This window comes from Pipistrellus hanaki, assembly GCF_964339955.1.
Source record: "Pipistrellus hanaki genome assembly, chromosome: 9".
Classification (NCBI taxonomy): domain Eukaryota; kingdom Metazoa; phylum Chordata; class Mammalia; order Chiroptera; family Vespertilionidae; genus Pipistrellus; species Pipistrellus hanaki.
In genome coordinates, this window is record NC_140511.1 from 64,460,030 (window position 1) to 64,520,977 (window position 60,948).

The 60,948-nt window shown below is 41.2% G+C and overlaps 1 protein-coding gene across 6 annotated transcripts; it reads right to left on the minus strand.

The window, feature by feature from the left end:
• Positions 1-4,654: 4,654 nt before the first annotated feature.
• CTNND1 (catenin delta 1) lies at positions 4,655-49,884 on the minus strand. 6 transcript variants are annotated; one of them, XM_084894821.1, is made up of 20 exons: positions 49,663-49,884; positions 28,004-28,122; positions 26,491-26,782; positions 24,238-24,309; positions 23,518-23,670; positions 22,040-22,575; positions 17,965-18,428; positions 16,681-16,864; positions 15,714-15,831; positions 14,847-15,000; positions 14,371-14,388; positions 13,846-13,914; positions 12,913-13,040; positions 12,664-12,814; positions 11,211-11,403; positions 10,773-10,887; positions 10,167-10,254; positions 8,793-8,855; positions 7,831-7,934; positions 4,655-6,823 (listed from the first exon to the last, which is right to left on the minus strand). In XM_084894821.1, exons 3-20 carry the CDS (start codon positions 26,683-26,685, stop codon positions 6,812-6,814), a joined length of 2,817 nt encoding a protein of 938 aa, XP_084750947.1. In that variant the 5' UTR covers positions 26,686-26,782; positions 28,004-28,122; positions 49,663-49,884; the 3' UTR covers positions 4,655-6,811. The 6 variants fall into 6 exon arrangements, with proteins under 6 accessions (XP_084750947.1, XP_084750948.1, XP_084750949.1 ...); XM_084894822.1 differs by lacking the exon at positions 28,004-28,122; XM_084894823.1 differs by lacking the exon at positions 14,371-14,388.
• Positions 49,885-60,948: the final 11,064 nt, after the last annotated feature.

Below are 60,948 nucleotides of genomic sequence, written 5' to 3' on the forward strand. Positions count from 1 at the left end.
ACCCTTACCAACATTATTTATTAGTACCTTTGTTCAGCATTCCTTCTTGCATCTGATTTTCCATTTGAAATCATTTTCCTCTGGTTTAAGAACATCCTGTAGAATGACCCATTCTAAGTGGCAAACTGCTTTTACCTGAAAATGTTTTTAGTTAGCTCTCTCTTTAAAAAAAAAAATTTTTTTTTTTAAGTGTCAATTTCCATAATAGTTCTTTTGTTCTTAACAGGATAAAAGGTACCGGTAAGAATTTTTTAAGAACAGTATTCCACTATTCTCTGTCTTTCATTGTTGATGCTAAGAAGTCACCTGTCTGGGCTGCTTTCCATAAGCTGCATTTCACCTTGCTGTTTCTAGTATGAATCATCTTTAATCTCGCTTGGACTTCATTCGGATTCCTAAATCTGAGGTTTTTTTGTTGTCTTTCACCAAATCTGAAAATCTATCAGCCACAGTCTCTTTGGATATTGCTCTTTCTGTTGTCTCCTCCAGGAGCTCAAGATAATATATTGATACATTAGATCTTCTCTGTTGCTTTCTATTGTCCACAACTCAACTTCTTTGCTATTTTTGATTATTTCTTCTTCTCCTTCTCCTCATTCTTTGGACTGTATTCTGGATTTCTTGAGATCTTTTAATTCACTGTACCCCTTCAATTTCAAATTTGTATTTTTCATTTCTAATTCAATAAAGTTGTTTTTTTAAATCAGCTGGGGGTTTCTGTAGGGGTTGTTTTTGTCATATTTTCAAACTTTAGTTCATGAGCCAAATGTTATTTCATAGTTTGTGTGGCAATGAAATATCCAATGATCAACATATCTGAAATATCCAATGATCAACATATCTTTCTGTCTCCCTTTTCCCTCGTGATGTCTTCTTTGCGCATCTTTTAATTTTTGAAGCCTTAGAGCAACCCACAGGTTGAGAACCGCTAGCAGGGTCACCTAAGACCACCAGAAAATAGATGTTTACATTATAATTCATTAACAGTAGCAAAATTATAGTTATGAAGTAGCAACAAAAGAAATTTTATGGTTGGGGTTCACCACAACATGAGGAACTGTACTAAAGGGTCGTGGCATTAGAAAGGTTGAGAACTACTGCCTTAGAGGGTAACATTTGGTTCTGAAAATAACCTGGTGGCATGACCAAGTACCACTGTAAATTCCCCAGGTAAGATATTCTGGATCACACAGGTAATACAAAGTTGGGGAAACCCTCAGAGGGCCCATCTTGTGGTTATGAATTCTCAGGGAAGATACTGTATTATTTTTCGTTCTATCATCAAGGTTGAGACAAGTATGCTCCTTGCTGCTCCCTTCCACAGTTTATTTCTTGTTCATCTTAATACTGAGGGTATACCAGTTTTACCTCGAGTCACCTGCCAGATTCCTCTTTTCCTGTTTCCTATATCCTGTGAGTCACTAGAGTCAACGCTTAAAGTCTGCTGAGTTTGGCAAAAGTTGAGCAAAGGCTAGCTTTAGCTGTTGCTTACTTCTTAGGAGTCCAGTTTTCACTTCATTTTGAAGATCTGTGAATTCCTTTCTTACATGTTTACTCAGCAATGTGTACATAAGTTTCTTTGATAAATATATTTACCTCCCGGAGCTCTTGTTTCTGCTGAAAGGACTTTTCACAATGCCAAAAACAGAAGCCTGAATGAATTCCAACTACACACACTATACTGCCCCCACCCTTTATTCTGATAACAGAGTGGACTATAAAAAGGCCCAGAGTCCAAAGTCTGCAAAAGGCAGAGAGGACTAAAGTGAAGACCAGAGCAGACTGCCTGCCATGTCACCATGGATATCTTATACTTTTTTCTTTTTCTCAGGCACAAATGACTTAAGGCATTCAGACTCTTTGTCCAATAGCACGAAAGATATCTGCAGAGAGGCAGCAATATAGTAATCCCTTCTGTATCCTCAAAGTGGAAGAATCTGTCCTTTCAACGATAGACCTGAATATGAGAGAAGTATAGCACTTTTCCTAAACTAAAAAGAAACCAAAAGCTAGTTGCCATGTACTATACCTGTTAGTAGTAGTATGGCTCCTACTACTAACAGGTATAAAGCTCTTGATTCAATCCATTTGTGGATAGATGGCCCTGACCACTTCAGACAATATAAAAGGAGGTTTTGGATGAGAAAGGGGTTCTACAGAAAGCAACCTCATAGGGTGATGTGTTCATAATTTCCTAACTGGGGAGGTCATGGTGGATAGTCATGCCCATAGACCTAGAACTTTAGTAAATGATTTATCTTTGCCTTAAGCAAGCCCTGTCCACTGTTCGCGTGTACCTAGGTTAACGCACCTTTGAAATGCTGGAGGAATCCTTTTCAGACCCTGGAAGGTACAACCACCCTCTGGGGAGCACATAATGAAATCCCCCACCTTGCTTTCTCCCACCTTCATTTATCCTTCCTTAGGTTCCCTCCTTAATTCCAAAAACAAACTGTCTAGGAAGTATTTTTCTCAGTCTATTGAGGTCTTGCTTCCAGGTGTATCCTGTTTGCCTCAAATAAATTTTTATAAAAATTTTCTCAAGCTTGGTCGTTTTCATGTCAACAGTATAATAATGTGGACAGACTAAAATAATTCTTTTCACCAATGCTTTTCCTACCTCACTTCCTCCAGCCTTTCTCTCCACCCATGTCTGTCCCTAAATTCTGGGTGGATCTGCCAAAGAACTAATACTTTAAGGGAGACAGACAACAGAAAGATAAGAGGTCATAAGGTTACATGAAAAAGAAATTAGCTCCTACATCATCTTTTCTTACTTTTTTTGTACTTTATTTCTTGAGGTAGGTTGTCCCTCAGGAGTGATTTTAAGTTCCCAAATCATTGGCTCCCTAGTTCAGGTACCCTTTGTAGCCAGAAGTGACACTTTAGTCCAAGTCAACAACTCCAGGGGAATCTCTATGCCAATAGAGAGCCTCATATCAAAGACTAGCGTCACCTCTTAGCAGCCTGGCATTACCTACATAATAGTTTGCAAGATAAGAAGTTTCTCCAACCCACGATACACATCAGTCTACTACTATTACCTCAAATTCTGCAGTAAGCAATTCATTCCTGGGCGACAGACATTCTTCCCTCTAGAATTCTCCCTTACTTGGTCATCACTGCACACCACTACCAATGGAGTTGTAGCTAGTCATGCTGGATTCCAGTTAGAGGCTGGAACCTTAAGCAAGTCACCAGATCAGTGTCTCAAGTTGTAACTAACCACACACATTAGAATAAACCAGGTGACTTACAAGATTTTAGAATCCTGCCCTAGCCGGTTTGGCTCAATGGATACAGCATTAGCTGTCAGGAAGTATGTCACAGCAAAAAGCATTACAATTGGTTTTACAAACATGTTCACCATAAAATAAAAGCCTCATTAAGGCAGAAGAGTGGTTGAGCATAACCTATAACCTCTTCCAGAAAAACTGGGCATCTTCTATATGTTAGGCATTGTTGTGGATGCTTGTCTCTAAAATCTAACATCCACAACAATGCCTGGCATATAGAAGATGCTCAGTAAATATTTGTTGAATAAAACAAATGAACCAGCCCAGGGAAAGGGGAGAAGAGTAAGGTTTGTATATAGCTCAATTTCAGTGGGTAATAAAAAATATGATAGAAATAAAGTCCACTCTATTCACCAGCAACTAGGTATTTATATAGGTTAAAACAAAACAAAAAAACACTATCTTAGGTATGGATACCAAACCTTTTTGGAAAGCAAACTCTTAATAGTTTTTTTGGTTCTGTGCTTCATCCTTATAACCTAAAACCAAACTATCAAACTTTAAATGGTATCAGTTATAATGCTTACATTTCCTAGCCCAAGAAAGTTTTCATACCCAAGACCTATTCAACATAACTAAGACATGACCATCATCAGAAGCAGCTGTATTTTTTTTTTTAATCTAAAGATTGGGCATACAGAGACATTTTACATAAATTCTCATCTTTTTATTATAAAACAGGAAATATGGACTCCAGAAAAAAATGTCTTTCCACATGTCTTAATCCCTGATCACTGCAGTAAAGACAATCCCTGGTAATCCAACAAGTATTTGCTACCCACGCACATATTTGGAAGGACACAAAGGAAGCCACAGGCCTGCCTCTTGACTTCTTACTAAAGGGTTACAGATAGCCAGAGAAGCAACAGTATGGCCCAGTTCTTGTTATTTCTAAACCTAAGCCTTTTAATCCTATATTTTAATAATTATTAAAAGGTTAGTGGAGTTGGTAGCTTCTAATCTTCTACCCATAAATGTTACGTTTGAGAGGGCCTTGTATTGCAATGGGCTTTATTAAATGTTGGTTTTGTCATGTTGAGAAAAAAAGAAATCCCTGTAACTAAGGAAGTCATTAACTCTTTATACTTCACATTCCTATCTCTAAGTTAGCAATAAGCTTCTCAGGCTCGACTTAGTCACATTTAATTTTTATGAATCTTCGGAGGGAAAATGTTTCATATACAATTAAAAAAGAATGCTGCTTGATAAAGTTGAGATTGAGCTCAAAACAAACCCATCCTGGTACAACCCCCCTCTTGGTGCTCTGGAGAAAAAGCAGCACACACATCAATACATAAGAAAGTAACTAAGATGAAAGGGAGCTTGAAGTGAAGAAATGACACAGACTCCCCCACATACACACTTTAAAAACTTTATTTATATAAAAAAACTCATTTGTTTTTAAAAGCATTAACAAGAAAAAGAAAAACAGAAAAGGTATGGAGCAGAAGACATGCCCCTTAGTAGTGTTCGGTGGGAAGGTGCAATTTTTGGTTCTCTGGAATTGTATGTTTAGTGTTTCTATAAACGGGGGGGAGAAAAAAAAAAAAGACAGTTAAAGGTCCCCAAAAGCCCATGGCTGTTCTATTACCCACACCCCACCAATAAAAAGAGCACCAGCAAAAGAGTAGAGAGGACAAAGGAAACCAAGAGTGGGTCAGGTCAAAGAACGGGGGCAGTTTCCCCTGTGCAGTATGCTCTTAGGGTCAAAGAAGGAAAAGACTCCTTTTGCCAGAAAAGGAGTGGGAAGAAATGGGAAGACAGAAAAGGGGAAATAAGGGATTTTAATGCATAGAGGAAGGGGAAGAGGCCAATGGGTTGTGCATTTTTCTCCTATCCCATACTCTCCATATATAAGGGAAGGGGAGAAAGATGGATGAATTATTTCCAGTTTGCACTGAACATAGCTTTTAGATTAAGGGGAGGAGTCAAAGGCAAGTAAGGAAAAGGATTTTAAAAGAAGGGGGAAAAAATCAACCAGCATAGCAGCTGATTCCTCTAGCCCAAACAGCTAATATACACTAAACTGAAATGAGGAGGTAATCTTGGGGTGGAGGGCAGTTATGAATTCCCTGAAACCCCTTCAGAGATTATGGTATACTCTAGACAACTAAGGAATAAGAGTAATGCCACTAACTCCTTCTACCAACCTCATTTTGTTATCATTAGAGCAGGATTTTTGCAAAATCCCAACTATATACTGTTGAGCAAAAAGCTTGCTATGGCTGAAATTAGAGGGTACACCAATTCCCACTGGAGGATCTGAGGGTCTCTAGGTCACCTCTCCTCTTCTTTCTATTTAGGGCCAATAGTGGATAAAAATCAACAAAATGGAATTTGCAAAATCATGAGAAAAGAAACTGCAGAGGCAAAGAAAGGCACATGGAAGGGAAGGAGGAGGTGCATCCCAGGCCAAAGGCACAAAAAAGAGGCAAAGCCAGGGTCCACCCCCACCTTTTAGGGTAAAGGGGGCAGAAATATGTACATCAAGTCCTTTAGTCAACTAACCAATCCAGGGAGTAGGCAGGAAGGGCAGGGCTATCTGGGTGGGAAAAGGAGAATAGGGCAGCGGGAAGCCAGCTTTGAAGCTTCCTGCCAGTTTCAGACTGATTCATGTACATCCCTACCATCTGCTCCTAGAGGTTCCTTCTCCTCCCCAGAAGACCCCTTTCTGCTCCTTCTGACCCAAAACGCCTTCCTGGACACATTCTCCTCTTTCTACAGCCTCTTGCAAATGGCAAAGCCAAGTTAGCAGACATTATCATAGGATGCGAGAGGAGGGCTAGGATGGCCTCGGTAAGGGGCAGCAGCAGCATCCCCTGGTTGGCACGAGGCTTGGAGAAGAGATGGAGTCTGTAAGTCTTTGATGGTCCCTGCACTGGAGATGAGGAGAGCCCGGTTTCTTAATCTCAGTTCTAGGAGACCTTCCTTACTCAAGGGCCCTTGCCAGATGATATGTGCCAATGTTGCCAGCCTTCTTTGCTTCAAAAATAGTCATTAGGAATAAGGAAGAGCTCACACTTCCCATAAAAAAAAAAAAAAAAAAAAAGCAAAAACAAAAAGTCCCTTCCCCACCAGGAAAAAAAAAATCTCTATTAAGAATCATCAGTTTATCAGATTGCTGTATAATGCATATATAGCATGTGACTTCCAATTCTTCCCACAGCTTCCAATGAAGACTCCCACTCTCTCTCTCTCTCCCTCCGCAGAGGCCAAGAGTTCCAGAGAGAGCTGGCAAAAGAGCTAATCTGCAGCAGTTCTCAAGATATGCATACAACTGAGTCAGGGTTCTTGGGAGCAACTGGAGAGGATCTGGGGTGGGAGGAGGAACAATTAAGCTTCATTGGAAGAAGGAGCTGATGGAAAGAAGGCAGCCACTTAGGGCTATTAGGACAGGCAGCCTGGCGGTTGGCACAATAGTCCAGCGAAGAAAGGGGAAAATCATCAGTCCATTTCACCACCAAAAAAATAAAAGTACATATATTATATGCCCAGATGTAGCGGAGATCGTGATGCTAAATCTTCTGCTGTAAGAAAAAAAGAGAAGGAAATGTTAATAGGGTTGGGAGTAAGAACCAAAAGTCAGTTGACAAATCTGGAAGGAGGAAAGTAGCACATAATGGAGAATCAGATCACCAACGGCCTGCCCCAGCCTCTTAGGCAATAATCACAGAAAAGCACCCCAAGCACCATGTGGCTGAGACGAGTGTCTCTGGCCTGATCAGATCAGCATGATTGGCAAACCACTGGCACACAGGGCCTCCTGTCTCAGCGATGATCTTGGGGGTGGCTAGAGGACATACCATGGGGGGCAAAGACACTTGGTCCCCCTCCTCATCCAAAACCAACACATCCAATTCTTCCTCCAGAGATTCCTGTCCCTCGTCCTGCTGTGAACACATGCAATTTGTTAGTATGGGAATAAGGAAATAGGAACTGTGTGAGTATGTGCTAGATCTAGACCAGTGGTCGGCAAACTCATTAGTCAACAGAGCCAAATATCAACAGTACAACAACTGAAATTTCTTTTGAGAGCCAAATTTTTTAAACTTAAACTTTTTCTAATGCCACTTCTTCAAAACAGACTCGCCCAGGCCGTGGTATTTTGTGTAAGAGCCACACTCAAGGGGCCAAAGAGCCACATGTGTCTCGCGAGCTGCAGTTTGCCGCCCATGGATCTAGGGAAAATGCCCAAATCTGTAAACTCGAGCAAAACAGGGTAATAGTAAGAGAAGGGCAAGATTTCAAGAAAACACAGGTAGGGACAGAAAGAGAGTGATGTTTATGAACAGATCAGTTAGTGTTAGTCATGTCAGTAACACATTTATAGTCTTCTTGCCCCCATCTCGATCGAACATCGCAGCATAAAGGCCCAAGAAATCCTAATAGGAGTCAAAACTCCTACTTTTCCCAAAAGCCCCTACCAGAAGAGGATGTGGTCTTTTTTTTTTTTTTTTTTTTCCCCTGCTTCACAAACATGCAGGCTTCAAAACAGAATCAGCTGCAGAAGGACAACAGTACATAGAAAATTTACCATCAGGGGTGTTCCCTTCAATGGCTCCATTTCGCCTAGATCCCCGGATCGATCCAGTGTTCTATTGTGGTCCCCTCTCTCATTCATTGTAGGATAGTTGTTATCTAAAGAAAGAAGCACACAGAAACATGATACCCCTCTCTAGTGTATACTATATATTAAGCAGATTAAGTGTGAATTAGATGCCTCTGTTAGGAACTGAACTTTGCCAAATGCTCCAGAAAAGCATTAAGGTCTGGTGGTCCCTGACCTAAAAGAACTTGAATCTAATTGGGAAGACAATATATATGAAATATGCAGAGTATGAAATACAGGGTAGGCAAAAGTAGGTTTAGTTGTTGGTATGGAAAATATGCAGTAATTAATAAATAATATAAGAATAAACTCTGGGTTTTATGTACTCACAAATGTAAACCTACTTTTGCCCCATTCTGTGTGCTAATAAAGCTAAACAGACAGAGAGGTCTGTCTATAAGGAATGAGAGTGAGGTGTGCTGCCACAGTTAGTAAGGGCCTACCAAAGCAGACAGGATTTCAGTTAAGTTTTTGGGGATGAGAGAATTTAGAAAGGCAAATGGGAAGGACATTCCAGTAAGAGGTATTACATGAGCAAAATCAAGGAAGTATAGAGTGAAGAAATAGAAGAGCAAGTCAGACCAGGTGGGCTGAAACAGAGCACATGGAGGGAAGGAGCCCGGCATTAGACTATGAAAAAGCTGTAACAGTTTAGGTTCTGTAGGAACAGAGGATGCATATGATCATTTTTTTTTTTTTTAACTTCAAGCAAGTGAGAATGTGGAAGTAGATGGATCAAGTTTCATTAAATTTCTAAATGGCAATGTCCAGTCAATGCTCTTCCAGAATGATAGTGAGGGGTGCTAGAAAACACTGCAGAGTCAGATAGTTCTCCTCATCACAATGAAATAATACTCTATATCCATAGGCGGGAATTAATCACCTACCTAATGATCTTGAGTTTGACCCCATGTTGCTCATCTGAATTTCTTCCCGATCAGGTTTCTTATCTAAATGAAAACAGAAAATTATCCAACTAAAAAAAACGGCCCAAACTGGTTTGGCTCAGTGGATAGAGCGTCAGCCTGCAGACTGAAAGGTCCCGGGTTCGATTCCGGTCAAGGGCATGTACCTTGGTTGCGGGCACATCCCTAGTACGGGGTGTGCAAGAGGCAGTTGATCAATGATTCTCTCTCATCAATGTTTCTAACTCTGTCCCTCTCTCTTCCTCTCTGTAAAAAAAAAAAAAAAAAAAAACCTGAACTTTTCAAAATCTATACTCATCGTAAAAATTGCTCTCTGTCTTTCATCCCTCTCATTTAATTTTTACTGAGTATCCACTATGTTCCAGGCACTAGACAAAGCCCTCATGGGACTTAAAGCAATCCCGTCCCAACAGATTCCTAATATAAAGACCCCTTCACTCTAAACCAGCAATTTTTAAATTACTTGGTCTCAAGACCCCTTTACAGTTTTAAAAATTATGAGGATCCATGCCCAGCTGGTATGGCTCAGTGGTTGAGTGTTGACCTATGGACCAGGAAGTCATGGTTTGATTCCCAGTCAGGGCACATGCTCAGGTTGCAGGCTCAAACTCCTGTGGGGGGTGGGGAAGAGGCAGCCAATCAATGATGTTTCTCTCTCATAGATATTTCTTTCTATATACTATAGTTTTCCCTTCCTCTCTTTCTAAAAATAATCAATAAAAACAAAGAATATAAGAATTATAATAAATAAAATAAGAATATAATGGTTACAATATACACTTAAATGAAAAATTTGCTCATAAAACAAAAGGGTTTTTAAACCCTTTTAAGATATGACCCAAAATAGCAGTGGGTATCTCTAGGCAATAGAAAGAAATGATTTTGTTGTTTTTCTGGTTGCCTGTTATTTTCTAATTTTACAACAGTAAACATGTATTACTTGATATTATATGGAAATATAATAGGAAAAATTAATCATTTTGCAATATATCCATATATCAAATCATGTTGTACACCTTATATTTATACAATGTTGTGTGTCAATTATATCTCAGATAGAGAAAACAGAGAGACTAGGGTTCGTTTTCCAGTCACTTTAAGTCCACTTGCAAAGACAAGGGTCACACCTGGACTAACTACCTGTTTTGTTTTATTTTCGAATGATCAAACTTACCAGCTTATGCATTATAATACTTCTGAAATGAAGTATTATTACTCTCTATCAAAGACTAACTCACTCAAAAAGAAATATATATCCTATTTCTTAGATAATAAGCCCACTAAAGAATAGCAGAGAAGGAATAAAAGCTGAGGGTATGCCCCTGGATACTGTACCTGGTTTCTGGTTCCGGTCAATAAGAGGAAGAGTGCTATCATCATATGAATGACTGCTCTGGCTTCGAGATGCATTGTTTAGATTCACCTGAAGGCAAACATAAAATGCAATAATGTCAGAGTATTCAATTTACCCACATCTTATTCCCTAATGGACACAGATCTTTAGGTTCCCATTCCCAAATACAACTCTTATAAGAAATAAGGGTTAAGTAAATACCTACATAGTGAAACAAGCTAGGATATTATGTTTTCCTGAACAGATTACAAAGATACCAAACACTTGTACTATCAGAAGACCTCGTCTGAGAAAATGGCAAACTCCATCAAAGGGCTGCTGCAGACTTGGGGAAAGTAAAAAAGGCCCCCATCCTTCATTGCCACAAGTATACAAAGTACTCTGTGACATAGAGGAAAACCAGAGCTATTTTGGCAGCAAATGAACTGTCGGCACTATTCACTTAGGGAAAGGAGCAAACCAAATGATTTCTTTACAACCACTGACCAGGGTCAAAAGTACACTCAATGTGATAGTGACAGAGAAGAAAAAGAAACCAAACATCAAGAAAAAAAGGTAAATGTCTCAGACCCTAAGAGTAACCCTACCTGAAAATCTGATTTCTTCCATCCTTCCTTTTCCAGTGGCTTCCGCAGTTCCTTATATCCCCAGATTGTCTGTAATACAAGTGCTGCTGCTCGAACTTCCTTTTCTGAGCGGTTCCTTTTGAGAAAAATAGCACCACATGGAATTTGGATGTAAGACAAGGAAGAAGCTAAGACCCTGTTCTCTCTAACATAATGTAACATATGAACATAAATACCTAAATGGGTAAGATCAAGTCCTGTATTCTGTCCCAAAGAGAGACATAAAAATATTTAATGGAAAAGTCTATTACTAATTTATGAATCAAGATGGAGAACAGAGTAATTAATACCACTTCACATTTTACAGTAATTAATGGAAAATAACCGTAGAAGCAAAAAGGAAACACTCCTTCCTAACAAATCCCCTCTTCCAGTTGTAATTTTAAGTGTTAAGCTCACCCTGATTTGTTGATCAAAACCAGCTTTTCAATACCCTGTGTCTCTCGAAGCTTTTTGGCAGCCTCCAAGTTCTCAGCAATAACCTCGTTGATGGTGTTCAAAATAGAGACCACAGTGTCCTCAGAGAAATTCTGGGAAGAGCTCTGTTGCCCACCTGGCAGATTCTTTACCAAGTTGGGAATAGCATGTTTACCTATAGAAGTGAGACAAAGGAATGTGTGTTTGAAGAACGAGCCGAGTCAGGTATGAGGAGCCTAACACTGCTCTTAACTGCAATGATCATATAAAGTATAGGTACTATCCCTATGAATCCACTGCATTCTCCTATAGGATTACCATATTAAAAGAGTCAAGGAACTAGAATAGCCATGAATTTATTTCCCTCACTATTTCTTTATTTACTCTTTCCTTTTTCAGTCACGTTGAAATAATATGAAATCTTATATAAAAAAATACTACACAGTCCTTTCAGATATTCTAATGAAAACAGTATATTTAATATTATAATAGTTCAATAGAACATAATCATTATGAATTTAAAAAAAACACAAATATCTGGACTCTGCCACTTATGAGGTATTTTAACTTTGAGCATACTATTTACTGACCTGAAGTTTCCTTATCCTATTTAAAAAAAAAAAAGAACCTTTTCAAAGTGCTGACAATCAAATGAGAACACACGGAAGTGCTTAACAAGGCCTACTAACAAAATAAAGTGCTTAAAAATAATAGCTGTGGCCCTGGCTGGATGGTTCAATTGATTGGAGCATCATCCCGTACACCAAAAGGTTGCAGGTTAGATCCCAGATTGGGCCACCAATCCATCGGGGAGGCAACCGATAGATGTTTCTTATGTCGATGTTTCTCTCTCCCTCCCTTCCTCTCTCTAAAACCAATAAATATATCTTGGGAAGAGGATTTAAAAATAATAGCTATTATTGTTCCATTTTTAGAGTCATCACTTCTTGTCTTTCTAAGAACCATTCAACTACAGTTGAACCCTGAACAACATGGGGTTTGAACTCAGCAGATCCACTTATATGCAGATTTTTTAAAATAAATATTATAAATGTATTTTCTCTTCCTTATGATTTCCTTAATAACATTTTCTTTTCTCCAGCTTACTTTGTGAGAATATAGTATATAACACATATAACATATAAAACATGTGTTAATCAACTGTTTAGTATGTTATTGCTAAGGCATCCAGTCAAAAATAAGTTATTTAGTAGTTAAGTTTTTGGGGAGTCAAAAGATATATGTGGTTTTGACCGTGTGGGGCTGAGCACCCCGCGCTGTTCAAGGTCAATTGCATAAACCTTTGCTACCCTTGCATTCACAGACTATGAAGGATCCTTCCTCTCAATCATTTCAATAAATAAATTACTTAGCACCTGATGGATTAAAACACTGTACTAGATGCTGAGGGAATGGTTAACATCCTACTCCTTACCAATTAATTCTTTGTTGCGAGCATCCACAGCCAGATTTCTCAGAGCTCCAGATGCGGCTTTCACTACCCGCTCATGTTCATTGGTCAGAAGGTCAGCAATGGCAGAAAGAGCCTTCTCTTGACGCAGAGCAGAACGGATGTATCGACCATACTAAAAGTAGCATATGGAGGTGGAAGAGATTACAAAAGGATGCAAACTAGTTATCTAAGTGCTCCCACCTCCAAATGCATTTTCTAAAAGGTACTCACTGTCCAACGCCCAGCACACAAGTTCTGGATAGCCCCAGCTGAGGCTTCTAAGATGGCAGGAGTCTTGCTCTCCTTGAGGAGTGAGATGTATATCCGAACCACCTCTGGCTGAAATAAAAGCTCATAGCCTACACAAGAAAGGACAAGAAAGCAGAGGATACTAATTAGTACCTACAAACCAGGCTACGGCTGACTGAAGTCCAGCCTTTATTCTGTACTGATGGGTTTGTGCTCCTATACCATTAGGCTCCCTCACTCACCTACCCACCCAACAGCAAGCTCAGGGGCTTGATTCCACATCTCCTTAAGAATAATTAATCATGATCAGAGCAGAACAGATATCAACTCATCATTTGCAACGTGTCTCTCCTCCTTCCTTGCCTCTTCTCTCCCCCAGTTTGGCAGCCGGCATGGGTAATTAGGGGATTCATTTGCTCATTGATAGCACTCAGGGTTAAAAATTCCTCATCTCAAATGAATTATTTCTAACTTGACCAAGTCATTCTTCCCACCTTTTCTGTGACTAAGTAAAAGGGCCTATTGTAGATTTAATGGCATCTAAAAAATTTATATCCTGGAGAGCTGGGAATTCTGGATTCACTGTATGGATGAATATAAAGATCCAAACTATGATAAAGAGGCTTCTTATAATAAGTAATGTTTAAGACCCAGGAACTACTGTGGCTACATAAGGTACCCAAATTTCTAATCATCCAAATCTTATCCTACCCTCAATAATGTGAATAGTTGCCATAACAAGCAAGTTACTGCTATACTATAGTTTCCCAATACTTTCATCATCACTTTAAATCCATAAATCAGAAAAGACAGAATAGTAAGCATATTGTATAGTCTAGGGTTCGGCTACCAAATAGTTATCTGTGGAAAATGTTTATGAGACCCTTGGAAACTGAAAAGAAAAAAATAACTTACCTCGAGCAGGACTAGTTCTTTTAGGGAAATCCACTGTGTCATTTGCTGGAACTTCTGCAGGTTTTTTCCCTTTGGAAATTAAAAAAAAAAAAGGGGGGGGGGGGGGGATACAAAGTTTAAGAAAGGGAAGAGTCCACCTGGTGCATTTTTTAAATTATTATTCTTTAGTCAAAATCTTTGAATCAGAGATGCATTGAATCGGGGGGGGAGGCAGGGAATATCCAGGCCCCCAGCTTGTCCCAGCAGGGGGTTGTGCAGAAACAAGGACAGAAAACAGGCAGCAGAGAGGTAAGATAAGGATAACCACAGCTTTTGCTATTGTCCTGAGTTCTGGTAACTGGGACTGCTGCCCAGAAATAGCATGCCATGGGCCATTAGCTCAGATGAGCTAAACTTGTTTCAGTGGTCTTCCTCAATTTTCCTACATGCATCCACAGGGAAGGGTTAGGCAAGGAAATACTAGGGAAGCTAAAACCAAAACATGCACATTAGAAGTAGATAAGCACCTTAAAAGATTCCACTCACCTCTGGAGAACCACTCATCTTCCAGTGTATCACCCAAGGTGGAAAGCAGAGGGTAGAAATGAAGGAGGAAAAATGCAGGAGAGAGATGTCAACAGAATTATGAGCAAATAAGCAGGAGAGCAAAGAAAAAGAAAAGCATGGGAAACACAAAGGAGGAATGGAGAGAAGGCCCCAGATTAGCTGAGTTCTCATCCTTCACTGCCCCAATGACTGATACTACTACCACCACCACCACCACCACCACCACCACCACACCACCACCACTACCACACCACACCACCACCACCACCACCACCACCACCACCACCTTCTTGAATAAAGCACACAACACAGGGGAAGCAGCAGCACAGCACAAGGACATACTTGATGGGCCAGATCCTATACTGCTCAACAAGTATTTTGCAACTAAAGTTAAAAGCATTCCTTCCTTTCCCGGTCCTACATTAAAGAGCAAGAAGGAAAGAGCTAAGACTAACCTTTGCCCTTCTTGGCCCCAAAGCAACTAGCAGCATGTGGCCCAGTATTGTTGGCAACACTGGGAGGTGCCTCTTGGTAACGTTCTGCCTGTGGAATCTCCCGATGAACTTGATACGACAAGTTCCGAAGAAGGCAAACACAGTTCTCCACAAGCTTGGGAATATAAGAGAAAAGACTCGATGAGAAAAGATAATGCATAATGACTTCCCATAATTCAGATATTACAATACTGATCCAAAAAGCATAGTCCAATCCATCATTTCTAACAGCCTCTAAGTGCCCCAAGCATCTCAAAATCCTATAGCCCCTGGCTAATGGAATGACACATTTGGTGAATGGCACAAAACTTAGGGTCTTTTTCCTTAAGCTTTTTACTTTTTCCTACTTAGTAAAATGTACAACTCTGGAAGTATGGCTAAAGAGCTTAAAGTACAGAGGTGAAGAAAATCCTAAAAAACAAGTTTCTCCTAAAGTGAATACCCATTTTAGGGAGTAGGGGCTAGTTTAGGTATCTAATATTATTTAAAAGCTTGGAATGAGCCGAAACCGGTTTGGCTCAGTGGTAGAGCGTCGGTCTGCAGACTGAAAGGTCCCAGGTTCGATTCCGGTCAAAGGCATGTACCTTGGTTGCGGGCACATCCCTAGTAGGGGGTGTGGTGTGCAAGAGGCAGCTGGTAGATGTTTCTCTCTCATCGACGTTTCTAGCTCTCTATCCCTCTCCCCTCCTCTCTGTAAAAAATCAATAAAATATATTTTTAATAAATAAATAAATAAATAAATAAATAAATAAAAGCTTGGAATGACAGGTCTGCATTTCAGGTATCTCATGGTTGTTTTAAGTGGAATTCACTCAGCCATTAACTTACCTTGCTGTCTGAATCCTTCTGCCCAATCTCAGCCTGAACAATGAAAATGAGGGCATCCACTAAACCATCACATTCCCGAAGTTTCCGTCGAGCTTCACTCCTCTCTGAGCTGACATTCCTAAAGGGAAAAGGAGAAGTGACAAGATGATTCAAATCCAGAAATACCCCCCCTTAAAATTCCTCAACATCTACAAGTTTCCTCACTACCTTTTTTATAACAAATAATGAATATTCTACAATAGGTAAGGCACTGCGACTGAAATTAAGTAAGATAGTCTTTGCTTTCAAGACATTAAGAACCAGGCCAGAGGCAGGGGGCAGAGAGGGTGTCAATAAAGATGGAATAGATGCTTCTTGTATATACGTATAAACGAAGAAAGGAGCATAGCACATAGGAGAATATCCCAAAGAGAGAAAGAACGTATTGTATCAATCATAGAATGTAAGAAGAAATCAGAAAAACCTTCAAAAAATAAAGGCACTTGAGTTTAGCATCAAATGAAATATAAGGAGAGAAGGGCACTACAAATAGAAGAAAAAAAACACACACAAAAAAACACACAGATCTTCTTCACCCTACACCCCACCCTTCTAGGGCTCTGTATTCTTTTTGTTGCATTGATCACAACCTGACCTGAAATACAGATAATTGAAAGCAGAGGCACAAATGCAGGACTAGGTACCAAACATGTGGTAGGGACCGAACAAATGTTTACCAACTTAAATGAACAAAGTCAAAGAGGCACAGAAGCGAGGATATGTGGGAACAGCAAGTAACCAACATCATGGTGTATGAGGTATACAAGGAAGTAGCAACAAAGGTAGAAAGACAGGTTGGAGTCATAGCCTGCAATAGAGATACAATGGAGGCAGAATGACAGGCTAAAGAATATGAACGTTCTTTTTAAGGAATTTTAAATTAGTCCTTAAAAATTCAATCTTCATACTCTCAAAGCCCTTGTGTTACCTAAGGCAGCCAGCTGTGTTGGTAAGCACTGACTCCCACTCAATATGGCGTGGCTTACAATCTTCGTTAGGTTCCCGCTCCCAGCCAGAATGCGGAATGATCACTTCGTCTGTCAAGGCATGCAGGGCATGGTCCACAATCTCCATTTTGATTGAGTCATGGGATGAGAGATTCCACAGGGTTCCTGGCAGAGACAACTCGTCAGACAGTTCTTCAGCACCCAAAATATGCTTGAAGAATGCCAAAGAGAATCCCCTATTCCATCATTCCGCAGTCTTCCCCAATGACTAAATACCTTGTAATGAATGATAGTCAAGCTTTTGTTTGTGATCCACAGTAAGAAATGTATTTTTACATTATGGCTCAATACAAATATACATATCATAAAACAGTTTAATAAAACAATTCTTATTATAAGCAATGCTTACTAAAATATCTACACCAGAGTTTCTCAACAGCTAGATTTTGGGGCCAGTTAATTCTTTGTTGTGGGGAGTTGCCTGTCCATTGTTAGATACTCAGCAGTATCTCTGGTCATTACTCATTAGCATTCTCCACTCCCATCCCACTACCAGTTATGACAATCAAAACTGTCTTCACACACTGCAATTGTCCTCTAAGATGCAAGATTGCCCCCAATTGAAAACCAACCATTATTGCAATTTCCTTCCTTCCTTTTGGAACACTGCCTGTGATCTACAAATTGTGTTCAATAGACACTAACAAATTACAACCCACAATCTGAAAAATCACTCTTCTAAAGAGAGGACCACAAGCTCAAATGCCTACACATGCCAGAAAGGTGGGTCAAAATAAACAGATATTTAACAGAAATTTTAAGAACATGAACAAATGGCAATGATACTCAGCTTTAATGTTTATGCAACAACTCATGGCAGTAGTTGGTCAGAATAATAGAATGTGTTGGGAATTATTGCAAACTAGAGAACACATACCTCAATCAGCACAGACCAACTACTGTCAGATAGCAAAATAGATGCAATGATACCAAGCAGTTCTTACACATTGTTAACAAAAGCCAAGAATCTGGGAATTCTAAGTGAAATCTTCTGAATTTTAAACATTAGCAACAAATTCTTTAAAATTTTTTAAACCCTGCATGAACCAAACAAACCTGTGAGATGAATTTGACCCTAAGGCCGTTAGTTCACAACCTTTAATTAAAAGTAAAAAGGACTGGAAATCCTTCTAGCACTCAGTATCTCCAGAGGTAAAAGTTACCCTATTCTCGCAGTTTCCCTTAGAGTTAGACCTACAGCTTACCAGTAATGACTTCCGTGAGGTCCACATCACGAGCCTTACGGAGCAACCGCACAAGGGCAGGAACACCATCACAGTTTTTTATGGCGATCTTGTTATCCTGGTCCCGCCCAAAAGAGATATTCTTGAGAGCCCCACAGGCTCCAAGGTGCACTTCCTTTTTGGGGTGGTCTAACAATCCCACCAGTACTGGGATGCCCTTGAGCTTCCGGACGTCAGTCTTCACCTTGTCATTGCGATAGCACAAATGTTGCAGGTAGGCAGCTGCATTGGACTTGACAGCATCCAAGCGGAATCCTAGCATGGCTATCACTTCCGGCAGCTCTGGCTGTCTCCAGTTGGGGGGTGGAGGCCCTCCCTTGCGCAGGCTATCCAAACTTGCTAAACTTCCTCGTTCATGCTGGGCCAAAGGAGCCCAATAGTACTGGTCTGAGGGCACCTCCTCACCAATCATGTCTTCATAGCTCCTGCAGTGTTGGAAGAACCAAGAGGAAAAAGGGATATATCAAGCTGGTTTCCCGAGTGTTCCCATTACCTCCTCTTCTTCATGGTAGGAGTAACCCCAATTCTAGTACACTAGATCTTATCTCTACTTTGAATAATTATATATCGATCAATTTTTCTTAATGAGATAAAATAATAATTTTAAAGGCATCTTCAACTAGATTGAAACTATCTTTTTTTCCTGGGAAGTTAACAAGCATTCAGAGACATTAATCACAAAACAAGATCCAAATGCTGCTTAGCAGTGAATGTTACCCGACAGCTTAACTTCTCTGGATAGACTGAAATAAAGTTTCAGACAGCAGTTAACCAAAGCAACTGACTCAACATCACAGTGAAGTCAGCAAACAATGCCTGAGAACACTTATTATAAGCCCATAACTAAATAGGAAATGAGACATTTACACACAGGAAATAGCTAGTGGGATCTGATTTGATTCCCATTCAGGGCACATATCCAACAGGTCACTGATTTGATTCCCATTCAGGGCACAAGTCCAGGTTGCAGGTTCAATCCCCAGTAGGGAACATGCATGAGGCAGCTGATCAATGTTTCTCTCTCATCTGTTTCTATCTCCCTTCCCCTCTCTCTAAAATCAATAAAAACATTAAAAAAAAAAAAAAAAAGTACAGGGCTTCTTACATCATATGAGGATCTGGTTATATATGAGGTAGAAGTCTGAACATTAATTTTCACAGTTCATCCCAAGGTCACCTCTGTTATTCAACAAATGGGTTGGGCTGATTTCCAGCCCTCAAATTCTAAAGGCAATACCTCCAATTCTGTCAAAATAGAGACTACTGATCACTATCACATTTTAGATACCCAGTCACTAAGAAAAAGAACATAGACAAAGCAATTGAAGGTAGAGATTATTATTCCTATTTCAGTACTAACAACAACCACTAGAGGGTGAGTCTGCCACACTATCATTTATTCATAACCACCAGGAAGGAATAGACCCATTATCTGTTGAGCTCATCTCACACTGCGGCTCCCACAGGAGAAAGGAGAATCTATTGTGTGGAACTCTCCAAATAAGCACACTGTTTGTTCCACAAAACCACTCCCACTGTCACCAAACCCTCAAGGTTAGCCTAAGCAAAGGGCCTTATAGCTGTCAATATCAACCACTCAACAGTAATTTAGATGAACAAAGCATTTAATAAAAAGCATTCGTTTTTAATGTCATTGAAACAAAATGTACAGGTTATATAGCTAAATTTCTAAGATAGGCTACTAAACAGTATATTAGAAAGATTCCATTTCAGTAGGGGAAAAATAAAGTCAGAGTCTATTTACATGTATAGGAAAAAGAACTCAAAGGAAAAATGCACCAAAGTGTTAACAGTAAGTCTTTATTAGTGTAACAGTAAGTATTACTGTGCTGTTTTTTCTCATTTTGGAATGAGCATGTTTAATTTTTATTATTATTTTAATATAAGTAATTACAATAACCATGATTTTGGTCATTCAAGAAATAGGTCCTTCTTTACAAGCAGTGGATCATGACATTCTTTCCTTTGTTTTACCAATAACAAGGCTGTGTCCCGAGAGATTAAATGACTTGCTCGAGGCTACAGAGCCAGGGGCAAAGGTACAACTAGAACTAAAACCTTCTGGTTCACTGCTTTTTCCACTAATCATTATGCCTTACTGTTTTTGTTTGACCTTGTATTACTCTCCTAGGCCCGGAACAGGAAGTTACAAATGTTCTTTCTAGTCAAGCAGGTTTCCAAGTCCAATGCCACATTGGAACAAACCCAAGAACCAGGCCCAAAACCCTCTCTAAGTCAACTGTCACAACAAGGGACAGCAGAGAATGGCCTGGTCACCCACACCCACGTAGGCCCAATCGCTCTACTAATGAGGAAGTCAGAAAACATAGACTAGTCAGTAATCAGTAATCAGAAGGAGCCAACACCCTGGGCAGACTCCTTAGGTGATAGCTGTTAACAACCCTAGCTCCAGCTAAGGTCTGCTGCCCCACCCCCTACCCTCAGCCCACCCCCACACCCAAGAATAAAAGGTGAGTCACATGGGAGTTGGATTAGAAGTCCAAGTTACCTGAAAGGGGAGTGACTCTGGTTTAGATAATGGAGCCTATACCCCTGGAACCAAAGCTACCTAATATGAGGAAAGTGAGCACCAAGGCATTTTTTTAGAAGGTCATGACCTCATACAGAAATTCAGCAACAGCTGCTAGGCTATACTTACCATCAAGACATCTACAAATCTTCTCCCCTACTTCTTAATTCCTTTTAACTGGAAAACACTGTCTCTGATTTATTCTAAAGCAGGACTGGCAATTCATGGACCAAACCTGTTCTTGTACAGCCCCAGAACTACAAACGGTGTTTACATTTAAAAGATTGTAAAAAAGGCCCTATAGCTCAGGGGTTAGAGTACTGGTCTTGTAAAAGATTGTAAAAAGACCACCTCGACCAGCCAGTATGGCTCAGTGGTTGAGTATTGACCTATGAACCAGGTAGTCAGTGGTCACGGTTCGATTCCCAGTCAGGGCACATGCCTGGGTTGTGGGCTTGATCCCCAGTGTGGGGCGTGCAGGAGGTAGCTGATCAATGATTCTCTCTTCCTCCCTCTCTGAAATCAATAAAAAAAAATTTTTTTTTTTAAAGAGCACTACCACAATAACAATATACAACAAAAATTACATATGGCCTGCAAAGGTTCTTCACAGAAAAGGTTTGCCCCATTCTCAAACATTCTTTCAAGGCAAACCATCTACCAGTCCAAATATCAATCACTCCCTTTTTCACACCAAAGAATCCCCAGGGATGAGTAGGAAAGTCAGAGTAGACAGCTGCTTCTCAAAGTGTCAATAATGTACCATCCTCTAAGAATACTACCTCTGGTTTCACTTTATAAGCAACTATAAGAACCTACAGGGCTTTTGTGATTTGTTTTTAAGCTGAAGCCAGTTTGGCTCGGAAAGGTCCCAGGTTTGATTCTGGTCAAGGGCATGTACATTGGTTGCGAGCACATCCCCGGTAGGGGGTGTGCAGGAGGCAGCTGGTCGATGTTTCTCTCTCATCGACGTTTCTAGCTCGCTCTCTCTCTCCCTTCCTCTCTGTAAAAAATCAATAAAATATATTTAAAAAAAAAAAAAAAGATTTGTTTTTAAGACTAAAACCACAACAGAAAAGGTTTTTATACCTGTCTATTCTGACCCTGAAAACCTAAAACCCTTAACTCTGTTCATAATAACAAACTAGAAGCTCAGAAACAAGTGAATATTCCCTAGTCTCAGGCACCAGGCTCCTTTGTGGTGCTCCCTATCACCAAAGGGAGCCAGATGTTAGACTGAAATAACAGAAACTCTTGGCAAAAAGCAACAGCCACAGTTTAGGACATAGACCAATAATCATCACAAGCTGTTCTCTATCATTAGAATCTGTAACTTTTAAAAGAGGGGGTTAAAGCAAGTTGCTACTTATTTAAATCAGAAAAGGGAAGAACAGGGTGGACTTCCACAAGAAAAAGGAAAGGAGACCATAAGGTAATAAGAAGGGAAAGAAAGAGCTATCTTTTCCTTCCCATTTTCTTGCTTACCTGAGGCGCCGGCGAGGGTCAGAGGGGGTGCCAGTCCGACGGGCAGTGCCATAATCAGACATCATGCCGTAATCCAGGTCATCGTAGCCCATGCTACGTTGGTCATCTTCTAGACCATAAGGCTCTGGATGAAAGCGATGCAAATCTACGCTGCTCCCACCTACCCGAACCTGGGGCTGTGGCCCATAGACATCCTGTCTACTAGGTGCCCGGTAACCTTCCATGCTGGGCCTATACCGTTCCTCAATGCGGGTCACCCGGGACAGACTGCCATAGTTGTCACTGCTAGGTGGATAGCCATCTTCATAGTGGCGGCTATATCCATCAGGAGGGTAGTGGAAGTTCCTGGGAAGGGTAGCAGTGCCTGCCTGCCCCACATAGGGACCAGGTCCCCCATTGCCATTCTTACGGAAATCACGACCCAGTGTCTGGATATAGTTGTTAGAAACTGATGAAGGATCAACAGGCAGTCCGTCTGGTCCCATAGGGATTGGCTGTACTGTCCGAGTTGTCACAGTCTTTACTACTTTCTTGACCTTTAGGTAAGAAAAAAAAAAAAAATTAATGAAGTCCTGGCCAGCATAGCTCAGTATGTAGAAGCATCGTCCAGTACACCAAGAGATCTCAGGTTGTGGGTTCGATCCCTGACCCAATCAGGGCAAATGCAGGAAACAACCAACCAGTGTTTCTCTCTCACATGGATGTTTCTATTTCTTTTTTTTTCTTTTTTCTTTTTCTTTTTAATATATTTTTATTGATTTCAGAGAGGAAAGGAGTGGGAGAGACAAAAACATCAATGATGAAAGAGAACCACTGATCAGCTGCCTCCCACACACCCACTACGGGGGATCGAGCCCGCAACCCATGCATACGCCCTTGATGGGAATCAAACCTGCAACACTTCCGTCTGCAAGCCAATGCTCTATCCACTGAGCCAAGCCGGCCAGGGCTCACATGAATGTTTCTTTACCTCTTCTTCTCTCTCTCTCTCTCTCTCTCTCTCTCTCTCTCTCTCTCTCTCTCTCAACACAACCCCTCTCTCTTAAAAAAAAAAAAAAAAAAAAATCAATGAAAATGTCCTCAGGATGAGGATTTAAAGAAAAATTAATGAAGTATAGAATATAAGCTTAAATTCTAAATTACTCTAAGCAAGAAACCCCTATCTCTACTCACTTTACATAGAAATGTTTCTTATCCTTCTCCCCACCTTATAGGAAGTCCCCAGACAGGCAAACTGCCCTTGCAGTAAGTATGCCAATACGGATACCTACTGTAGATCCGGATACACCTTCTCTCTTCTCCATTCCATTCCATTTTCTCATATCTCACCTATCTTCTATGTCTGGACAGATATCACTTTTGCTTTCACTACAGATCAGTGGCCCTTTGCCCACCTTAATTAAGTGCTTAACCCCTCCCCTAATAGAAACCATAGGAAGACCTCATACAAATCCCAGATCTTATAAATCTTAGCTTACTGTGGTCTCTGTGCGGCGAGTGGTTCCATCATCCGAGGTTTCCACAGAGACAACAGACATGGCTCCCTCAGGGTCTTCCTCCGTATAAGTCTCCACAATCTGCCCTGGCTCCTGCATCCTGGGGATGGTGCTGTAGAGAAGGTGACTGTGATCCTATAGAAAAGAGAGGGGGGGAAAAAAGAGTTACTATTAAGCCATCAAAATGAGGAGTACTGTCTTCTGAAGAGAGACTCCTAATGCATCCTAATGCATCTTCTATGGGCCCCAGGACTTTAGAGTGGTGGCTGTTCCTATCTTTTGAACTTGTACAGAAAGACAGGAGATATAATTTCCCAGTTCTAACAAGAACTTTTAAGATTAACCAAAAAAATCTCAATTAAGAGCCATCTTCTAACTCTGTTACCCTTCAGGTACTGCCTACGGCTCAAGACCAGCCAGAGTTTAGGTAGGATTTTCTGCAAAGTAGGCTCACACCCATTCTAGAAAGGGGATACAGTAATTGAGGGATCAAATACTGAATCAATGGTCATTAAAATTCATCCCAAAATAAAAACTTATATTCTTTGAAGCTCCACTGTTTTATTTTCCTAAATAGAAGAAACCAATTAATGGGTGCTTACAGTGTGTTAGGCACTTAGCAAGACACCAGTATAGTCTTATAGGATGGGGAAATATGAAGATACACATGATGCAACCCAAACCTTAAACCCAAAGAATTACCTGGGGTCCGTTGAGTTTCAGATCTGAAAATTTCTGTCGATCAAGGTCAGCATCGCCCACAAACCGGCCGTTCTGAAACATAGCCCAAAGAAGACAATTCATTTTGTGGCCTTCCTTTGCTCTATCAAACACAAATGATCTTTTTTCCCCAAACAGGAAAAGGGCTTTCAAGAAGGTATTTGTGGTCTGGAGTCCTTCTGTCAATACTCATAAAAGAACCACATCACTCCTTAGTCTTAGCACTTTCTCAAAATTGGAATCAGACCTGGAACTCTGGCAGACTAGATCTATGGAACATAAGAATGCAAGCTCCATGAGGGCAGACAGTTTGGGGGGATGGGGTCGCCAGTTCTGTTTAATAGTGTACCCCTTTATGCCTTGAACAGTGCCTGACACATAATAGGCACTTAAACTACTTGCCAAGTAAATAGCTGAGACTTGTAAGTTTCCCAGAACACTATCTTTTTGGAAAGCCATACGAATATAAGGAAAGTTGGAAAAGTTAGGTTGGGGAGTTTCCAAAAGCCTCCTTTATTGCTCTACTACTACTGAAAACTCCCATACCAGGCAGCTTTTTAAAGAAAGAAGCATGAGCTATGAGTCTCCCTTTCAAAATAGGAAGAAAACAAGTACCCCCAACTCCCCTCAAGCAAACAGATGTCTCAACATCTTCATCATTAATTATTAAAGCCACAGAACACATTAAAAAATGTCACCCTTACATTGTTCTGTCTTAAACTGCAGGAAATAGACTATTGACATTATACTACATAAAATACACTTGACTGCTCCTCTTCCAATATAATACAGTGAGATCCAGCCACCTTGGGAGATTCCTCCCCCACCCTACTCCCATTACATAGAGTGTGTAATGCTGTAGGGAGAGGAAGTTAAACATTATTTTCAGGAAGAAGGAAGGGTGTGGTTTCATTGCTGAGCAGAAGTTAAAAATAAAAGAGAAAGACAGGGAAACTATATACTATAAATCCTGGAATTCCCCACCACCTCCAAGCCTGAGCAATCTTGCTCTCCCCTTTCAATATACGCCTCTCATCCCTAACCCTCTATTCTGGTGTTTATAAAAATTCTAGGAATGTTACAAACATACTGCCTCCAAATTCCTGACCATCCCCCAATAGGAATTCTGTCTTCTCTGTCTTAAAAATAATTAAGAAATCAGTAAAAAGGGCTACTGAAGCATGAGCACTGTTTCTCTTAAGATGCAGTCTATCAGGTAATGCCTAGAGATTACACACATACACACACACACACAAAAAAAAAAAACCTCAGACAGATTACATCATAGTAAGGTTAGACTAGAGAAATTGTAAGAAACACAAGATACTTCTTATTTCTAACACCAACTCTCCCAAGTCACATCACAGAGCCAGCCAACCCAGAGACCACTGGCTCCTGTGGCTATCTGGGTTAAACTAGAGCATGATGCTCCCTCTCCAACTTTAACAAACAAAATTAACAATGACCCCTTCCTCCAAGACATGATTTGCACAGCCAACAAAAAGAGCACACAAGAACAATATGGAACAGGAATACACAATTTATGGACACTGCCACACCTCCTGAGTACATACTGTTCTCTGAGGGAGACTGAATTGAAATTGAGAGTACAAGGTGCCCAACTTTCCTGACCACAAGCAAGCATTTACCTTCCTGGATTTCTGATACCAAGGGGGAGGGATAGGAGATCAGAGAAAACAGAAGTAACCTGAGTACAACTCCAAACTCTATGATCTACTATTATTAGAAGTGCATACCAGCCCTGCTGGTGTGGCTCAGTGATTGAGCATCAACCCATGAACCAGTAGGTCACCGGATGATTCCTCATCAGGGCATATGTCCAAGGCTGCAATTCCCAGTGGGGAGTGTGTAGGAGTTAGCCATTCGATGTTTCTCATCTACATTTCTCTCTCTCCCTCTCTCTCCCTCTCTCTTCCTCTCTCTCTTAAGCCAATAAAACTTTTTTTTTTTCATTGAATTGCATACCAACCCAGAAATCCCACTCCAGCAAAACTGGAAATGAGGTGGATGCTTCTAGAGATAAGTACACCCAACTCAGCACAGCAGCAACATATTCCCTATCTCTTAATATCTGTTTTCCTTGTCAAGATTCATCATAAAGCATGAGCTCTGGGCAGCCCATCACCATGAGGAAAGTAGTTTCCAAGAATAATCACAGCCTCTCTATGACCAGGTCAAAGTCCTACCTGCAGGTCTGATGGAGAGAGGGGTTACCTGATGCCGGCGGGTGAGGGTGCCGTTGGCCATGAGTGGGTTGGCATCTTGTGGTGAGACCCGGACGCGTTCCAGTTGCGCCGAGACGTGGCGCCGTTCCTCCTCCAGCGCCCGGGTCAGCTTCTCAAACTGGGCCTCTTGTTCCTTCACAGAGGCTAAGATGCTGGCGGTCGACTCCACCTCTGAGTCGTCCATGAAGGTAAGGGGCAGAGCCGCAGCAGGGCAGGGTAAAAAGGAAGGTGGATCACAGAGGGAGGAGGAAGGAGGGAGAAGGCCCCCCCCTCACTTCACACTACCGGGGAGAAGGCAAGAGAGAGGAGAGAAAAGGTCACAGGTCAGAGAAGACAGATGGATTATTCATCCCAGAGCCAAAGATGCCTTCTTGTGGTTTTTACTGCAGTGCAGAAAGCGAGCCACCACCAAGTCTGAGAGCCCATCACCAGTGTCTGCTCAAGTAGAATCCTTTGCCCATTATCCCTTTTAACACCCCTTCAGAAATAACGACTGAAAGGTAAGGTACAACTAGATCCCAGTCTCTACACTGTTGGTAGGAGAGGAATAATGTGGCTAAGTGCTACAGTCATGACATGAGATTAAAATTATATTCTTTGTTCTGGAAAATTCTGCTGGCATCAACTTAATGGAAGTTGTGCAAATAATCACTTATTGACCTGAAGGGACAAGCCACTTCTAGAGATAATGGGACAGTTACAAATCTTACTTAAAATCTCACCCAAAACTGAACACTGAAACTGCTCCATTGGTGGCAAAATATACTAAATGAATATGCTAATTAAAAGACCAATAAAAAGTGAAGTAGTAGAAAAAACTTCCCACCAACAAAGCTGGGAAACAAAATTAAGGCCCTCATATTTAATACATTTATGAGGGGGGCTTTCTACTTTTCAAAACTATACTACAGTACTGGGGGCAAAACATGTGCCTTGGCTAACAAACAAGAAAGCAAGACAGCCACCAAACAAACTTGTGTAAAAAGGCACAATTTTCAGTGTCCTTCAGCTCTTGTGGAAGAAAAGAAACATTAGGCTCAAACTAGGAAACCATCCCTCAGAGTAGTTCATATTGTAATATCAGATAAGCAATGCCTAAAACTTCCTACACCTCTGTTATCCAACAGAAGCTCTAAACAGACTATATTTTTACCTCTTTACTTATCCTAAACTCTAGGTAATATCAAAACATCTACAAGGTTTATATGTAATACTTATAAAATAAATGACAGTTAAATAGAAATGAAGAGTTTCCCATACCATATTACATAAAGTGTAAGCTGGCTAGTAAATGGAGGGGCATTGTAGTCATACTGTTGGGCTTAATGGGGTTTCTCGCTTGCATGCTGGCTATGGCAAACTTTATGGCCAGTCCAAAATATACCATGTTGAAAGGCAGATTTTAGAATAAATCCTTTCCTTTATCCCCCACCCTCTCATCAACCCCTTAAAAAAAAGGCACTTAAATTTTTTATTCTTAATAAACATATTTCCATACACACCTGATAAGAGAAGGTCGTAATTGATTGTTTTAACACAGAGAACAGCCCAGTCTAGATTCGAAAAATCATGGGAGAAGCATCCCAGCCACCACAGCAAGGAGGAAGCAGGAAGGAGAAAGCTGCAGAAATATTTGGAGGAAAAATAGAAATGAGAGAAGAAATAAACATACCCAATGCATTAAAAAATAAAAAGAGCATGGGCAGGTACTGGGAGAAAGGCAATCTTGGAATGAAAGGGAATAACTGAAAATATGACTGGGAATTGCTTGATGTGACAAACGTCCTTTGGACTTTGCTCTGTTTTCAGATACCTGGACCTTGGATGTAGCTTTCATTAAAACCTGGTTCCTACTGTCATATCAGAGGTTCCTCTACTTGTACTTACATACAGAATCAGAAGCAGGTTATAATATGAATAAAAATTCACTTACCCCTGTTCCCAGCAACCAAATTGGAAAGAAAAAAAAAAGAAAGAAAAATAAAACGCTGTTGGAATGCCCTTCCCCCTCCTAAGACAGAAACCTCAAAGCCCAGTCCCAGCATGCCCACAAAGATATTGAGAAACCAGTGCAATAGTATAGTAGGGAAGACATGTGGAGACTAGCCTAGGCTTTGCTTCAGTTCCCTTTCCCACGCTCTCCAGAGCCCCACCAAGCACACTTGGGTCTCTTTGCTTTAGTATACAGGCATACCTCAGAGATACTGCAGTTCAGGTCCAGATCACTGTAATAAAGCAAGTTGTATGTAATCTTTTTGCTGGTGGAGGGTCTTGGCTTCAATTTGTGAAAAACACAATATCTGTGAAGTGCAATAAAATGAGGTATGCCTGTACATGGAGCATTCAGGAAGCAAGAATACCCAGAGTAACTGATGAGTACCAAATAAACTCCCTATTTAAGTTCCCATCACTACGACTTCTCCCAGTGGATCCAGTCCCTAAATACAAGAATGTGGTAGCCCTTTCTAAATTCTTACCATTTCCAGTTCTGTGCTCCCACAATCACTTACCAACTTCTGTTCTTTTCATTCCAAAGCCCACTGTTACTTTTTCATATTCTCATCCTACATTCCAACGGTATACTCAAATGGCTTTAATAAGTACCCTTGTGGTTTTTTTTTTTAAATGTTGCTCCCTTTTCATCTCCATTTCTTCATTTTAAGCACTTGCCATATCCGCTATTACAATGACCTATGAACCTTCCACACCAAGAGTTCAGGAGAGATTCTTCCAGTTCTGGGTTTCAACAGGGCCTGAACTGCAGTTACCACTCTGGCAGCCTCTACCCTGTAATTTTCTTTGCTAATAGAAGCTCAAACTACCACTACTATAGGGCATACAGTGACAACACTCCCCACTACACAGATAAATAGTCTGTCACCCTGTCATAAATGGCCACTTTGTGCCGTCACAACTTTACTTCAATAAAGGGAGTTAGGAAAAATAGTAGGAAAACTACTCAGGGCTGTAAGTCAGGAAGCAGTATCTTTTCCTAGCTTCAAGGCTTTAAAAGCTGACCACTTGACTAAAATTTGGAGAAGAGGACAGCACAGTTAAGTAGAAAGATTTCAGATTTCCTAGGCATGGAGAAATTTTCTGCCTGAAAGAAAGTAGAAGCAGAGGCTGTGAAGGACTAGAATAGGGTTCAGAAGTCTGGTCCCAGGCCTGGCTCGGCCACTAGCCAGCAACGGCAGCAGGTCACTGCCATGTTCTCAGTAAAATCCCAATACACTAGCCCAGTTTAACTCAGAGTTGCTGTAGGATAAGGTGAGATAATGTATGCTATACAAATATGAGGTTTTAAGTTGTTTCAAGAGCTAGTTTCTATCTTCCCTTTACATTACTTAATGGTAATGCCTCAGCCCAAAAGTATTTTGTGTACTAGTAGGTAAAAGTAATTGAATCAAGAACATAACTGGGTTCTAAGGAACCTCTCTGTACCTCCATGCAAGTCAGGTAAGTATATCCAAAGATATGATCAGACTTAGACAAGCAAACCTCTGAAGAAAAGAGGGGAAAATTATTTGTCCTAAGAATTCTAAACCCCACAAAATAGTCTTTGAGCCCTTAAGAAATTTTATCTATTGCCAGCCCCCAAATCAGCTTTCGTTCTTTCTTCCTATTTATTCATTATGAAATGAAAACCAATGTCATAAAGTTATGCTCTCCCTGTAAAAGCAATGATAAGCGAAACTCCTCTCCTGTCATCCTAGATATTTTAAATTGCTTTTTTAAAGCATACTGAGCCCCCTCCTACTGAAGAATACTGACCAATAAAATACAGCACCTGGCCCTCGCTGGCTTGGCTCAGGGGAAAGAGAGTCAGCCTGAGGACTGAAGAATCCCAGGTTCAATTCCAGTCGAGGGCATATGCCCAGGTTGCAGGAGGCAAGAGGCAACTGATTGATGATTTTCTCTCATCATTGATGTTTCTATCTCTCTCTCCCTTCCCCTTCCTCTGAAATCAATAAAAACATTTTAAATATATATATAAATATATACTTATATATAGTAACTGTAATACTACAGAACTACATTACATACATTCAAGCCAAGAAAGGTAGGTCGGTCTTCTAGATACCTAACAAGTATTAATTTCCCTTAATTGGCATTTGTCCCAAAATTCAAAGCAATTATTCTTGTTCAACCACAAGAGAAAATTGCCATTTTACTTTTAAAATAATATATTTTGTCAATAGTTTTCCCATAGTTTCTTATCACAAGGAGTGCTTGTATCACAGTCCAAAGTCTAAGTAACCTCACCATCATCACCACCATTTAATGTTCCAGAAGCTCAGTCAGACAATTCTAGTATTTCACTCTCACTCCTGCACTAACCCTAAAAACCTGGCATGATTTGCATTAAGGCTAAAGAGAACTCCGCTTACTTCACAATCTCATTTCAACTGAGCATTTCTCATAGTTACTAAACTGATATTCTGGAAATGGCCTTGTTTAGGTGCTAACAATTTCTGAACTTCCCTGTGGATTTTTTATGCTAGGCTCTCCTCCCCTTAAGAGCATCCAATAGGTTGACTGAAGGAGTTTCACTCTGATAAAGATTCACTGTGTCTACCATGAATCTCTTTGGTGACTTAAGGAAATCTGTCAAAGAATGATACATTCTATCTACTTGGGGTATCAAAGAAAAGAAGAAAAATAAATATACAAAAATTTTAAATACTCCTTGTTAAAAGGAAGTTGAGCTGGCCCAAAATTACCTGTCAGGATTTAAAGTTTTACTGAGACTTAAAATTTTTTAAAAATCAGCTCTATCATCTTAACCGCAAATTTGGAAACCAAATGGAACATTTTTCTTGCTCTCTTCCCCTCTCAAGTATTCTGGAAATCCAGCTCCCCCTACCCCCACCATAACATACTAAAATGGCTAATGATGACTAGCTTTGAAGCAAAGGAAGGGTGTGGCTCTCAGCTAGAGAGGGGGCCCTGGACTGAAAGGGTATGGAAAGAAACTAAACCTGCTTCTCTCTAGCATGTATGACACACACACAGGACTGGTCTAACAAGTCCTTCTGATCTCTCAGGCCAGGCCTCCTCCTTCTCCTCCCCCATCATCTACATGCCTCTCCAAAGCCCTCCACTGGGACAGATAACACAGAATTTTCTCTCAATCCTGAGGATCTGAGGCACACTAAGTTACTTACCTGAATCCCTGTTGCAATTTTGCCAAAGGGGCCTCACTTAGCCTTATAAGGAGAAAGTAGAGCTTTAGGGAGAGGCCGATAAGAAAACAAAGATAAAAGGGAGGGGCAAAAACCGAGGGAGGTGTCAGACTGGAGGAAGGGGAGAGGCCAATTGCCTTTCTCCTCCTCCAAGAGGGAGAAAAAGGGAGGGAGGTCAGGTACACAATGGGCACTGTGAAAAAGTCTAATCAAAATGGAAAGGTATTTATTTAACTCCTGTGTCATAAAAGAAAAATTTTTAAATTATCTAGGACACCTCGTACCCTACCCTAGGGGAGAAAAAAAATTTTCATGGAAAAAAAACTTAACCTTAGAGTTTACTAGGAATCACCCACCCAACTGAGCTCCACATTCCTTTTTGAAAGAGGAAGCTCTTTCCCCTTTTTAGTTTCTATCTATGGCATTCCCACTCCCACTGTCTCTTTGCCCATCATTTGAAGATCACTTGGGAAAGTTGAGCATGTAACTGAGTCGTATTTACATAGTCCTGCTTCCTCAGAGCCCTTTGAAGAGAGCAACAAGAAACCTCTTCCATTAGGTTTAGTATTCCATTCCCTCTGAGGCAAGCAACAAAGAGAAAGGAGGTGTGAGTCTATAAGGAAATCAGAGGAAGTGTGAAGGTACTATTTCATCTGGAGGACAGAGAGCTGAAAAAAATGTTTCTCCCTAGCTTTAAAAAAAAATCTGACCTTACAGGGGAAGAATAGTTGTGAGTTGTTAATTATTAATCTCCCCCTATAAGTTAGCACATAATCTTTTCAACAACTTCTGAGGTAATATTGGCCCCTTTTTTATTTATTTTCTATTTTTTAGAGAGGAAGGGAGAAAAAGTTGGAGGGTCAGGTCAGAGAGAGAGAAACATCAATGTGAGAAACATAAATCAGTAAGCAAAAAGACCTAGGATTAAAGCTATTTTTTTTTTTGTCGGTTTTTGGTGTGTGTGTGTGTGTTTTTTTTTTTAATATATTTTATTGATTTTGTACAGAGAGGAAGGGAGAGAGATAGAGAGTCAGAAACATAGATGAGAGAGTCATCGATCAGCTGCCTTTTGCACACCCCCTACTGGGGATATGCCCGCAGCCAAGGTACATGCCCTTGACCGGAATCCAACCCAGGACCTTTCAGTCCCCAAGCCGACGCTCTATCCATTGAGCCAAACCGGTCCCGGCTTGGTGTGTTTTTTTAAAATCCCCACCCAGAATATTTTCCCATTGATTTTGAGAAAGAGAAGGGGGTGGGGGGGAAGACATCATTGGCTGCCTTTGGCACGTGCCCCAAACCCAGCCAGGAATCAATCCTACAACCAACCAAGTACTTGACCAGGAATCGAACCCAAGACCTTTTGGTCCTCGGACTGATGCTCTAACTACTGAGCCAATCCATCCAGGGCGCTGGTCCCTTTTTAAACTATATGTCAGAGGCATTCAAAATCCTGCCCAAAGCCATGTACCAGAAAGTGCTGGAAAAGCATCTGTTCTACTTCAAGTCCATGTTTCTTCTCTTGGACAGAGTGAAAGGAGCTTGAAGTTTCTATGCTTCTTGTGTTTAAAAGTTATTCTAACTCCAACAGAGTTGAATTGACCGAGGTGAGAGAGGATGGGGAGGAAGCAGCTAGACTTTGTTCTTACCTTCACTTTAAAGAGCAAGACCTTTCTCAATTCTGTGGAAGAATACCTTGCAATCTACCTCAGATTTCCTATGGTATAAGGAACAAGAACTCGGGAGGGATGGTGCGAGAAAAGTAGTACTACTTTGTACAAGTACAAAATTTGTACAAAGTCACTTAACTTTCCACTGGAAAGCCTGTTCTAGACATCTGGCTATTTGCCATCTTTTCTAATAGCCCCCACATCAAGAAAGAAACCCTAATCACAAATATCCCTACTCTCATATTAATGTGACATCTTACTAAACCAAACGCAGAGATCAGTGTTGGGGTGGAAAACAGAAGGAACTAGAAACAGGGAAGACTGTGCTAGCCAGCAACAGAACAGAGGAGAGGGATTGTTCTAGCGGTATGTTAGCAATCTGCCTCTAGGGCAGCTGTCCTTCCCAGCAATAAAAGACTGGTTTGTGTATGTGCTCTGAGGCTAGCCAGCTTGGCAAGAAGTTTAAGGATCAGCCACCCAATCCACAGTGAGAAGAGATGCCCATTTCACAGCGGGAATGGAGGGCAGGGAAAAGACAAAACAAGGCAAAAAAAGGAAGGAGGCGGGGAACAGAGAAGTGCTACGGGTGCTATTTCAGTCTAGATCAGAGGTTGTGAACCGGTGGTCCGTGAGGTCCAAAAGGTTGGCGACAGCTGGTTTAAGGAAACCTCTGGAGCAGCAGCCGCCAACCGGTGGTCCGAAAGGTTGGCAATCACTGGTCTAGATGGGGGGGTGGGGGGGGGGGCTTACCAATCATTCCCTAGTTATGTGCAAACAGACTTGCCAATACCTCTCAATACTGAAATCATAGAACGGGTAGGTTTCTCCAGTTCTGGATATAGTAGGGTGCCAAATGAAAGGACGAGATTTAAAGTGTAGGGCTCCAGCAATGCCTTTCAGACCCACCGAATATCTGCAATATGTAGTCTGAAAATTACATAAATAGACATCTATCTCCTTCTAGAATTTCTTTCTTAATTAAACCTTAGAGATCTATAAATAATAGCAGCACACACAAAAACACAGTGAGATCCCCAATGCAAGAGATGGAGCACATTTCTATAACTCAAGAGCTAAGATGCAAAGGGCCACAGTCAGAATTGACATCCCTAGTCCCTCAGAGTAGCTAGAGGCTCTAAGACCCATTACACACACAAAGGCAGCTCTCTTCTCAATAGAGGCTTGCAGCAGAGCTCCTCTCCAAGGACAAAGAGATTTCACAGGAGAACCACAAAGACATCGCCCCTCTCCGTTTCCCCACTCCCAGCTTTCTCACTTCCTGTCACAGTAGCACCAGACCACAGTCTCCCAGAAACAAACAAATACAAAAGTGCTGGATTCTGGGCTGCAGGCCAACCGCATTCCAGGGCATCCTGTCTACCAATCACCAGCCAGAGCTCCCACTTTGCCCTGCTCAGTTCCTTATCATGTTCAGGGAAAACAACCCTCCTCCCTGCCCCAAGCCAGCGCTGCATAGGACAAAGCTCAGGCCTTTAAAAATCAGCAGAAAGATGGCGTGTGTGGATCTAGGGTTGGAGTGGGTAAGGGGATTTTTAAGATTCCTACTTGGCAAGTTTCTTCACTTTGGAGACCCTGCACTGGGGATTTTAAAACTACTGCTGCTATTATAACTCAGCTCAGCTACATGTAATATATCCCAAAGAAAGCTTCATCATGTCAATCTGATCTCCAACCTGGATTCAGTCAATGGAATATTCCCACCTGGAGAACTACTCTAGGACACATCCTCTGTCACCTTCTCCATCACCCATTTCCACTGTCCTCAAAGTCTTTCAAACACTTTTCCCCCACAAGCATAAAGCTGAGTCCTAAGAGGCCCCACAGAGAACAAACAAAGGCAGCGGACTACACCCTGCAAAGAGGCAGGATATAGGCACCAGCAGGTACTAGGAGCAAAGTTCCCTACTCCACTAGGGAATGAGAGGAGGACCCCTAAGAATTGCACAGTAGCCCTGGCAACAAAGAGGTCAAGAGAAAAACCTCAGCTTTTTTTGCTCACCACTCCTCCCGCCTCTGGGTCAGGGGCTGAGATTTGGAACCTTGTCAGAAAAGAAAGCCTCCCTTCCTAATAAGGGTTCTCAGCTGCTTCCAAGACTGAGAGAAATGATACATTTTTCCTTTATCTTGTACAAGCCCAATGGACCTTAGCCCTTAACCCCAGAAGCAAAGATGCAGATAAAGTCAAGCTCTGTTAGCCAGAGTTTCTTGAAATCCAAAGCAAAGCCGTCTGCCCAAAGGGCTCCATTTCCTGCAGAAAGCATAGTACAAGGCTCAGCAGAGTTCTCCAACCAGAGGGATATTCCAGGCATAATATACCACCATATTTTCTCCTCCCTTTCTTTCTCCTAATTTCCTTACCATTCTTGGATCTATTAGAAGTACTCTGGGTTAAACTCTGATTTAGATAGTACATGATGCAAAAGGAGCTAAGTCTAAAAAAGCACAACTTAGCGCTAACCAGTTGTGCTCAGTGGTTAGAGCGCCCCCCCTCCCTACCTCCCGCGGACCAACGGGTCACAGGTTTGATTCCCAATAAAGGGCACGTATCTTGTACCTCAATTGCAGGTTCTATCCCTAGCCCAGGTCAGGGCTTGAGCTGGAGACAACCAATCAATGTATCTTTCTCACATGGATGTTTCTCTCTCTCTCTTCTCCCTCCCTTTCACTCTCTCTAAAAATCAGTGGAAAAATATCCTTGGGTGACGATTTAAATAAAGAAATAAAACAGCACAACCTAGAAGAAATTAGTACATGTCTAAATCTGATATAATTAGGCATAAAGAGGTAGGGCAGGAATATACACAATAGTCAGCCATTCGAGGGCTAGAGAGAAAAGAGAATATTTTGCAACACTGTTTTAGAACAGAATTTCAAAAGTAGGGCCTACCCACTGCAAATTTTATCAATGAAGCACACAAAAAACAATAGTTTAAGATCTCTTACCTAGCACTGAATCAAACTAACTCCCTTTTTCTCTCAAGAACAACAAAAAAATTAGTTACAATTGTTAGTATTCTTATCAGATTCTCCCTCATTCATAGCCCAGGCCAAATAAATCAGTCAGTTATGTACTATCGTGGGAGGTGGATACACAAAAGCAAACAAAAATAATAGAGTCTAGTAGGAGAGCTTTCTGAGATACTTAAAAGGAGAGAGAGAAGTAAAAGGCACACCCCAGAGACACAGAATGAGGACACACCTAGATCAATGCTGCTGCTCCAAAAGGATGCTTGACAGGTTCTCTGCCTCGAATGGAGCTGAGACAGAAAAGGAGTGCTGACTCCGAAATACAGTCACCCAGGGTGTGAGGGAGAAAAGACACTATTACAATTCAACTGATAACAATTCAGCAGGACTTCACCAGAGGTTCCTGTTCTAATTGTATCTCTAGCTGTTTGCAGACATATTTGGAAAACCCACCAAAGGAATAATGAATGGGTAAGAAAAAAGTCAATGGAATACTCAATGGCTGGAAAAGCATGAATCTATTTTGCTAACTTTCCACTTTCCCCTTTCGCACCAAATCAGTCCTAACGCTGAAAGCACAGAGGACGGAGAGGAGGCAGAGAAAAGAATGTGATTGGGGAAGGTTTAGCTACATGCCAGCTAGCCAGCATACTGTACAGAATTAAGAGAATCCGATTCCACTGTGTGAAAAATACTGGGACTCTGCTAAAACACATCTAGTCCCTCTGCCACCCACCATCCCCCACCATCCCCACTCTGAAAAGAAGCATAATTGAGATAGCTTGATGAAGGCACCAGCTGTTTCCACCACTCTCCCTCCCCCCTACCCCAACTCCAGAGACCACAGTTCAAACTCACATCAAACACTTAATACAATTGACAGGCCAGTAGGAAGGAGAAGCCTGGACCAAAATAGCAGGAAGAGTGCCAACTGGCCCCACTAAGAAGGAATGCTTTCTTGGCTCAATGTAAAAATAAGAAACCTTTGTCATCCCCTCCCTCTGCCTAATTATGTTCTCCTTTCCACAACCTATCCCTCAGTGTCAAATGGATTTCAGTTTTTTTCTCTACAACTCCTTGATGTATTTTCAGATGTCAGAAAACACAGGGGCAATATAAAGTTGAATGTAAAATAATACCTAGGAGATTGGAAGGCTTCCTGGACTGCAACAGCCAACTCTAGTACAAGGCTCCCACATAAGGACAAGGAGATAGGAGCCCACACAGCACTCTTTTCCGTGTTTCAAATAAGGAAAGAATGGAGAGAACATCATGTTTCCACACTTGAACAATAATGGTAACCCAATTTCTCAAGGCATGGGTAGCCAGTTAAAAGTATTAACTTGATCAGCCCCTCCCCACCCACATTCTAAGTTGACCAGAGTTAGCCAAGGAGGAAGGGAAGGAAGCCAGAATTTCCTTTACAGACAGGAAGTAACATTGGCCCTTCCTGTCGAGTTTTAAACAAATTGTCCAGTTGAGTTTCAATGTTAACATCCTCTCCTGACTTGTTCTACAATTTCAAAATGGAGAGGGGAAATTATCTAAAAGTTTCCCTTCCCCTAACATGCAAGTCCAAGAGTGCTGGCATAACCCGCAAATCAGGTGGTGACATCTGTAATTCCAAAATAGTATAGGATAGTATGGTAGAAAATTTGAGGTTAGTGACCTGCTCACCATGTCCACTACCATGAACTATTCTTCTCTACTTCTCATAATAATTAAATGACCATTCACCTGAGAAATCACATAGATATGTTGCTTAACTCAAATGTTTAGGTTTTGTGGTCCTCAAACCTGAAAGCATGGATTTAAATATAAGAATAGCCAAAACCAGTTTGGCTCAGTGGATAGAGCGTCAGCCTGCAGACTGAAAGGTCCCAGGTTCAATTCTGGTCAAGGGCATGTACCTTGTGAGTACATTCCCAGTAGGGGATATGCAGGAGGCAGCTGATAGATGTTTAACATCGATGTTTCTAACTGTCTATCCCTCTCTCTTCCTCTCTGTAAAAACTCAATATATTTTTAAAAATAAAAATAAATAAATAAATAATTATAAGGATAGATGGAATAACACAGTCCTAAATCCCATATTCTAGACTCAGAACCTAGAAAGAACTGTCTCCCTTTGGAATTCTGAGTTGTTACCCTGGAGATTATCCCTATTTACATTGCAGATTGGACAAAAAGATTATTTTTAAAATGTCTTAGTTTAACTTTCCTCGAAGGAACAAAGAACTATACCACTTTTTGAAAATTGGATTGGTTTAATATTCTAATATTCCATCCCAAAAGAAATCCAAAAGTCCTAAATCTAGCATTTAGGATCCTAGATAACTCTTAGCTCTTTGACAATTCCTATATCTATATATATAAAAGCCCAGCAACAAGAATGGCAGAACGACCGGAACCACCACTGGCTATGATGCGCGCTGCGGCAGCCAACCAAACTGTCCTGGTTGCTGCCCCCCCCACCCAGCCAGCCAGTCTCTAATCAGCCCCCTAAACCCTGATCAAAGGTGAGGCTGGCCACCAACTGCCCACCGCCCTTACCCTCACCCAAACCCACCCCCAATTGGCCCCCAGGACCCTGATCGGGGGCTGACCAGCAGGCCAACACCCACAGCCCCTTCCAACAGCCAGCCCGGCCCAATGGGCCCCCATAGGGGCTGGCTGGCCGGACCCCACCCATGCACAAATTCACGCACCAGGCCTCTAGTAATAGAAATAACCAAAAGCTCTAGATTCAAGTGTTATCCCTGATACTTATTCAAGCAAGTCGTTTTAATTTCTAGTTTGAGTAAGACTGAGTGGCAAAATATTTTTAGAAAAAAACATAAAGAGAAATATTTCCCACAAGGTAGTATGTGTCACTAAAGATTTAGAAAAGAAAAATGGCATTGAATAAGATACTTTCAAGACAACTAAAAACATCTACAAATGTAGACATAATATATATCAAGCAGTTACTTTAAAGCAACTTCAAAATTTGGGGGAGCCCAGCCAATGTGGATCAGTGTTTGAGTGTTGACCCATGAACCAAGAAGTTCTATTCCCAATCAGGGGATCAAGGCACTTGCCTGAGTTGTGGACTCAATCCAGGCAGTTGATGTTTCTATCTCTCTTTCCCTCTCCCTTTTGCTCTCTCTCTCAAAATCAATAAAAACATATTTGTAAAAATAATTGGGGGAATCTCTGATTGCCTAGAATATTTCCTATGCAACATGATACAGTTACCTGACCATAGGAAAAGGAAATGAAAGGAGGGGAAAGTTTCATGAGCAAGTTCATCTCCCAAGGATGATATTAAGTAACAGATGACAACTAGATGGGTATAATTAAAGGGAAGAACAGAGGGTAAATAAGGTCAAGCTAAATAAACGAGAGAGGGAGACAAAGAGACTTCCTTCACTGAGGGACAGACTAGCTAAACCAGAAATCTACAGAGGGAAAGTAAGAATGGATGATTTAAGACACAAGTACTCTGATAATCAAAAATCCTTTTACTTTCCCATGGGATTACCCATGGGAAAGTAAAAGGATTTATATGGGGTTACCATAGAACATCACTAGTTGATGCTTCTTCCGTCTCATCTTACCAAAGTCTACCAAGCCAAGTAATTCAGTGTATACTTTAATAACCTTTACTGCTTAAACATATATATTGAAAGGGGGAAAAGACATACAATTAATTATCAGGAATGATCATCTTACCCAATGTGCAAGACAGAAATATGGATATGGTAACCTATAAAATGGTCTCTGAAAGTCATTAAATCCTAATGATTAGGACTTTGGGGAACCTAGAGTTTTGTGGGGTGTTTTGGTCAAATAAGCAAAGGAAAAGAGATAAGTAGGGCAGGCATAATGTTTGGTCAAAAGCACAAAAACCAACTCAACTAATATACTCAAAAGGGAACTGTACAGGATTTAGTTATTACTTCTGTTCACAGAAAATTGACTATGGAGATAAGAAGGTAGAGAACTATATTTCTCTAGGGAAGAAAATTTTTATCTCACTTCCCAAATACAGACAGGCTTATTCTAAGTCATTGCCCTACTATTATTACACAAGGGTCATCAACCTATGCAAAATCTGCTACTCTGCAAATTATTTGCTGACTAAACTCACGTGAACTTCTGCAATGGAACAAAGATGGCAGTTAAGTCAAATGTTGCCTAAACTCCTTACAAATACACAGAGATTAACAGCTATTGTCTATGAGATCTAAAGTGAGAAGACAACTTTCTTTGTACTATACAGTGCATGATGAGGTCCTATATTTTCCTCTCCTTCCCCCTCAACACACTCCTTGGTGCCTCCCTGAATAGGTCCCGTTCTCCCATCTCTCTTGCTGGCTAGTAAAAACTAGTCTCAGGGCCTTTGTACATTTTACTCTTATCTACATGACTCCACCCTAATTTCATTTAGATATCTCTCAAACATACCTTTAAGTGATTACACTATTAAAAAACTTCATATCCCTCCTCGCATGTATTCACCACGCTACATATCCTACTTTATTTTTTCTCAATAATATAATATGTATTTGTTGCTTATTTATTTATTTGTCTCTTTCAACTATATTATCAGTTCTGTGAGGTCTATTTGGTAAGTATACTGTTTAGTAAATCCTCAAATTTCGTCTGAATGAAGAATGTTTTACTTTTTTTTAATGAAAACAAACAGCTAATTTTTTTTTTTTAATCAACTTTGCTTCATTTTTGTTGCTATAGCCTTTTTTTTTCCTCAATGTTATCTTAGGCCCATCAATTGGGGTCTCCTTGTAGCTTCACCTGCAGATTTGGCTGACCTTCAGGGAGGTAGACATTCAAACAGCCAACTCTGCCCTGATTTAACAAAGTAGTCAATGGAGAACAGAACAGCAGAGGGGTTATAGAACTCCCATTCCAACAAAGAAACGGTGGAAAGAAATCAGATTGGCACCAACTTCTCCTTTAAAATAGACTACTCTATTTTAAAAGTGTGCTGAATATACACCAGCTACTTTATTTCAATGAGATTTATTTCACTTGCAATGAACTGTAGGTGCTTTGATAAAGGTATTGAAAAGTTGACCTACTTTCTATAACAATGTCCTATGTCCACAACCATCAGAATATATTTTAGTTTCTTAAAATACAAGCTCCCTAAAACAAAAATCTTTTCACTCCACAAAGAACTCTCAATGTGCTACTGTATTCCAATATAGAACAAAATGGGAAGCACACACAAACCTGACATTTACTCTGGAAAAAGTAAATTTCATTTGCTCTACAGTCTAATGAACCAAAATGAGTAATTAACCAGCAAATGTGGATGAGATCTGAAATCAAAAAGATAAAAACTAATCTGAATTACTAAAAGAGATCAATCTTCTTGGATGACAACAGTTAATCCTAATCTAGATCTATTGAAATAAACCAGAAGCAGTAGCCTAATATTTGTACCTTTAGCACATGAGTACAATTTATTCTGTAATAAGAATCAGTCATAGCTAGTTTGGCTTAGAGGATAGAGCATCCGCCTACAAATTGAAAGGTCCCAGGTTCAATTCCATTCAAGGACATATGCCTGGGTTGTGGGCTTGATCCCCAGTAGGGGGCTTGCAGGAGGCAGCCAATCAATGATTATCTCTTATCACTGATGTTTCCATCTCTCTTTCTCCCTTTCCCTTCCTCTCTGAAATCAATAAAAATATATTTTTTTTAAAAAGAATCAGCCCTGGCCAGTTTTGGTCAGTGGATAGAGCGTCAGCCTTCAGACTGAAAGGCTCCAGGTTCGATTCCGGTCAAGAGCGCATACTTTGGATGTGGGCACATCCCAATAGGAGGTGTGTAGGAGACAGCTTATTGATGTTTCTAACTCTCTATTCCTCTCTGTAAAAAAAAAAAAAAAAAATCAATAAAATATTTTTTAAAAGAATCAGAAACTTTTCCCATATTAAGTGTTAGTGAGGCAAAGCAACAGCCATAAAGACCAACAACCTAAAGGAAAAATAAGATAGGGCAGGGAAAGGGAGACACCAGAAAACAGGAAAGCAAACAAAAAGGAGAAAACTAGGAAAATCAGTAGTTGGTTAAAAAATGTGGAGTGCTGGGTGGGGAGTTTGACAGAAAGCTATGGAATACCAATCGAAATTAGTTTAAATACTATTCAGAATACTAATTTTATGGGTTACTTAGTATGAATGAAGGAAAGGAAGGAAAACTGTAGGCTGGAACCTGAAGTTTCCAAACATGGCGGCATCTAATACATATATTTCCCACAGGCCACAGTTTGACTATCTTCTATAATAATAAAGGCATAACATGCAAACTGACCTAACCAAACAGCAGAACAACCTTCCGGATGACCACGCTATAACACACTGGCACCAGGCCAGCCAAGGCGGGTGCCTGCAATTGGTCAGGGGGCCCTGCAATTGCCCCATAATCACCCTGTAGAGGAAGGCCCAGGCCATTCTCTGAAAGGCAATAGATGGTGGGGTTCACAATCAATCGCCCCAAAGACGGAGGCCCTGGCCACCCTCTGTGCGGCAATCGGTCATAGAGCCCTAGCTGGGTTGGGGGGGAGGGGACCTTCTTCTGCAGTGCAATCGATCTAGGGGCCCCGTGATCGATCACCCCACAGAGGGAGGCCCAGGCCACTGGCCAGCATCACTGGTGGGTGTGCAGGGCTGGCCAGTGATCACCCCAGTGAGAGAGACCCAGGCCAGCCAAGCGATTGCACCCCATGCCTGTCACCCATAGAGGTAGATGACCAGTGGCAGGAGGGCAACAGTGCCACACAGATGGCCCTGATCGCCGGCAAGGCCCTAGGGACTCTACGCAAGAGGTTTCGGATTGCAAGAGGGTGCAAACCGGACTGAGGGACAAACCCCCCCCCCCCCACCACCAATGCATGAATTTCATGCACAGGGCCTCAAGTTCCATAGATAAGAGCAGACCTCTTTCTTAACAAGCACACTTCTCACTAGGCTGGCATGGCCCAGTGATTGAGCATCAACCTATGAACCTGAAGGTCATGGTTCGATTCCCAGTCAGGGCACATGCCTGAGTTTGGGCTTAATCCCCAGTAGGGAGTGTGCAGTAGGCAGCTGATCAATGATTCTCTTTCATCATTGATGTTTCTATCTCTCTCTTTCCCTCTCCCTTCCTCTCTGAAATCAATAAAAATATTTTTCAAACAGCACAATTCTCACAGGAAGCATTGATGAACTCGAAATTGCTACATTTCTGTTTTATTAATGTCCATAAATAAGGATTGAAATAGAGAATGTTTCTTGAATATAAAAGAGGAAGGTTTATTTCAAGAAAAGGAACAGTAAAAGCCTGCCTTCATTTCTATGTACCTGTTTCCTGTACAATCACTCATAATGGAATGTTATCCTTGAAAATCCTAGTTGAACAAGTGAGACTTCAAGGTAAAGAATCTGGTTCAAAGTCAAGAGTAATAAACCCAAACTAAGCTTTTTCAATTCATTCTCTGCCAAAATTCAAGTTTACCCTAGGATGCTGGAATTCTGTCTTTCACAGATACAAAATGATGAGAGACACTTGTATTGCTTTTTTTTTTTTTTTAACTAAAGCATCCAAGTCTCTGAAGAAATTACTGCAAAATATTCAAGCTTTGCCACCTGTTTTTCTTTCTCACTCACACCTCACTTTACTTCATTAAAAGTTATCCATCCATCCCTTCAGCATCCTTCTTTTGGACAACCACACCCACACCACTCCCAAACTTGTCTATTACTAAAGATACATTTTCCCATTAAAAAAAGTTAGCTTATCCATCCAGGAAACTCATTTATTCTCTAATATAAGCATTTATATCTACCACAAAGTCTCAGGTTTTAAGACCTTAAAGGGCATTTATTCCAACAGACAAATTATGTTTGAGTTCATTCAAAGCATTCATTCTAGTAGCAAGCACTTACAAGATATTAACATGAGCTGGGAACTGTACTATGAATTTGAAATATATTAAAATCATTTAATGGTCAAAACAGTCCCATGCTATGGTTAATACTGTCCTCATTTTACAGAGACCAAAGCATAGAGCAATTAAACAATTTACCCAATATTATATGGCTAGTAAGGGGCAGAGCAACATTTGAACCCTGGCAGTCTGGCTCCAGCATCCATGCTCTTACTTACTATGCTATGCTGCCTTACCTCTCCATATTTATGAAACTCTCAGATTGGAAAGTTCCTGTTTGGTTAGCATATTGCTCAAAAAATAAAGAATAATAAAGCATCTGTGGCAAATGTTAACAATAATGGTGTCTACGCCCTAACTTGTTTGGCTCAGTGGATAGAGCATCGGCCTGCAACTGAAGGGTTCCAGGTTCCATTCCAGTCAGGGACATGTATCTTGGTTGCGGGCACATTCCCAGTAGGAGGTAGCTGATCATTGTTTCTTTCTCATTGATGTTTCTAGCTTTCTATCCCTCTTCCTTCCTCTCTGTAAAAAATCAATAAAAATGTATTTTTAAAAAATCAAACAAACAATGGTGTCTAAATGAAAGAAGGATATATAGGAGTTATTGTGCTATTCTTGCAACTTTCCTATAAGCTTGAAATTTTTTCAAATAAAGAAAACTCTGAATCCTTATAATATTCCCACTACATGCCTGATCTAAACTGCCTACACTGAAGGACTCACTGAAGAAGTGGCCCTAAAAATGGGGAACACTGACCCTAAATTGGAATAGAAATGTGGGCCATGTTCTCAATGCTTAATATTTAATAATCAACAACATACAATTCTAAGTAAAATTAGGGAGAAAAAGTACTTCCAAAAATACATTATACAATATAACTAAATACAAATAAATCCATGCCCTTATTTCCCCTAGCTTAGTTCTAACCTGAACAGTTGTCTTCCCCTCCTTACAATCTCCTTGCCAGACTATCTCAATGCTTTCTAATAGAAACCTTGAAGGCACTGGGCAGAATAATCCTACTTCAGCTTTTCATGGCATTAAACCCCTTTTTCGAGAAAAGAGAACGTGAAATCACCCACTGATTACCTACAATTCATTCCTTTAGGCAAGTTTCTTGTTACTTTTATTCTAAACTATACATGAAAATTTGGGTTCTTAAACTCATAAATTTCCCAATACACTTTGTGATAAAATCTCCTAAAGTTTCATGATGGAAGCAGTGACCAACAACACAGTGATATCCAAACACAGTTTCGTTGAAACACTGATGTTCAAACTATAATCCCAAGCTTTTTTTGTTCTTATCAACAAGTATAAAAACCACTCACTTTTGACATGGCTGAAAGCAATACTCCCTTGATGCTGGCCTAACATGCTTAAGATAACTAGTTCCTCTCCCCTAGAAGTGGCTACATTAAGGTTTCAATGGTTGAAGTTAACAGTTGTCTACCTTATGAAATGAACTGATGAAGACCCTTACTTTTTTTTTTTAATGTATATTTTTATTGATTTCAGAGAAGAAGGGAAAGAGATAGAAACATCAATGATGAGAGCGAATCATTGATCAGCTGCCTTCTGCACGCCCCCTACTGGGGATCAAGCCCACAACCCAGGCCTGTGCCCTTGATCACAAGGGAACCCGGAACCCTTCAGTCCACAGGCCAACACCTTATCCACAGAGCAAAACTGGCTGGGCAACCCTTACTTTTTTTTTTTTTTTTTAATATATTTTATTGATTTTTTACAGAGAGGAAGGGAGAGATAGAGATCTAGAAACGTCGATGAGAGAGATGTGCCCGCAACCAATGTACATGCCCTTGACCGGAATCGAACCTGGGACCTTTCAGTCCGCAGACCCACATTCTACCACTGAACCAAACTGGTTTCGGCAACCCTTACTTTTTTATACTATTCTTTGGACTGCTTTCTCAGGAAAGAAACAGAATTAAAGAAAATTTTAAATTTTAAATCTTCAATATACCCAGAAACTACTTAAAAATGGAATGTGGGAGATTAATCAAAGGTTGAAATTGAAACTACAGACTAGAGTAAAAGTTTCAAAATTACATTTCAATTTTATTAATCTAGGTGGTATTGCTTCCTATCTCAACTTCGTTTCAGCCTTCCCCACAAAGGTCCCTCACTCATTACATCAAGATCCTTATTTAACCAAGGCTTACTGAACACCTCAGTGATAAGATAATACCTACATTTTAGCAGCTCATACTCTAGAAGGAAAGACAAAAGTAAATAGACAATTTTAAAACCGTGTGATAACATTTGAACTACCCGCTATAAGCCTCTGCCCTGCAAATTGGCAGTATCATTCCAAACCACATGCCTGAAAATTCTCTGGAAGACATTTCACTGATAATCAATGAACTTTGAGGCATTTCCAGCAAATTTAAAAATGGACAGCAATGATATGCATATGGAAAGATCACAGTTCTAAAGATAGAAAAATATTCATGATAGCATACCCAGCTCTCCATTGCTTTATGGAAAGTGGATTTTTTTTACATGTTATTCCAAGAGGGAGGAGGTTAGAAATCTAAGTGAGGACTGACCCTCTATAAGATAAACACCCTTTCCTTTAGCAAAGGCTGATTTTAGTTCTGGCTCTTTTTTCTGTTCTCTCTGGAGAATGGCAGTACATTAGTGGTTAAGTCTGTGGACTTGGTAGGTAGTCAGGCCAGGGTTTAATCCTGGTCTTGGCCACTAACAAGCAGTGAAATTTCCAGCAAACCTCAGCTTCTCTGAGGCTCAAATTCTTTAAGAAAACAAAAACATTTGTTGTGGGAAAGTAAGTAAGTAGTTTATGCAAAATGCTTAGCACCACGAGAAAAAAACAAGAGAGGGAGAGGGGCTGCCATTTAGTAAGGGGGCCGTCAGATACTAAAATAGAAAGCAATAAATTATATAGAGCTAATATTTTTTATTCCAATTGAATAGATCTATGCTTAATTTATTTGCACCCATCCCTAGAGTAACTACCTCATAAACTTAAGGATAAATTGCAATTACTGGGAGCTTTTTATTTTTTTTTTTTAAGATTTCCAATAGTCCCAATTCTTATAATAGCTGAAAGAACATGTTCTAGCCCCTCTGACTCTCCATAATTGGAACCCTAAGAAAGGCACTACAACTCTAACCACCCACAAGAGACCCTCACCTGGAACACAGATTATACCTTAGTCATATAACAAAGAAACCAACAGTACATGGGAGTCAAACAACAAGAGAAAAATCTGCATAACTCATACTTGTCATTTTTTTTTTATCCCAAAACCAAAATGATGAGCAAAACAAAAATTTAAAGATTTACTTATTTGTACCCCTTATTATATTTCCTAAAAGAACTAGTAGAGGTGAGGTAAAAGACAATCTTCCATTTTATCATCCAAAAGGCTCTATAGTACATACCAGTTAAAACAATGCCTCAGTTCGTGGCAATAGTCCTGGACGACAGTTAACTAGGATGCTCACTGCAGTTACACAAAGCCCAGTATTTAAAGCTGGACCCAAATCACCACCATTCAGTCATCCAGAACCTATTTTCAAACTGCCTTTGTACTCCTTCAGATTCCCTCGTCCCTCCCCCTAAAGGTTGAGTAGGAAACCGACACTCTGGCAGCAATATGACCAACCCTTTAAAGATCCAAGAAACCTCCCTAGGCTGAAGTCAAAACAGAGAGAACATTTGAAATATAAATTGGAAAATATCAAATAAGAACTAGAGCCCAACAGACTGTAGACATTGTCTTTTTTCTTTCTTTTTAACTGCACTTACTATAATTATGAGATCCAGACATGAAAAATCTTACTGTAGCCCTTGCAGGTTATATTAAAAGGAGGAACAAAGTTGTTTCCTATGAAGCCACAACCTCATAAGGATGAAATCATCCTGCAAAAAATACTCTCAGTTCTAGAAAACAAATACGAGGAAGTACTATAGTCTAAAAAGAATTGGCGGGGGGTGAGGGGGAGGGAGACTCGGGCACAAAAATCAGAGGTTATAGACGTATACGTTTAAAGCTAATGAGCAGTTTACATATTAAGGCCCTTCTTGTTACAATTAGGGCAGCACCTAATCCAGCAATAATTTTCAGACTGATTCGCATTTTCAAAAGGAAAAGGAAGAGAACACTTCAGCTACTGATGAGTTGGCTATATAATTATCTAGAATCAGTATTTTTACAAAAACATATCTGCAAAAACAAACAAATCTTAAAATTATGTATAAGATTTGAAAGCAGTCATTGGCCTTTAGCTCTTACAAATTTCTGATTTCACAGCAAACAAAAACTTACCTCCAAAAAAGAACTTTCAGTTTGGTTTAAAATAAGAATTCCCCTTGTGCTTTCTCAAATCCATTCTAAACACTAAAGTTTTGTATGTAAAGTATGTTTTCTCTTAGCGGCTAAGAGACTTAGCCTAACCTTATTTAATTCATGGCCCTTTAAGAACATAAAGCTGAAAATATTTTCAGGTGTGTTGCCACTTTACTCAGGTGAACTAAAAAGCATGATTAAGATTTCCTTAATCCCTTTTAGCACATAAACCAAATACTATCGTATTTACAGACTGAAAATACAACACTTCAACAAGTCTTTGCCATCAAAGGTAGTTTTAGAAGAAAAGGGGATTACAATTCAGTTAACATGGACCCATCTGTTTTCTTTTATAAGGCAAAGCAGGGAGGCAACGTCTAGCAGGAGAATGAGGCTCCCACCCACCACACCTGGAAAGTAAAAGAGGGATCCACCCAGGAATAGCTGGGCTGAAACCGATCTGGGCCGTTCAAACTCTGTGGGAGAAAAACACCACCGTTTAAACTGCAAAGCTCCCAGCAACTTTCCACTTCCACAAATCTAATGATAAAAGGGAAAGAAAAGTTTTGAAACACATGAAGTAGCATATGTACAACCAGCTTCCGACCCAGACAAATTCCTTTCCCAACCCACACGCAAAATGCCAAAAAAAAAAAAAAAAAAAAAAAAACCAAAAAAAACCACCAACCTTTGGTTTGAGCTCTGAAAACACAAGTTTGTAAGCTTAATCTAGAAAAATATATAAAGTCTAAGAACACACCAAAATGTAAACTTATGGAGTTGCTCTCACTCCTCTGAACCTATTCACCTCTATTAGAGAGACCTAGAAGTTTGTTTCTAAATCTTGAATATTTTACCTTTAAACATGTAATAAAATTCCCCAAAGTAGGAAGAAAAATTAGTAATTGCTTAGAAGACACCCATCAGGCATAGCAGACTCTCACGTTTTTAAATTCCCTCTGGTTACCGTAAGGCAAAAATTCGATTTGGGTTATCCTCCTTTACCCGTCTGAATACACATTTTTTTAAAAGGCACACACCTCAAATGTCTTCTGTAAACCAGTCCTTTAAGAAAGAAACCCAAGGCTTCGTCAATGTGTTGAGAAAGACAAATCCAGCAAGGTAGTTGATTTTTTCGCCACCGCTTCCTCCTTTCAGGATCTTTCCTCCCTCTTTTTTTTCCCTCAGATCCAACACCTAAAATGGAAGTTGCACCCAGCCAAAGGCTAGGGAGCCTGGGTGGTGACAAACTGATCTGGCAGCCCTACCCCCTCGCTTTCCTAAGTGATGTCAGTCCCTGAGAACTTCCAATAGGAGCCAGGCATAAATCAGGGAGCAGATTTTATCCAATAGGAAACTTCATTATAGGAAATTAAAAAAAAAAAAGGGGGAGAGAGAGGAGGAGAGAGACGGGGAAGTTTTATATATATATTTATATTTAAAGTGAAAACCGTATAGTCTCTGAGGAGTCACCGCAGGGTTCTGGGGGGCCAAAGGCTGCATAGAAGGGCATTCCTAAGAGTCGGTTCTCTTTGAGGGTGGGGCACTTGCTCCCTCTCCCTGCCTTTCCGGGTGAGGAAAAAGCTGATTTCATTTGCCTGCTGCTATTTGATTTGTTGCTTTCTACCCCAAAGAATTTTCCCAAAGGGAGACTGGGAGCTAGGGAGAGAGAAATCCTAAAAATAGGACTAATTTATGTTGAATGGGATGATAGAGGATATCTCAGGTAAATTTACAGATTCACTGTTTTGGTTTAACTGCATTAGAGCTAATTAGAAAAAAATAAATGCCTCGACTTAAACAGTTATTAATGTCTATACTTTCAACTAGAAGGAAGCTGAATCCACTGGATTGAGAAAAATCACTGTCTTCCCATTTGTCCCCAAATTAAAATAATGAGGGTTTGAGGAACAGAATAAATGGAATCCAATAAACAAGCAATACAGTTACAGAAGGTAACAGTATGTGTAAGGAAAAGTAAGTCTCACATCAAGAAAATTAGCATTGTGAATTTCAAGCTTCTAGCTCATACATTCTCTTATTACACTTGTCCTAGAAAGTACAGGTATTTTTTTTCTGAGTTATCTTAATATGTTGTTAGCCATAATTCACCCAATGTTTAATATATAGTCCCATAGAGTCTATGGCATAGACCCTCATATTTGGTCTAAAGTGTCCAAAAGAATGCCTGAGAAGTGCTAGAAGACCAAACAGGCATCTGGAATGAACAGACTTTAGCTCTCATTATCTAAGAATCATCTCCTTTTACCTTATCACATCTTCTAACTCTTCTTTCCATCTATTCCTGCTCCTCCACAGCAAGTTCAAAACCAAAGGTAATTGCCAAAGGAAAACAATCAGCACAGAAATGTTTGTTGATTTCATGGGTTCCTAGATCAAAACCATATTCTAAATATTGTATGATTTTCTAGAAATTGATTGGTCTTGTTTCCTCATAACTTGCAAGTATTTTGCCTTCCTTTTTTTTTTTTTTTTTTTTTTTGTGTGTGTGTGTGTGTGTTTGTGTGTGTGTGTGTGTGTATTTTCCCATCTTTCCCCAAGAAAAGATAAATTCCATGAAGGCATGAACAGTGTCTTTCTAGTACTAGTATATCCCAAAAACTTAGCCTTATATCAACAGATGAATGAGTGAATAAAGTCTCTTGGCTTACTACTTATGTAATCCTGGAAAAGTCATTTAACATTAAGGTATTTGTAGATTATATTCAAAATATAGCCCAGCCAGTGTGGCTCAGTGATTGAGCATCGACATATGAGCCAGAAAGTCACAGCTCAATTCCCCGTGAGGGCGCATGCCCAGATTATAGGCTCTATTCCCAGAGAGGGACTTGCAGGAGGCAGCCAATCAATGATTCTCTCTTATCATTCATGTTTCTATCTCCCTCTCTAAAATCAATAAAAATATATGTAAAATATCTATTCTAATAAAAGAGTAATATACTATTGTAATTAGACCGGCAGACCTTCTGGACGTCCTTCCAGACAAAGCTGGAGGCTTGGCCAGCCTGCAAACTGCCCTCAAACAGCCCTCAGGCCCTCGTCCAGACTAGCCATGCCCCCCAGCGGGGACCCCCACCCTGAAGGGAGCGTGGCCAGCCTGCAAACCGCCCCAGCCCCTCGCCTAGGCCAGCACCACCCCCAGTGGGGACCCCTCACCCCAATGGGGGCATGGCTGGCCTGCAAACCACACCAGGCCCCTAGCACAGGCCAGCCCCGCTCCCAAAGGAACCCCCACCCTGATACAGGACCCCCTTCAGGGCAGACCTGCCAGCCCCCACCTGTGCACCAGGACTCTATCTACACTAATAAAAGGGTAATATGCTAATTAGACCAGGAGACCTTCAAGGAAACCTTCCGGACTCCTTCCAGACAAAGCCATGGTGGTAGGGCCAAGGCAGAGGAGATTAGGGGTGATCAGGCCAGAAGAGGAGAGCAGTTGAGTGTGATCAGGCTGGCAGGGGACCAGTTGGGGGCAAGAAGACCAGCAGGGGGGACAGTTGGGGGTAAGCAGGCCAGCAGACAGAGTAGTTAGGGTTGATCAGGCAGGCAGGTGAGCAGATAGGAGCCAGCAGTCCCAGAGTGGGATCGGGCCTAAACTGGTAGTCGGACATCCCTCAAGGGAACCCATATTGCAGAGGTTGCAGGCCAGGTTGAGGGACATACCCAGCCATGCATGAATTTTGTGCACTGGGCCACTACTGTGTGTGTGTGTGTGTATATATATATATAATTATATATAAAATTTGTAATTATATATAAAACATTTTAAAAGGTAACTCAATAGTGAAAAAGTTATTACAATTTAAATATGAAACAGTTATCTTCAAAAAAGCGTCTCAAGGATTAATACGCAGTAAGAAAAAACTGTTTACACTCAATTTATAAAAATAAAAAGACTAGTTCTAATTATTTTAAGCACTTACCATGAGCCAGTAAATGTCAAGAATAACGAGATAGACACATTTCCTGCTCTCAGTAAACTTACATTTTAGGGGGGATGGGGGAGAAGGGAGGTTAATAAGGAATGTGCCAGATGGAAGATTATAAAGAGATTTCAGAGTCTGATGAGAATGACTTTTGGTCTGTTTTAAATATTTTTTATTGATTTCAAAGAGATGAAGAGAGAGAATCATAGATCTGCTGCCTCCTGCATGCCCCCTACTGGGGATCAAGCTCAAAATCAGGCATATGACCCAACCAGGAATCAAACAGTCATGGGTCAATGCTCAACCACTGAGCAAAACAAGCCAGTCAGCTTGTGGTCTGTTTTATTATTTATTTTTTTTTTTTATCCTCACCCATGGATATTTTTCCATTGATTTTTAGAAAGAGTGGAAGAGAGAGGGAAAGACAGACAGAAATATCAATGTGAAAGAGGCACATCAATTGGCTGCCTCCTGCATGAGCTCCAACCAGGGCCTGGGCCAGGGAGAAGCCTGCAACCAGGTATGTGCCCTTGACCACAATTGAACCCAGGACCCTTCAGTCCACAGGCTGATGCTCTATCTACCGAGCCAAACTGGCTAGACTTGTGGTATGGTTTAGATTGTGTGCCTGGGACAAACTCTCTGGAGAAGTGACATTTAAGTTGAAATCTGAATGGTAAGAAGCAGCCAACCATGAGAAGATATGAACAATGATAACTACTAATGCCTAAGCTCTGAAGTGTGGAGTTGAAACACACTGGATCCAGCAGAGTTGTTGCAAATGAAGAGGGAGGGGTAGATAGGAATCAGAACTTGAAGGTTCCTATAGGTTAGAGAAAGTAGTTTTTTTTTAAATATATTTTATTGATTTTTTACAGAGAGGAAGGGAGAGAGCTAGAGAGCTAGAAACGTCGAACATCGACCAGCTGCCTCCTGCACACCCCCTACTGGGGATGTGCTCGCAACCAATGTACATGCCCTTGAATGGAATCGAACCTGGGACCTTTCAGTCCGCAGACCGACGCTCTACCACTGAGCCAAACCGGCTTCGGCAAGAGAAAGTAGTTTTAATTTTATTCTAGGGGAAAGCCTGTGAGAGTTTTAAACAGCAGAATGGTAAGTTCTAACTCACATTTTTTAAAAGTTCAGGCTATCTATGTGACAAATGGATTGAAAAGGGAACAAAAGTAAAAGGAAGGAAATTAGTTTGAAGGTCAAATGATGGTGATAAGCAGCTCACTACAGTGGTAGCAGTAAAAATGGAGAGAAGTCAATGGATTAAGGATCTGTTTAGTGTGTTTTTTTGTTTGTGTTTTCCCCTCTCCTTTCTTTTTCTTTTTCTTTTTTTTTTTTTTTCTGTATGCATGGAGTATTACATTCAGTGGTCAGTTTTATAATTCTCCCAGTTTAACTTTCCCACCCATAACTGTCATCACTTACTTAACACATAAAGAAACACAAGATAACATTAAATGGTGAAAGATTAGAGAAGAAATGGGAAATAAAATTATATTTTAAAAATAAATATTCAAATTCTTATATGGTGCAGCCCTCGTTCGTTTGGCTCAATGGACAGAATGTCGGCCTGCAGACCGAAAGATCCTGATTCGATTCAGGTCAAGGGCAAATTCCTGGTTGCGGGCTCTATCCCCAGTAGAAATGTGCAGGAGGCAGCCGATCAGTGATTCTCTCTCATCATTAATGTTTCTATTTATCTCTCCCTTTCTCTCTGAAATCAATAAAAATATTTTTTTTTTTTTGCCCTGGCTGATTCGATTCCGGCCAAAGGCACATGCCTGGGTTGCGGGCTCAATCCTCAATACACAGTGGGGAGCATGCAGGAGGAAGCCAATGATTTTCTCCATCATTGGGGTTTCTTTCTTTTCTTTTCTTTTTAAATATATATATTATTGATTTTTTTTACAGAAAGGAAGGGAGAGGGATAGAGAGCTAGAATCCATGAGAGAAACATTGACCAGCTGCCTCCTGCACACCCCCTACTGGGGATGTGCCCAAAACTAAGGTACTTGCCCTTGACCGGAATCGAACCTGGGACCCTTCAGTCCGCAGACCACTGAGCCAAACCGATTTCGGCTCATCATTGGTGTTTCTATCTCTCTCTCCCTTCCTCTCTAAAATCAATAAAATATTTTTAAATACATTTTTTAATTCTTCATATTCGGTTCACAGTGCTGTGCTGTGATGACTCTATTTCTAAAATATACTAAAACTGCCAAAACTGGTTTGGCTCAGTGGATACAGCATTAGCCTGCGGACTGAAAGGTCCTGGGTTCGATTCTGGTCAAGGGCATGCTTCTGACTCTCTATCCCTCTCTTTTCCTCTCGGTAAAATATCAATAAAATATATTTTAAAAATAAAATAAAATAGACTAAAACCAGCCCAGCCAGTGTGGCTCAGTGGAGGAGGTCCTGGTTCAATTCCCAGTTGGGGCACATACCTAGGTTGCAGACTTGATCCCCAGTAGGGGGGCATGCAGAAGGCAGCTTGACTGATGATTCTCTCTCATCTTTAATGTTTCTATTCCTTCCTCTCTAAATTCAATAAAAATATTTTTTAAAAATAAAATAGACTAAAACTATAAATGCCAAGAAGAAATTAAAAAAAAATCAATTAAAAAAAAACAACAAAAATAAAACTGGGTACCTGTACAGAGGAAAACAAAATATTTTTACCCCTTTCTATCCTCTGGTGGCTACACATTACCATCCAAAGTTTGTCATTTTTTAAAATATATTTTTATTGATCCTTTACAGAGAGGAAGGGAGAGGGAAAGAGAGCTAGAAACATCCACGAGAGAGAGTCATTGATCACCTGCCTCCTGCACATCCCCCACTGGGGATGTGCCCGCACCAAGGTACATGCCCACGACTGGAACTAAACCCAGGACCCTCCAGTCCCCAGGCCAATGCTCCATCCAGTGAGCCAAACTGGCCAGGGCTAAAGTTTGTCATTTTTTAAGCTCTAGGTAGGATGGCCATTTAACATTCCCTTTAGAAATTCTACTAATAGGTAATTTAACTGTAACGGTATTGGATTTTTAAAACATCAAGAAGTAATCCTGATAATAGTATACTCATGAGGGGGTAGAATATTTACATTTTTGTTATAGAACTCCATAGAATCACCTAAAACTGGACTGGTACTCCACTGCTTAATCCCATTCTGATTCCACACTAACAAATGCCATAAACAAATATTGTTCTGCCTTCTGTTTCTTTTTTTTTTGTATTTGTTTTTTTGTTTCCTCTTCAAAATATGGCAACTGCAACCAAAAACGTCTCCTGTTCTCCTTTCTTTTTCTATCCTAAGAGCAGAAGCCTCAAACTAGGGAAAATATTACCTGACTTGGAAATACTCAGCCACCTCTCCCCTGCCCAATAGTTCAGTCAACTACCTCAAATCCTCAATAAAGACATATTTGAGCGTACTGTACTTCCGACTCACCCCTCCACGTCTTGTCCCCTTAAGCCTCTTCCTTTTCTGCCTCCAGTTGGCCTCACCAGGGACTGCTCCGTTTTAATGCATCTCACTCCGTTGTCAATGGCTTTGGATTCATCCACTTTCACACAGCGCTGGACATCAGGTGACATGGAACCGAAGCTAGGAACCGGGCCTAGCACACACAGGGCAAGGACCCACTGTCCAGATTGATAACGTGGGTTGACATTCTCGCTAAATGTTTATGAACTTGAGATCATTTAACTTTTCCATGTCATCCCTGAAAACAGCTGTTTCCAGTCAGGAAGTGTTCTAAACAAACCAGCTCTGGAAGGACACCGCAGACCACTCCAGACGGGAAGTCCTGCAACCCTCTCTGGTCAGCAGTTCGCCAAGATTGGGAGCTGACGTGAAATCTGGGAAAATGTGAATTCAGAAAGTAGCCCAGTAACCTTGCTCCTGGCCTTAGGAGATGTCTGGATGAGAGATTCGGGGACGACGCGCGAGGAGAGCCATCTCAGGGGCTATTTCCTCCATTAAGCCTGGAGCCATCTTAACAGGGCTGCCGCCATTTGCAACTTCTCCTCCGGAAGTCTCCTTCTAGTGCTCTGGGGCCTGCCCAATTGGAGCGTCCAGACCCTGTTTTCGGGGTGTTCGCTCAGTGATGAGGGGGGAGAAGCCGGCTACCACCGGAATTCCTCCGATTCCTCCCACCCGGCTACCATCAGAACCCCTCCGACCCGGCTACCATCAGAATTCCTCTGACCCCACTTCTCGCGCCGACCTTCTCCCTCTGCTCTCAAGTACCTCGAGACTTAACATCCCGCCAAAGTGCTCCTCCTCCTGTGATTGGCTGTCCCAGAAGCCTTCGGCCAATGGGGATGATGTATCCCGGCAGACTACACCCGAGAGCTGCGGCGGAGGAAGGACGTCGGCCCCACGACGCATGTGCGCGAGGGCAGCAGCGCGAGGTGCGTGGCGCCGGGCGCGCGTGGCCGCAGTCATCGCCTCCCGGTGCATGAGGGTGCCCCGCAGGAAGAGGACGCCAGGGAGACGGAGGCAGGCTGCAAACGCCGTGCGGCCATAGCTGGCGGTGAGGGCGAACCCTGAATTCGGGCCTCCAGGATCCCCACACTCTATTCCCAGAAACCTTTGCGTTAAGGAATCTCTCGTGAAAGGAGTTGGGCCAGGGCGTCTGGGCGCCCAGCTTTGCAGGGCCTTCCCTGAAGCCCTGCTTGTTAGGCAAACTCTGATTCCCTTGGTTCCGGGCGGGGAGAGGAGGAACCTGAGGCGACTCACCCACCTGTGCTGCTTTCTTGGCGAACCCTCCCGGGTCGAGGCTGGACCCCGGGAGGAAGCAAGCACAGAGAGGACAGCAGGGGCAACTCCTACTGCAGAGCTAGTTCTGGTTGGGTCTGGGGCAAGGCGGGAGCTGGTGGGTTGGTAAGCTTCCCCAGGGCCTCAGTTTGGGCCCTTGCAACAGCTGCCAACCTCCTCCATCCGCATCTCTGGCTGGATCTGTATTGAACCTACCCTTTCTTTTTTTCTTTTTCTTTTTTTAATATATTTTTTTAAATATACTTTATTGCCGGGACCGGTTTGGCTCAGTGGATAGAGCGTCGGCCTGCGGACTGAAGGGTCCCGGGTTCGATTCCGGTCAGGGCATGTACCTTGGTTGCGGGCACATCTCCAGTAGGGGGTGTGCAGGAGGCAGCTGATCGATGGTTCTCTCTCATCGATGTTTCTATCTATCTGTCCCTCTCTCTGCCTCTCTGTGAAAAATCAATAAAATATATTTAAAATATACTTTATTGATTTCTTACAGAGAGGAAGAGAGAGGGACAGAGAGTTAGAGAGACATCGGTGAGAGAGAACCATCGATCAGCTGCCTCCTGCACTCCCCCTACTGGGGATGTGCCCGCAACCAAGGTACATGCCCTTGACCGGAATCGAACCCGGGACCCTTCAGTCCGCAGGCCGACGCTCTATCCACTGAGCCAAACCGGTTTCGGCGAACCTGCCCTTTCTTAATTTTTACTTTTTTTCTTTCCTGATAGTTTGATGTTAACTCTTCTGATCATCGGTGCCACCTGATAGAAAACTGCATGCCAGGAGAGGAACACCAGCTGTGCAGTAAGTGTAAGGGGTTCAGGGCAAAAAGCTGGAAATGTAGTTAGCCTGAAGTCAGAGTATCCAGTTTGTTTTGGTTGGGGTAGAAAGCTTAATTATCCCTGTCCATTGTTAGCCAGGTAATCAACTGGACTGACAAACCTAAAGGCCAGATTCTTTGCCAAATGGAATCAGGCTCGCTTTAATCAGGAACATCTGAACCATTAGGTAATGTCCTAATTTCCGTGCCGGACCTTCCCACCAACTCCAGCAGCTTTTTCTTCACTGTGCACCCTCTGCTGGTTAGTGTGGTAGAGTGAGCTCAGAGAAAAGATGTATACACTTACTAGAGAATTTTATATTCATATTGTTTCTTAAATGTTAAATTGAGGATAATACCCATGTAACTCTGGAGTGTGATACTCAGGAAGAATATGAGTAGTCAGAACTATAGATACTGTGAATGAGGAAATTTCAAGGATAATAGCTACCATTTTGGGGGCGATAGTTATTATGTGCCAGGCACTCATAGAACTAAGCAATTTTACCTGCATTGATTCATTTAGTCTTTAAAATAACCCTAATGCCGAAACCGGTTTGGCTCAGTGGATAGAGCATCGCCTGCGGACTGAAGGGTCCCAGGTTCAATTTCAGGGCATGTACCTTGGTTGTGGACACATCCTCAGTAGGGGGTGTGCAAGAGGCAGCTGGTCGATGTTTCTCTCTCATGGATGTTTCTAACTCTCTCTCCCTCTCCCTTCCTCTCTGTAAAAAATCAATAAAATATATATTAAAATAAAAAAACCCTAAGAGGTAACTTCAGTTATCAGTTCCATTTCATAGATGAGAAAAGTGAGACTCGAAGTTAGGTTATTTACCTGAGATTCAAATTGAGACTTATCTTGTATCTCATGAAGCTATGATAGTCTTTCTTGAAATATCTTGGCACTATTTCTGGGCTTATGGGTCCTCAACTTTCAAATTTTTCTGCCATTTCAAAGACAGAAAAAGGTATAAGCATAGTTCTGAAATGAGTGTTCTTTTATCCACAGGAATCTGATCTGTGAAAACCTAGGTTTATTAATAGACCAACATGTGTTCTCCTGCCAGTCCCAAAATCATATACAGAAATTCCCGGTTCCTCCGGTTGGCTTTTCTGCAGCTGTATCACCAGCAACAGAGGGGGGTATTCTGTGATGTCCTTCTGCAGGCAGAAGGTAAGAGACTGCAGCAGGTCCTCTGATAACATTGTTTTGTTCAATGTTGCTTCATTACAACATTAATAAAAAAATAAAATTGATTCCCAGCTAGGCCACTGTCTGGATTTTGCACTTTCTCCCCATGCCCCATTGCTAGTTTCCTCCCACATCCCGAAGATGTGTATGTTAGGTGAATTAGCATGTCCGAGTTGTCCCAGTCTGAGTGGGTATAAGAGTATGTTTGTGAGTGCACCCTATAAGGGAAGGGTGTTTATCCAGGGTTGATTCCTGCCTTGAGCTGCCTTATAGGCTTTGGCCACATACAACCCTAAAGTAGAATAAGCAGGTTCGAAAATAGTTATCTGACTTGCTTTTATTAATCATTAGAGGCCCGGTGCACAAAATTCATACATTGTGGGGGGGGGGGGGGTCCCTCAACCTGGCCTGCAGTGACACAAGTGTTCTGTGCCCAGTCTGACCAGAGGCCTTCCATGACTGGGCGCAGAATGCTTGCCTTATTGCCAGGGCAATGATGAAAGCCCCCCCCTTCTCCCTACTCCCCCCCCCCCCCCCCCCCGTCCTGTGCCCGCTGCCCAGAGGCCCTCCGCTGCTGGGGTGGAACGCTTGCCATGGTGACAAAGCAAGCATTCCGCCAGGCTGCTCACGCTGCCCACTGTCAGCGGCTGCCCCTCAGGACTGGGAGACTCCAGCAGAGCTAAGACAACTGGGTGCCGCCATCTTTGGCAGAGTGATGGTCAATTTGCATATTCCCTCTTTATTAGATAGGATTCTTTTTTTTTTAATTTATTGATTTTTTACAGAGAGGAAGGGAGAGAGATAGAGAGTTAGAAACATCAATGAGAGAGAGTCATCGATCAGCCACCTCCTGCACACCCGCAACCAAGGTACATGCCCCCAACTAGAATCAAACCTGGGACTCTTCAGTCCCCAGGCCAACGCTCCATCCACTGAGCCTAACCGGTTTCAGCTAGATAGGATTCTTAACCATACAAATACCTCACATTTATTGCAATGTTTAATATTGTGTTTTGGTTCTTTATTAAATAGCTTGGTGACATTTTTGTGACCAAAAATATGCTATAGAAACTTAACTCTTGTTTACATAATTAGCCTATGGTAAAATTTCTTTATAGTCATTTTGCTTAAAGTTCCAGTTTCTAAAAACCTGTCAATGACATTGAGAACTTACTGTAGTGAGGACTCAATTGAAAACTCACCATAGAATAAGATAAAAAGACTTTAGAACCAGGAAGAGAACAAAACCAGGGGGAAAAAAAAAAGTGTTCTTGCCTTTGAGCACTGTAAGTTATTTGTTAAAGAGCTGTTTGTGCCAAAACCAATTTGGCTCAGTGGATAGAGCATCGGCCTGCGGACTGAAGGGTCCTGGGTTCGATTCCAGTTGAGGGCATGTACCTTGGTTGCTGGCACATCCCCAGTGGGGGATGTGTAGGAGGCAGCTGGTCAATGTTTCTCTCTCATCAATGTTTCTACCTCTCTATTCCTCTCCCTTCCTCTCTGTAAAAAAATCAATAAAATATATATATAAAAAAAAAAAAAAACTTTGGAGGAAAAAAAAAGAGCTGTTTGTTT

Bases quoted from the DNA above. Each gene is read 5' to 3' on its own strand.
- CTNND1 (XM_084894822.1), bottom strand. From the start codon at position 26,685: ATGGACGACTCAGAGGTGGAGTCGACCGCCAGCATCTTAGCCTCTGTG. The intron at 18,429-22,039 runs GTAAGCAAGAAA...CCAACACTGCAG, and splicing joins GACCCTCGCCGGCGCCTCAG to GAGCTATGAAGACATGATTG. The intron at 10,888-11,210 runs GTGAGCTTAACA...TTTTCTCAAAAG, and splicing joins GTTTTGATCAACAAATCAGG to GAACCGCTCAGAAAAGGAAG.